Consider the following 63,676-nt stretch of genomic DNA (forward strand, 5'->3'; position numbering starts at 1 on the left):
TGAGAGAAGCTTTTCAGAGCCGGTAAGTAAGACATGACACCAGGAAAAAGAAATGGTTGCTTCTTTATATAATACAAATATTAAATTAAAAAACCGATACAGAAGATAAAATGTAGTTTTGAAATATAGGGGTTATTACATTTTTTTGTTTACACTCTAAATATTAAAAATTAATTATTTTATTTCTTGTTTTAATGATATAATTATTCAAGAACTTTTGCTAAATCAAAAAAAGAATACTATTTCTGAATATAATTTGATATACATGAAATGAATTCAAATATACATTGCCAGTACTGAAAAAATCTGTAATATATGTAATGAGCGAAGTATATACTGTAGTTCGGTATGTCAATGTATATCGGAACAGTATTAATCATGTATGGTAATATTATAGTTTGTGTATACGATATAAAGGCAATCTCTAGATTTTTAAAGAAATTTTTTATGCGAATACTTTTTCTTATAAACTAAGTAATTCTTATAAACTAAACTACAATGTACAATTGTATTTTACATATCTTGTAATTAAATATATTCTTTTTCTTTTTTTACAGGAGCATTATAGGAAAGGAATAGTAAAAGTTAGTATTATTTACAATATTATTATTTTAAATAATGTAATAAAAAAGATCTACGAGCCTACAACAAATCGTTTAATATAAATTTGACTTACATAAAATAAAGATGAAACAATCATATATATATATATATATAAAATCAACATTTCAACACAATATTAGATCATTATCAATATGACGGAAAATTAGTATTGTAATATAAAATTAAAAATTATAAAATTTGTTAACATGGTATTGCCAAGTAGTCATACAATAAAAGCAGTGAAAAGCTATATGAAGCAACCATGCAAAGAAAGTCAAATTATTAAAAAGCGTGAACTATGTGTTAACCTTATGCGTATGACCAGATAATAGACATTATTATTTTAAATATAATATTTAAATCTAATATACTTTTTTGTTTGATATATATTCAAAATACATTATCGCTCATTAATTTTAATACATCTCAGATTCGTTGATTTCTCTATAAAAGATGAATGTCCCAGTGAGAAATGACAATGGAATCGACGTCGATTCGACATCGATTCCATTGTCATTTCTCACTGGGGTATGTGTTTCGCACAGATATGAGCTGAGTCCACCTATTGTTATGAACACTTTGACAATTTGCATACATCGTATTTATACATTATGTAAACATCTTTAAAAACTAATTTTGAAAAAAACGAGATGATCCGGATAGTGTTTGATCTAGAGATAAACAAAATACTCGCGCAAGGTTACGAGATACTTATAGTGATATCAGAACATACCCAATGTTTTGAATTCTTGAAAATTAATTTGATATTACTATATATATTACTTTTTAATATTAATAATAATATTATGTAAATTATATTAGTAATGCTTTCTTTTTGCCACTGTGTATGCCTTACATGCAGTTTCGAAGTAACATTGGCGAACCTGATAATCATGATGAATATCTAAATACCTGGATACGTTGTATTCAATCAGAGAAAACTAATTTCAAGCAGGAAGACCAATGAGTACTGAAGACCTAGTGTACTGAACTTCCGTACTAAAGAGGATTCAAATCCAGAGTTGAAATGTTATAGTTAACTTTGTTTGATAAGAACATTCCAATTGTTTACATATTATATCTTACTTCCTTATGAATATATAATTTCACACTAACCGGAGTTCATATAGGCATTTTACTTGTATTAGATTTATTCTTATAGAGCCATAAAAACTATTAACCTAATTCATTTTAATAAAATTAAAAAATTTATGAAAATAAAATTAAATAAAATTTATAAGAATATAAGAAATGTTCTATTATAACAGAGCGCCCACTATGACGATTATGCAGTTCCATCTACGTCCAAACAAGAGCCGTTGGAAGATGTATCAAGTAAATTTTTTATATCTTTTTATCATACTCTTTCATCATTTACTTTTTCTTAATTATTAGTTTTATATAGATAGAATTTACATTTTTCAATTAGAAACTATATAGATTTAAAGGTAATTATGCAGTTTAGAGGAACCCCCTCCTCATGACCTTGTCAAGGTCATTGCCCTGAGTGACGTCGAGGTAGTTTTAGCCGTCGGATGTTACTCGTTAAAAAATAAACAAAAAAAGTTTAGATTATTAACAAATTTAAATCTTATAGGACCGACACGCGCGTGCAGAACTCGCTAATAATATATTTAAAGGCCTAATGCCGGTCGAAGCTAGATCTTTTAATTGCTTCTTTAAATAATTTAATTAGATTATTAAAAAATGTCTCATTTCTGCTATATAAAACCAAAATTTTCTGCTTTAAAATGAATTTCCTGCCTTAAAAACATTATTTTTGTTATATAATCTTTGTTCTAAAGCAGAAAATTTATGATTTTGCAACGACTCTTCATTCAAAATCAAATTTGTACTAAAGTCATCGCGTGAAAAGTCGTTACTTATAATAATCGAATTTATGCTTTTTTCGACATTATGATGAGTTCCATGTATCCATTTCATGCTAATTAAATTTCTTTGCAAATTAATATTGCTTACATTTTATTTTCTTTCCTTATTGAAGAAGGTGACACTGTTATAAAGTGTATACTCATTGTAGAGTGTATGCAGAGTAAAGTAGAAAAAACATTTTCTGCTTTAAGAACAAAAATTATATAAGAAAATAATGTTTTTAAAGCAGGAAATTCATTTTAAAGCAGAAAATTTTGATTTTGTATAGCAGAAATGAGACATTATTTCTTAAACTTTTTTTGTTTATAACTTTTTAACAAATAACGTTCGACGGCTAAAACTTCCTCAAGATCAAGATTATTGGGGCGGGGGGTTCCCCTAAACTGCATAATTACCGATTTAAATTTTTCTATTATTTAGAAAAATACAATAAATTTAAATTAGCCAAAGTTTTAAAAAAAAACGTTTATGTATAATGTAATAGTTAAAGGTGAGGTTCAAGTAAAAACCGAAGTTAAAATGGAAATTGAAGATGAAGTGAAAAGTGAAGGGTCTGAATCGACTCAGACGACATGTTCTCGACGTAAAATGGAACCTGTTTTTGTCAGTAGACCCAGTACCTTAGTCTCTAAAAAAGGTTTGTATAGAATCTTAATCTGCTATCCGCAATATATATGTATAATATGTAAACAGGGTATCCTGACATTTTCTGTACAAACTTTGACAGTATATTCTAGCTTTAATAAAATGAGCTTTAATAAAAAAAAATTTTTTTTATGCTTCAAAAAAGTTATAAAAATTTGCAATATATTGTAAAAACATAATTTTATCAAATTTCTGCTTCAAATTGCTATCTGCTCGTGTCAATACATGTTTAACATTGATGTAATTTTGAATTTATCATTTGTTTTTTAAACTCGCAAGAAAAGTAAAATTCAAAATTATATCAATGTCAGCATGTATTGAGATGGACAGACAACAATTTCAAATGCAAACTTACGTAAAATTATTTTTTTTACAAATTTCGTATTTTTATTATAATTTTTTTTTCGTGTAAGGATTTTCTCTACTCTCTATAAGAAACAGATATGATACCAGAGATTGGAAATACAGTATTTTATGAAAACTTGTGGAATATTAAATATTTGTATAATAAAATTGTGAATTAAATCTATCGTATATATTATAATTTTTATAGACATGCCAGAAAATAAGTAATATTATCATTTTTGTAATTAATTTCTATCAATTTATAGGTAAATCTGGTAGACCAATAATGCTCCGTTCAAATCACTTCAGACTACCTACAGTACCTAATTGGTGTCTATACAAATATAGGGTTGATTTTGAACCCGATGAAAGTCGTACATTTATTCGCAAAGGCATGCTTAAGTTGCATAAAGAAAAAATCGGTCCATATATCTTCGATGGTACTACCCTGTTCTCAAGTACACGTTTACCAGATGTAAATATATCAATATATCATACTGCTGCACTAGTGGATACGCGCAATTAAATATGTTCATAATTATGTATGAAAAATTTCAGAAAATCGAGCTGACGTCAGTAAGGCAATCCGATCAAACACCCTTTAAAATAATTATCTATTTAGTCGGGAGAATGGTGCCTGAGGATCCACATTATATAATTATTTTTAACATAATAATGAGAAAATGTTTGGAACATTTAAGATTACAATTGGTGGGCCGCGACTATTATGATGCCCATAATAAAGTTAGTAAAAAGTTTATATGGATACTTTTACTTCATTTTATTGAATAGAAAATTTAATAATTTTTGTAATAACTATGCGATCGTATAGTTTAGTGTACATCAATTTCGATTGGAATTGTGGCCCGGCTATATTACATCCATTAGACAACACGAACGTGACATTTTATTAAACGCTGAAATAACTCATAAAGTAATGCGTCAAGAAACATTATATCATGTATTAATGGATTGCTACAGACGTAGTGATAATTATAGGGTAAGTAAATGTTAATTTTTATTTGTATATCTTGCATTTTTTGTTTTTAATTCCATTTATTTAAAAACTTATACAAAATCTAATTTAAATTTGTGATATACTTTAAGATTGGGTTCAACGCTGAAAAGTAATAAAGATTTATATAAATATATGTAACGCATATATATTATTTATATTGTCTTTTATTCATAAGCAATTCAATTAAAAATTTTTTTCTCTACATTTTACTTTTACAATAAGATAAAGTAAAAAAGTAAATTTGGAGATATCAAAACTTTCTTCAATTTATTTCATGTGAGCAATTTTGAAAGATTTGTTGATCCAAAATTCTGCTTAAAAACTGTACTTATAGATTGTATGCTGTTGTATTTTTATTTTATGTACTCTAAAAATAACAAGAATTATATACATTTTAGACAGAATTCTGTAATAATGTAATTGGTGTTATGGTACTTACGGACTATAATAATCATACTTATCGGATTGAAGACGTAGACTTCGAAACGAGTCCTTCTTCGACATTTCCGATGAAAGATGGACACCGTATATCTTACCAGGAGTATTATAGAACTAAATATAAAATAGAAATTTCAAGTGCCTCGCAACCAATGCTAGTAACAAGAACCAAACCGAGACAACGAAACGCCGGGCAAGGAGATCTAGTTTATTTGGTTCCTGAATTGTGCCGTGCTACAGGTACGTTTTACACTTGACGAATATGTATATTTAAGCTTTTTATTTAATAAATAATTAAGTATAGATAAATTTGTACTAATGGACCTTTCTTATAGGTTTAACTGACAGCATGAGAGACAATTTTCACTTGATGAAAGCGTTAGCAGTACATACCTGCATTTCGCCTAACTCCCGTATAGATAAACTTAAGCGGTTTAATGATAGACTCCGCCAGGAACCAAAAGTCTTACAAGAATTCAAAGATTGGAATATGTCATTAGATAAGAATTTGCTAGAATTTCCTGGTCGTCTATTAAACTCAGAAAGACTTTTATTTGGTGATAACAAACATATAAGCAGTGCAACTGGAGATTGGACTAGAGACATGCAAAAAGCACGTTTGTTGATATCTAAGGAGTTGAGAAATTGGATAATATTTGTGGCTGACCGAGACGTTCACTCCGTAAATGTAAATAATTTTCACCAAATGGATATTGAATAAGACATAATAGTTGTTTTCCATTTACATCGATTCTCAGATAATTCTCACTTGTGATATCATAACAGTTAAATGCATGTTCCTTTTGTATTCTGACAAGTGAGATTCAACTGAGTTTTTATCTACAATCTGCACAAGATCGAGACACGGTGTGTTTTACTGAGTCTCGTAAAGTCACTTTAAAAATGAGGATATGAACTGTGTTGTCATATGATGACTTTTTTTTAACAAAGTAAGCAAGTAGTGAAGCCATTAATCTGAGTATGGAATACTTAGTTCACTTCAAACTCAGTTTCACTTGTGTGTAAATGGAAAGCAACTAATATTATAATCATACACATTGCACATAATTATACAATATAAATATTTGACATGTTTCAGTCTTACTTTATCAACATATTTAATTCTTTTCATGTTAAAAATAGTTTATTTATTGATATTATTATAAAAATGTTTATCATATGAAATGATTTACCCTAACGAACATGGTTATGAATTTATTTTGAAACGTGTAGTATCTCGCTTAAATTAATATTTTGTTATATCCTCCAACATTAATTATGTGTACGTAATATACAAATAGATTCCATATAGAAGCAACAATAATTTCATAATAAAAATGTCATTGCATATTTGTATGATAATCTTAAAGTTGCTGAGAGGGTCCTGAAGCACCTTCACCACTTGTCATATTGTCATGCCTGAGCGCGCGAAATATCAGCTCCGTGATTAGTAAACTTTAATCGCTATTAATTTAAAAACTATCATAACCTCGACATTTTCGTATTAGAATTTTTGTCTTAGAATCCATTCTTAAAAGGATGTTCGTGGGTTTTGGGAATGTGTGTGTATACGCGTGCGTGCGAGCGAGCGTACGCGCGCGCACGCGTGTGCAAAATATTTATTTTAATCTTGGATTTTACAGAATTTTCTAACAACGCTGCAGTCTGTGTCATATGGAATATCATTCAGAGTTGATAAACCACGAATACAGCCTATACATGATGATAAGGCAGGCACGTATGCTGAAAATCTTGAGTACGTTCTTAGTAAAAGTACTCCAGATTTAATATTCTGCGTAGTGAGCAATAATCGCAGTGATCGTTATGCAGCTATTAAGAAAAAATGTTGCCTAGATAGACCTGTGCCGTCACAAGTTTTTTTACAAAAAAATTTGTATGGTAAAAATACTCGAACTATTGCTACAAAGGTAGCAATACAAATGAACTGTAAATTAGGCGGAGCACCTTGGACTATCGAGAACCCATTGAAAGGATTAATGGTCATAGGGTTCGACATATGCCACGACGCTAATACTAAGGGCAAAGATTTTCGTAAGTACCTTTTAATATTAATTTGATTTTTATTTTAATCTAATAAAAAATTGTTGTATTTTTTTATTTTTATGCTTTTTCAAATTTGAAATTATCCAAATATTTTAATTAGGGATGCGCCGGATATCCGAGAAATATCAGGTATTTGGCATTATTCGACACTTTTACTGTCCGGCGGGATAGCCGGATGATTAGTATCCGGTAATATATCCGGTTGAAACTCTATATTAATAAATCAATAATTAAAAGAAAGGGCTACGAGCCAGTTATAACATAAAGAATATTTAATAAACTTTCTTACGTACATGCAAACGTTTCGACACTGATCGTGTCATTTTCAATGCAAAACAACAAACAATCCTACACAAAATATCGGAAAATTCAGTCAAATGATAAAGTCCAGTAATGAGTTCGGTTGTATTCGTAATAAGCGGTCCATATGTAAAAATGTCGAAAGAGATCTCATTTCACTTTTTTACAATTCTCCAATCTTAAATTGTCTTAATGGTGTAAGTTAGACACCGAGAGGAAAACGCAATTAACAAAGTTATATTGAATAACATTACATTGATGTCGCTTGGCATCTTCGAGTATAAATGTGATATCCAAAGTGTATCATGGCTTACTTTTTATTCAATATAACTTTGTTAATTGCGTTTTCCTCTCGGCGTCTAACTTACACCATTAAGACAATTTAAGATTGGAGAATTGTAAAAAAGTGAGATGAGATCTCTTTCGACATTTTTACATATGGACCGCTTATTACGAATACAACCGAACTCATTACTGGACTTTATCATTTGACTGAATTTTCCGATATTTTGTGTAGGATTGTTTGTTGTTTTGCATTGAAAATGACCCGATCGGTGTCGAAACGTTTGCATGTATGTAAGAAAGTTTATTAAATATTCTTTATGTTATAACTGGCTCGTAGCCCTTTCTTTTAACTATTGATTTATTCTGATTGAGCCATATTGATAATTATTCTATATTAATAGTTTGCATCATTAATGCAGAATTTTATTCTTTTCAGTTGACTTTCTAACACAGTTCTTTCTTCTTTTTATTTTTATGTTGTGAAAATTAAGAAAATTATTGCTGTTTTTCTCTTGCTGTCCTTTTTTTGGAAGCCATTTTCCAGATATCCGGCAGGGAAAATATCCAGTATTCAGTAGGATAATGCCTTACCGGATATCCGACTGGATCTGAAAACAAATGTGACGCCAGATATCTAATCGGTATCCGGTAATTTTACCATTCGATGCATCTCTAATTTTAGTTATAAACTGAAATAAATCATTCTAAATTTGTAATTATAGTGGCTATGGTGGCAACTGTGGATCAATCGCTGACACGATATTTTAGCTCTATTGCTTTATTTCATAGCAATGAAGATCTCGGTGACCAACTTTGCGCAAGTGTAAGGAAAGCTATCATGACTTATAAAGAAAGAAATAAGGCTTTTCCTGTACATCTTGTAATTTATCGAGATGGTGTTAGTGATGGTCAAATCAAACAAGTTTACGAAAATGAGGTGCAAAAACTAGAAAAGGCGCTTGAGAAGTTGTATTATGGTCCGAATTTTAAGCTGATCTTTATTATTGTAACTAAAAGAATTAACGTTCGACTATTTGATTCGAACAGTCGTTTTGGTAATCCACAGACCGGAACAATAGTAGATGATGTAATCACCAATCCGCTAAGGTACGATTTTTTTATTGTGTCGCAACAGGTTAGGCAAGGTACAGTTTCACCCACTTCGTATAATGTGATTTTTGATAATACCGGATTAGAAGCAGAAATAATTCAAGTTGTTACATATAAGCTGACCCACATGTACTATAATTGTTCAACTACTGTTAGAGTACCAGCGCCCTGCCATTATGCGCATAAATTATCGTTCTTAGTGGGACGATTTCTACATCAACCCCCAAATTCACAGTTGGAGAGACAGCTATTTTTCTTGTAACAAGAAAACTGTTTTTTCCCCTTATATTCAGTATAGATATATGTACATATATATTTATATGTTGTAATCACGTTTTGCAGTAAAAAAATGCGGACACAATTTGTTAACATTGCGTCACAATTAGCTATCAAATTATAACTTTCTGAAGTTACATATTTTTTATTTGAAAGCCAATTGTGTGACAATGTTTCTTGTTATAAAACTTCTGATATATTTAGTATACTTAAGCTTAGGTTAACTAAAAAAAAAAGTGATTGAAATGTGTTCATGATTTTATTTTGATATTTCCTAAGAAAACCACTTGATGTGCCAAAAATTATTCTGATAAGTTCCTAAGAAATAATTCAGATCAAATATTGAAAAATTATTAAAAATACTTGTTTATACGTACGTATAAGTTGAATATCTTTTTTTATATATTTTTAATCTTTTATTTAATGTTTTACGAATATGATAAGAACTTCTTAAAACTTTTAATATCAAATACGGGTTTTTTCCACGAATAATTAGATGTTACTTAATGTAACAGAATTATAATAGTTTCAGATATGCTGACCAATGATAAAGCCTAATGATATGTAAACAATAGCATGTATATCATAGATATAAAGTATTTTTTTGAATGTTTAAAAAATCTTCTTTTAAGAGATATTACGTACATATTGTGGTACATGTATGTAATAGGGTAATCGAATAATTTTATTTTGTTAACATTAATCGTTAATTTAAGGCTCCTTAATAATCACCACAGCCATATATTGAATTGTGATGTCGGAAACGAGAAATGACGTTGATTTTTGTTTTGTGCCATTTGTAAATAAAAACAATTTGGATAAAATGATGAATTGCTTTGAAAAATTTGTAAAAAATGGACGAAAACTATGCTTATCCCCCCTGACAATCAGTAAATAATCATATAAAAAAAATAGTAAAATGCACATGTAAGTGAAAATAGGTTACGCATGCGTATTGCGCATTTAATGAAAGCACTTTATGTGCCTTTGTCATTTTTTACGATTATTCACTGTCAGAGGGTATAAGCATACCTTTCGTTCATTTTTACAATTATTTTAAAGCGACCTCATAATTTTATTTTATCCAAATTATCTTTATTTACAAATAGTAATAAAAATTGGTTGTGATAACTACTTAGGAGCCTTAAAAATAAGAGTACAAATCGTTATGTGATTATTGAATCCAAAATCTCATTTAGTTCTATGCAATATCTTATCATTTCAACTATTCTGGGATTGACGATTGTTAATGTCTATTTCAGTTATTTTTTAAAAAATCAACGATGATACATTTATTTTCCATTCACGTAAATATAATTCAGTTTATTTCACATAAGATTTTCTATCATAAACTTCATAAATATGATTATTTAAGCGTAAAAGTGTATTTTATTTTTCCATGTAATGCAACGTAAACATTTACATAAATGTGTATTTGTTCAATATATGAAACTAAAAAATAAAACTATGTCGATTATACAAGTATACGAAAGTGCGTTGTTCGAACTATAAAAATAATGTAATTCTTATTAAATGTCTTCTTATTGTTGTCTAATAAAAGAATACACTTCTAAGATATAAATAACTTATCCCACTGACTTGAACAATTTGATACAAAACAACTCGGATTAAAAATCAGATAAGAATAAATTAAGAATTCAATTTTTAATTAATACTGAACAGGAAAAATTGATGCTATATCTAAATATACAATCATACATCATGACACAAATTGCTGCGTCAAATTATGCTTTGATTTCTGTAATTTTAATAAAATTTGAATTTAATACCTCCAAGACGCGTATTCGTTATTTTTCTTGTTTCGATTATATTTAACATGAATATATCTTTTGTTCTCAAGAAGGATGATGTGTTTAAAAGGTTATATAAAATTATACAAGTTATATAAAATTAGACAAAATTGCATGGGTATAGAATCATGGAATTAGAAGAGTACTTTGCGAGTCTTCAGTTGGATACACCATTACCCGATGTGAGGGTACGTAACGTTATTAATGGTTTCATTTCCTTCGCCCGTCTTCACTTGCACGCGTGTGTGTAATTTTACCCGACAGCCTTTATAATCGGTATTCAAGAACTTTTCTCTGATACTGATGTTGAACAAACATCCATGCGATTCAATTACACGCTTCACCGACCTCATTTAAATAATCCTTACTTAGACTGAAGAACAGTTGCGAAAGCACTCCTTGGATGCTAACTTGGAAAGGAAACCTATAGATAGAGCACTCCATATCCTCGTGTAAGTAAATTACGCGCTTTAAATTCCGATATTGAATAATTAACATTAATGATTTCAAATAAGTCTTTGTTAATTTAAAGATAAAATCTTGATACGCGCGTATTTGCGTGATACATTTATTAAACTTGAAAGAAAAAATTTATAGAGCACTTCATATCCTCGTGTAAATTACGCGCTTTAAATTTCGATATTGTCGAATAAAATTTAATGCTTATATCGTTTTCAAATGATCCTTTTCCACAATTCAAAATTCTTAATTGATATCTACGTGATATATTTTTTTTAATCGCTATTTCTGCTTATCAATATTTTTCTTACTGTTGCACAAGTGCCGATATATTAAGTATTAAATTTGTTATTGGCTGAAAGTTTCTATGTACCCGAGCTTACACACGCGAGAGCAGTTTTACTTGCATTGCCTCGACGAATCGACCTGTTAAGCTTTGATCGGAAATGCATAATTTGCGATTGCCGAAACAAGGTCAGCACGGCGTTAATTAAATCTCGCGAACATAAGCATGTTTTCAAGGTAGCGGATATTCTTCAATGTAGGTAATGATGTATTTATGCGACAATTTACAATCGATCTGACAAGCATAATTAAATCTCTGTAAATTTGTAAGCAATAATTGAAAGCTTCAGTTTACATCTATGAGCACTTAATATCTTATGATGTGCCACAATTTTACAAGATTTTTAAAGTCTGTCATGCAGGTAAAAAATACTATTCATAAAGTGAATGAAGACAAGAATTATAATGAATAAAGCGCGATTGCTTCAACAATTCTTGTGTTTTAAAATTAGAAATAAGAAAACATTCTAAGCTCTAAATTATAAAAAAAGGAGTCCGTTAATGCAAACAATTGTTATGATAAATAAAGAATTGATAAAAACAAACACTAAAAAAACAGATACATCTATATGCGCGTTTAATAATTATGCAAGTTTTCAAACTGAATGTTTGAACGTCCCTCCTGTAAACAATATAAAACGATTAAGATCGCAACAATCGCAAGACAACGATTGGCGATGATCCTTTCAATGTCACCGCGTTCGGGGAACACTCGGTGCACTCAGTCGATTTGTGCGTAGATTCTTTTTCCCGATGCGTCGGGGCCGGCGCATCGGATTGCCGGATGACGCGATCGTTAAATCATCTTTTGTGTCGCGCCAGCGGGTTACGCAACAGCGCCCTCGGCGTGTAGCGTGTACTAGCCGTGTGCATCCGCGACGGCGCGAGATGCGTCACGACGACGTGCGCGCGTCTTCTCGGCAAATCCAGTTGGTGTTGGTACGTGGGTAACGTGGGTCGTGGGCCGCGTTCGTCGCATATTCGTGCGCACCCAGCCGCAGCAGCGCCCAGCAGCACCAGCAGCGCCCAGTCGTGCTCAGAGCAGCTCGGAGTACCGAGTCTCGGGGACGTTGGGATACCTAATTACGAATGGCATGGTCGCGAATCGGATGTGATCGATAGACGCGGAGATCGGATACCCGTCTCGCTCGCTGTTCAGTTGTCATTCACGTTCTCGCACGCGTGGTCGCGTATTGTGTCATTTGTGTCATGGGAGCGCGTACGCGCGTGTCATTCGCGTGAGGTACATCAAGGTACATCCCCGACCGCGATTGATCGATCCTGCCGCTCTCGCTGGCTGCGACCAAGTCGATGAGTAAGATGCGCCTCGAAAATGCTGCAAGAGGGAGATGAAACCCCGTACGAGATCGCGTCCGATCCGTGAGTATCCGGACGCGTCTTCCCCGTTGCACGGCGTGTCACGTCACCTCGCGTACCGTTGCGTCGCATGAGGTCGATCAAGAGTTCATCCCCTTGCCGGGAATCAAGTTTGTTACCCTTCTCATCCCGCGCGCGCAACTCCTAAAAATAGCCACGCGGTCGTTCAAGGAGCAGCGCACTGTCCTGTCATAGTTAAGCGCGCTAATTATACTCCTTTAAAGACGACGCTCCACGCGCGAGGGATGTCAGGATCGCGAAAGGTTCGCGGAACCTCCAAGAGATTAGGTTAACCATACACATCGAATAGTAGACAATTTTTATTTATTACTTATTGAGTGCTTTCCATTTGGTGACACAAATGTGATACAAGTGTCTATTTTTGTTTTGTTATTCGTTGAATATCAAGAAAATTAGAATGATCCTTATGTCATTTTGAGGGTGTTTTCCAGCTACACAGATGACACAGTGTAACAGTGCATTATTACATCTTTGTTTACCAATTTAAAGATAAAATGTTCACTGTCTTATATGGCTGCGTTCGGAAACGTTGCTCGGATGCCTTCGATGCCTCGGATTCATTATCTGTCCTTGTTCAATATTAAATGTTAAAGTTATCAGAGCGACGTTTATGAAGGCAGCCGATGTATCCCTTGTGATGAAAAGTATCCAGTATAAGACAAGTGTGTTCATTTCATCCTTAACGTTGGCAAACAACAAGAACGTAATGAGTCATTGTATTGCACTGTGTTATCTATGTTTCTTGCTAAATCACTCTTAGTGACACAAGTATCGTTCTATGTTCGTTATTCACTGAATGTCAAGAAAGATAGACCGATGTCTATGTCAACTTATGTTACTAAATGGAAAACATCTGCTATGAGGAGGTACTTCCCGTTTGTAGTATTTCCTAGCAAGACACACAGTGTAAGATAAAGATTTAAATAGACATACTACAAGAATGTAATGATTCACTATATTACATTGTGTCATCTATTAATAAATTCGGTCACTTGCATTACGCTAGATTAGTATATACTAAAAGCAGATATACATGAAATTAACAAAGTTAAATGTAGAAACATATAAACATTTTAAACAATTAAGTACCCAATAATGACATCGTCACATTAGTTAACAGAATATACATGTATTATTTTATTGTCAATGTTGATTATATTATGCCAGTGCATTGAGTTACTATATGTAAAGTAGCCTTTAATGTGCACTAATTCGATGTAGTGCGAGTGACCAAACTCACCATATGTCTCCTACTGAGAAGCACTATAAATTAAAAATTATGGTATTTTTCATTTAGTGACACAAGTTGACACAAATATCAGTCTATCTTTCTTGACATTTAATAAACAACGAATGATACTTGTGTCATTCGTTCAAATCAAATGGAAAGCACCAAGTATCTTGGCGAGCGTATTATACGGTATAGCGAAAGTTAGGCCTAATGGACAGTTTATTACATAAAATTCATTAAATGTTTGAGTTACTTCCAAATATTACTGCATTATCTCCTTGATCGATCACTACCGATCCTCAATACTTTCAGTTTCTCTAAAACAAATAAATAATTCACCAAAATCTATAAACAATTAGAGGCCAAAATCTATAAACAATCAGAATGCTTGGAATTGAACTCAAACAATCTATTATCTTCTAATATGTGTACATATATTTTTGTTTTTAAATTTAAAAAGATATAGTTAAAAAAATAACAGATTTTTTAATTAATTATGTAAATTATCAGCAATATATATTCAAATAATTTTGCATATTCTCTTATAAGTCAGAAGTACAAAGACTACAAACGATAATTTTTTTTTATCATATATGTTATTTCTTAAGAAGATATTGATATTTTTTCAGGAAGGGAGATGAGATTCAGAAACTTAGTGTTATACAAAGTCTACCAAGTCTTTTAGCTACTGATACACAATCATGTATGTCTCGAGTGGTACCTAAGATGCAGCAGTCTCTGGCTACTGCATCAACTGAGTTTCACATAGCAGCATCATCCACATTCAAAACAATTTTAGAGCAGAAGCTTGTCAGCCATAATGTTTTTAGTCAGACATTCCTTCAAAGCATATTAAATTCTTTAGAGAGTCGTGATCCAGGTAAACATATTTATTAATTAATTAAAATAATTATTACTTTTTAGAGAATACAATATTTTATAGTTGAAATTTCAATATTATTTTTATACTGTTTGTCGCTATAATTGTCTCTAACTTCCATTGTATGTGTTAATGTTAAAGTTATCTGTCATGCATGGTTGGAGACCTTACTGGATGTGATAGAATTACTGCCGGTAGAAGTCATAAGAGCACAGGTTTGTACAGGCAAAAAATTGATTTAAAAAATTGATATTTTATATTTTATATTTGATATTTTATTCGAACAGATGAAAAAAGAAAATTTTTCTATTTAATTATTATATATCAACAGAAATTAAATCTAAAAAGAAACTAATATATAAATAAATTACAATCATGTGCATCTGCTAATAAATCTTTAAAAAAATATATTTGTATTATAAATCAATGTTTGAGATATTAAATTGCTGTAAATGTAACAACATAGCACTGCATAGCACTTTTGGATGGATGGTAACAAGAACACTCTCACATACAGATTCTTCCATTGACTATAAGTAAAGGACAATTGTCACAACCTATCTACTCCAGGATAACGTGCAGCAGGTTATTGGGAAAGATTTGTACAAGATTTGATTCTGCAATGTGAGTATATTTAAATACATTTTATTTCATGGTTCTTATATGTAGTAAAATCTTAATGTATAATAATTTATTGAAAGTTTATTCAACAACATTTAACAATACTAAATTATATCATATTAGCCAGACAATTACTTATTATATTTTTGTGATACAAAAAAAATATTAAAACTAAAATATTCTACATAAAATATTTAAATAATTTTTAATTCATTATTTAAAAATTCTAAATAAATAACTATTATTAAAATTTTAGGATACAGAAGGAAGTTCTACCAACAGTGCACTCCCTTTGTCAGGATGTAAGCAGTGAAGTGCGAGCTAATATCTGTTTGCAACTGCGTTTTGTTGCAGAAGGTCTCGGTGCTGAATCTGTAAAACCTGCTTTGCTACCATCTCTTGTAGAATTGGCAAGTGACGAAGAAAGCAGTGTAAGATATGCCTCTGTACAGACAATAGTCTATTTACTACCTCATCTTCAGGAAGGTGAATAATTGTACTTTTAGAACTATTTTTTAGGTTTTAATAAAAAGAACAAAAATTACATAGATACAGTAATATAAATTAAAGACACAAATTAAGCAGTAAAAATTAATTTAAACATAAATTGTCTACAGATACAATAAAAAATATAATAGCCCCACTTGTTAAGAAACTATGTGAAAATGCAGCTAAATCGAATGATAATGTGATATGTGTAATAGCACAAGAATTGGGAAAACTTGTACTTGGCCTAGAAAGTAAGAAACAATCCTTTACATTTATATTGACAGTACGAGCTTAAATAATATTTAAATGACAAAAATATATATGGTATATGTTATTTTAGAATGTTTATCAATGTCAGAGAAAGCATGGTTTATAAAATACTTCCAACAACTTGCACAATTGGGAATACCATCACTGAAGAAAGAGAAACCACATTTTACATTTGTAAGTACATATATATTACAAGCTTTTTATATAAATTAAGTATAGATACACATATGCACACACACACACACACATACACACATATTAAATAATTTTTTTATAGACTCAGTTAATATTAATACAATATTTTGTATTTTAGATTAGCAGCAATCCTACGCAGGATGAACGATATGTTGAATGTAGAAGACATTGTGCATTTAATTTGCCAGCAATGTTCATTTTTGTATCAAGTTCTCCAGAAGATGTAAATGCGATACTTACAACATTTAATGCATTGGCAAGTGATCATTATTATATGGTTCGGAAAACCGTTGCGTGTGGGATTCATGAAGTGAGATTTTTAAATATTACATTCATTGAATATTACACTTATTAAATTTTAGTAACATTTGTATATATAATAAAACAATTATTTGTAGGTGGTAAAGGTTCTAGGACCAAAAAGTACACGGATAAAGGGAAATTTAATAAAATTGCTAAAAGATGATTCCGAGGAAGTGCTTCAAGGTTTAATTCCTCATATAGGATTAACATTGGAATGTTTAGTCGAAAGTCAAACTATTGGAACAGATAAAATGGTAATTTAATTTTATCACGTATATTTTGTAGTTCGGGAGAACTATGTTTTTAAGATATTATATTATTCATTATAGGATTCTTCTTTGATGGAAATAGGTAAAGCTTTGTTAAAGTGTGAAGCTGAAGTTGCAGGCACACACAACTGGAGACTGGCATCATTAATGCATACGCAGCTAGAAATTTTACCTAAATGTTTTCCCAGTGATTTTATATACTCATACTTTATTCCAATGGCTTTCTCCAGAATTTTACATGCAGTAAGTCTAAAATATTTGACTCTCCTTCAAAGCACGCTTTACAGTTTTATTAAACGTGTGGGTTTTATTCTACAATTTTAGCGGCCAATACCAGTACGTTTTGCCGCAGGAACACTTTTTCTTCTTCTCCTACGATATAATATGAAACCTATACAAAGAGCAGAACTGCGTAGTAGAATGTTTACAGATTTAGCTAATAGTTCTGACTGTTATGTGAGAATGATGTTCGTTCGTATGATGGTCGAAGCATTGGAAATCTTTTCTTCTACATATTTCAAGGAACATTTTTTCAATGTTTTATTGACTCTGGCTGAAGATCCGGTAGCTAATATAAGAATGAAAGTAGTATCCTTACTGCCACAGCTGAAAAATCAGTTGTGGATGCCAACCGATAAGAAATTGTTAACATCGTTGGAAACGGTTATAAGACACTTGGTAAACAATGAAAAGGATAGAGACGTACTATTTATTTTAAAAAGTGTTACACAAAAGTTAGACGAAATGGATGTCAAATATGAAGGTCAAAGTGTAAGTAATTTAAGAATATCTAAGTTATATGAAAAATATATATATATTTCTCTGAATACTATTTTTTGTGTAGTTAACAACGAAGCTTACTAGACAAGATGTGGAAGATGCCAAAAAGTTGGAAGAAGAAAAGAAGTTGTCGGGTATAAGTGCAGGAAAATCAACTGGTGGAACTGTAGTAAAGAAAGGTATTATTATACCTATATGTCTATATATTGTTAGTGATGTATGTCTTTATTTGTTAAACATCACTACTGAGCGAAAACATTTATTTTATAGGTAATATATATACGACTGCAGGAAGAGCTAATAATGAAACTTAACTAATTATGAAATTTGGTCATGCTCAATATATATAATATATGTTTTAGTCATAGAATGTATTTTATTTAATTATATACAATTTGTTCGTTATTTAATAGCAATAAGTAGACAGAACTTTTTAACTCTTATATTTAAAAAAATTTTTAATTATTAAAAAATTATTATTAACTAAGAATTTAAATAATAATAATATTTGTTTATAGGTTGGACAAGAGCAGGAACTGATAGTTCTACAAGAGGATTGTAAGTTTAATTTAAATTATATACATCAATTTATTAAACAATAACATAAATTATTGTTAAATGATTATTGTTGTTATCTTCTATTAAATTTATGTTTTAGATCACAGTCAAAAGGTGAGCACTTAATGAAGAATATTGAAGAATTACATGAAATAAAATCGTTACTAATTAAATGTAAGCAATTCATATTATTTAATGGTAACAGAAGTTGAGAAGCGGAAATTCTTATCCAAGTAATCAATCCTGTCGTCTCTTGCAAGTCCAAGCCATTTTCCAAAGTACAAATTTTTAATTTGCGTTAGCGATTGAAGAGAATGATTAATCGAATTTTAATTAATGCTAATCAAAATTAGTTGCAAAAAAGTTTAATAAGACAATTATGTCAACAATAATAAAAATATTAATAAACTTTTAATTGTCTGAACTGAAATAATGTTTTGCAGATGGAACTGCATCCTCGCGTCAAGTAATCGAAAGCTTAAAAACGAGGTAAGGAGAATTTGGTAAAAAAGTATAATTTAAGAGAATATAAAACTAATGCATGTTTAAAAATAACATAATTAGTTTTATAAGCTTAAATTAAAAATTTTGGAATTAATGAATATTATGGATAATTATGTAAATATACTTGGTTACGTTATTTGTTATTTAAAGATTTTTTACTAATATGTGCTAAAATACGAATTAGTGTCTTGTTAACCAATATAATTATAAGTTATATTTGCTTTGTATCTAACAGAATTCAACTAACACATCCATGGGAAAAAATAGGGCATTTCAACTCACATACTAATTCATCGCATTTTAACTTTGTGAATGGATCGTCTAATGATTATGTTACGCCTAAACCGCAATGTAACTGCTCCAAGTTAACAGTATTCCAGGCTCTCTTGACATTGCCGGATGCTTGTGAACAAGAATACGAAAGTGATTCCCAAAGCCGTTCGTATTACGATGCCGATAACGATCACACAAACTTTAGAAAGCATTCAGTTCAAACGAACGAATATAGTCCTTCCACTTTTACAAAATCTTTTTTTCTGTCGCTTGTAAGAGATAATAAACAAGAGCCGCAGCAGCATTCTTTACTAACACGGGATTATTCGCATGAATTTTCTAACATTAGTGGCAATGATAGAGCGCCGAACTTTGCCGCTTTAAAAGCATTAACAAACGCAGCTCACTTTAATTCCTGTTGGGCTTTTAGTTCCATGCCAGAAATATCCATGATGCAGTCAGACGATGAATTCTTGGTAGACACAGGTATCAGAATACCCACTCAATTCTCCATTTCTCAAAGTACATCAAAAATTCCACATTTGCAAGATTTTATCGCTACAAGGAGGCAATTAAATACTACTATTCGGCCTAGACGAAGCAATATGAATTTTGATAAAGGAAAGTTTAAGAGACATTCCTCCGTTGAATACGAAGATTGCATGAAACGTAGGACAAGCGAGAGTGAATCATCGAGAAGCACATCGATTTCAATAGACTACGAAGAGGGCTTGCGACAACGTAACATGATGAAGGAAAATTTGAGCGATCAACACTTGTCTAAGACAGATGCGAGGACTAAAAGATATTCCGCCCCGCAGGGAAGAACTAGATTCGGGTGGGATGCTAATCAAGAGAGATCTTTAGACGAGAAATTTAAAAGAAATTCTTTGATACTGGATAAAGATAAATTAAAATTCACTAACTCTAAATGCACTCTGGATCGAACCAAACGGCATTCCACCAATTTCAGTTTGAAGCTTCCTGATACTAAAGAAACAAAGCAGCTAGTAAAACGTCATAGTCTGGAGGATCATACCACAGTACGTCGTGCTGTAAAAGGATACTTTTCAACTTTGGACGTGAATCATAATCAGGGTCTTAGTAAAATTCCCTTGAGAAATGTTGAATCTCGTAGCAGGACCGCGCCTGCCACCAGAGCATCTAGTCCTGTACATGTAGAAACGCGATTAAGATTTGATATTGAGAATTGTGATGATTCTCAAAGTTCTGCTAATGACAGACATTTGAATAGATTTAGCTCGAGTGACGAAGAGGTCGATAAATTATGTAGGATGCTATTACATTCTCAAACGGCACAGAGTAGTACAGGAATAATACCAAGAAGTAGTAGAGAGAGATATCCTGTTCACTTGTTGATGAAAAAGCTATGAAATGTATAATTCTGTTACGTATCACAATTTCTATGACTCTTCCGCAACTATTTTAGTGATCATATAATGAGCTTTCTATACAGCGTTACATTTAATTAAGAGGTTTAAATATGAGGTCTACTGTGGTCTAATTCAAGATTATAAGATAACAGTTTTTTTTTTTAGTTTCTTTGTTTAAGTCAAGCTTATGATTCAGTATAGATTAGTAAAATTTTATCTTGCGTAAATAAATTCTTTATTATAAAGCATTGCAATCAAACATATAATATTCTCACCATATTCAATATCGATAATATATAATAAAGTCTCAGTATCTATTTCATTTGTTTTTAAACTACATTGTACATACAATATGTACTGTTAATGTTTTGGTTAAATTTAAAATCATAAATATCTTAATATTATTATAATATTATTAATAATTTGTTGAGGTAGAACATTCTTAAGAATCAAATCTTTAAATAAAATTATCTAAAGAATTTGGCATAAGATGACCGTTTTGAGATAATGTGTACAATTTTCAATTGCATATTGGTACTAATGAAATTAAGTTTTACATGTATATATAACGGCCTTAATGTGAATTAGCGTATTTATTTTTAACTTCAATTTTTGCTTTTGATTGTATATATACATATAGGATATATTTATATATTTTTTTGAACAAAACAAGATACAATTTTTTTACATCGTGCCTTTTCTATATAATAGTTTGTATTTTTTACCTAATCTAATGCAAATATTCATAAATTTTTGTTTTATTAAATGGAAATAATCAAATTTTTTTAATGCAGATACTGATGATACTGTTAGAAATATTTTGAGAATTAATGAAATCTTTACATTTTATCTAATTTTTAACTCGAAATTAGATGTAATTACTTACACAAGCAGTATTGTGAAGTATTGATTGACGCAACAAGAGATGCATTTTATTTCATTAGAATATTCATGTCTCGTGTAATATTAATGCCTGTGAAATGGCCCTTTGTACTTAAATGCGAAAAGATAATTATGTTAATTTTAGTTAATTTTATTATCTGTTAAATCAAATTATACTTTGAAAAAATATCTTTATACCTCAAAGAAAGCCATACATTCTGATTTTATATTGAAGATAAAAACATGCACGCTTATTTCAAAAGACTGCTTTTTAGATTCTGCGATTAAAAATCACATAAAATGAAAAAAGAGAGAGCTTTTATTTTACTCAAAATACTGCGTATTCAGTAACGTTGACCTCCATCACGATAAGGCTATAAATTTTAATTGTTAATATTAAAAATGGTTGTTGTTGTGGAACTGGATTATTCTAGAGCTTAAGATAAAATATACTAAATGAAAACAGATTTTCAGTACTCTAAAAGCTAGCCTTAGAGTCTAGTCTGCATAAATATAGTCCATGAAAAGTCTGGAAAGATAGTCATGATTTGAGAAGAGCATATTCGTTTTGTTCTTTTTAATCTATAGTCAAAAAACAAGGAAAGAACAAGGGTAATAGGAGTCAAGCGCGGAAGACGTTGCGCAAATAACACGACTATCGTAGCGTAAAACTTCTTTATTTTACTAAAGCACTTACATGTTTCGGCTCATTTTTGAGCCTTCTTCAGAGACAACTAATAAACTCACATACATAGAATATAACAATTATTAACTAGTCATGGTGATCTTCCTCACCTCGAGAGTATAAATGCCAGAATTAAATCCAGATAAGAATGCAGTAAAAAAAGAAAAAAAAAGGAAAAGAAATTTTGAAATTCTCGAAATAAAGAAAATGTAAAGTCAGTGTCGCTCGTACACCGGAAGAAGTCTGTCGGGCGTTGACTTTAGATCATTTTCAAAATTTCTTTTCTTGATTTTGATTAATTTTTTAACGCTAGTTTTTTAATTACTGTCTCAATAAAGACCAATTAAATCAATAAGAGACTAACTGTGTTTGACACTGACTGGCCAACTTATCAGAAACCGGTTTTTGAATTATTAAGAGTAATGTTTGCGATGCGGTATCTTGTGATCAGGGTGAGCTTCCTAACCATCGGAATAAATAATTAGAATTTCAAAATTTTTTGATACATTAGTTTTACATTTTCTTTATTTCGAGAATTTCAAAATTTCTTTTCCTTTTTTTTTTCTTTTTTTACTGCATTCTTATCTGGATTTAATTCTGGCATTTATACTCTCGAGGTGAGGAAGATCACCATGACTAGTTAATAATTGTTATATTCTATGTATGTGAGTTTATTAGTTGTCTCTGAAGAAGGCTCAAAAATGAGCCGAAACATGTAAGCGCTTTAGTAAAATAAAGAAGTTTTACGCTACGATAGTCGTGTTATTTGCGCAACGTCTCCCGCGCTTGACTCCTATTGCCCTTGTTCTTTCCTTGTTTTTTGATTTATAAGGAGTCTTAGTCAGGTTGATTTATTATACGTTATTAATCTATAGTTTTTATATATATGTTCGCCTTAGTATAATTATTATTTTTAGCGATTATTTAATATTAATCCTTTACGTTAATTATTTACACGTAAGGTTGACCAAAGAGGATAAGCGGTATGACGTATTAATAAAAAAGAAATTATCTTTGTACAAATCATGATCATGTGTTAATATTTAAGAAAAAAAGTTTAATATTAATACATTAATTTATATTAGCTAGGAAAAATGGAAGTAAGAGTAAGATATTAATAATTTACACAGTTTGAAAGTAATGAATTGTTTAAATTCAGTTTGATTCTGTTTGTACAAACCTCAAGTCATGACTGTATTTTCCAAGAGTACATACATGCGTACGTACATACGTGCGTACTTAGAGTATTCCATTAAAAAGTAAATATTTTTTAAATAATGTAAAAACATACCGTTCTGTTTCTTTTAATTACGTGATTTGTAAGGATCTTTTTAAAAACAAAAAAAAAGATACGCATTAATGAAACAAGTATTATATTAATATTATCTCCGAGTTGTAATTTTTTTGCACATAAACGTTTTCTGTGCATAAATATCTCGGATACAAGTCATTAATTTTGATGAAGATAGGTAAATTTTATATTTTTATTCCTTGTTTTGCGTTTCTTAAGAAAGGTTCTTAGTCGAAAATTTAAGAGAATAGAAAATATATTTACGTTTTTAATAATTTACATTCACATTTGTACGAATTATGAAAATTTATGTTTTTATCATAACTTCTTGCAAAAAGGATGTATATATGTGTAAATTTAATGTAGCATTTAAAACATTTTTAATTTTTCTTAGCTATTACTATGTTGCCAGTTTTATTTCTTTAAATAGGTTTAATTTTCGTAAAAATATATAAAGTAGTTCCAACGTTAAATTAATAAGAAAAATTAAAAGTTTATTTTAAAATTAAAAGTTGATTGTTTACAGGAAACAATCTCTCGATATTGAATCTTAATATATTGTAATTGCGATTTCCAGATATATTTAATCACGAAAATACATGAAATATTTTTTGAGCCAGAAAGAGGAAGAAAGAGAGCAAATCATTAGTAATATGTAATGTGTGATGTACAAAGTTTTGAAGACGTGTGTATTTGTATATATAAAATATCTTAAAAAAGGTACATATAAAATTATTATTGCAGGATTTGACGTCAAAATTGGGATTTAATAATTAAGTTTGTAGTAATTGTAATAATAATTACTTCTCGTTTGATTTTACAAGTAAATTTGCAAATTATTTTTTTGGATATATAAATGATAATAGATAACTATTCCTCTTTTAAATGTTTCTTAAATAACAGTCAACACTTTAGTTAATGATTTGTTTAACATAAAATATTTCAATTTTGTAATTTTAAAGAATTTGATGTTCTCTCTTCAAGAAAATTTGTAATCACTTATACCTTTCTTATATATTTTGTATACATACATATATATATATGTTTATATATATATATATACACATTGTATTATGTGAGCTTTACAACGCAAGTGCCATTAATTTTATTAATTAATTTAGAGCAATCTCGGTTATACATATTATGGAAAAGCAAAACATGCGTATTTAAAAGTTCAATTTTGCTTATTTTGTTTCGTTAATATATTTAATAATGTAGTAATAAGAATTTACATTTTAGGATTATTCTAGTGACACATTTGTTTTATTATGTGCTATATAATTTCTGTTGTATGTATGTACATCATCATAAGACTTTTTCGTTTTCGATTATATTTTTTTTATTATTTTTTGTGAATTTTTATGTGCAAATATAAAGTAGTTGCAAAATTATCATCATATGCAAGATTTATTATATTCTAATTTTCATTTAATTCGCATTCGTACAAATATTACAAGATATATAAATAAATTATATAATAATAAAGTGCCGAAAATATTTGAAATAAACATTACTTTTTTGAAGCGAATTATTTTGATATTATACACATATATTATATCTTATGGCCATAAAAAAGTTGAATAATTTTGATAAATCATCAACAATATACTACGTCTTTTCTGCACAACTAAGTAGCGACAGCTTATAACGTGATTCAGTTTCAATAATAGAAGACACAACATGTAATATCGACGATTATATAGAACATCAATGTAATAATCGATGTTATAACCGATAATAGCGCGTATATGTATTCTCTCATATACTTAACATATTTTTCCAGTCCAGTTTGCGCTCTGGTTCCTTATCCGGTCTATTTATACGCGAAGACAACGCATTTGCTATTAAGAAAAAAATGTTAATCGATCTAAGAGAAACTTACAATTTAGACAGATTCGCATGATATAAGATCATCAAAATGTGTATAAGTACATATTTTGTCTTCAACTTGCTGAAATGCTATTATTTATTTTTGTACAAAGATGTGAAGTTACAGATTATAACGTTTATGCCAGAAAACAAAGAGAAGCATAAGTAGCAAAAGTTTACGCACTGTTAAATTGTTTCTGTACAAATAAGAGTAATTTATTTAAAAATGTAATACGCGTTCATTACACACACATACATATTATTTTAATATGCTTATACACATATATTTAGATAAATAAGCGCGACATTTTCTCTAATTAACCATGTAAATTGTTTTATTTCAAGCGTTGTGCATTAGAAAAGATAAAACTGTGATGACAAAAAGTTATTTAATAAAAGGAGAATTATTCATGTTATATTAACGAACATACGGAATCGAATATTTGTGAAACGATATTTTTATTACTCATACTACTCTTATAAAAATAAGAATAATTAAAATTGTATTTTTGTGAAGTATATCTGTAATAAAAATATAGTTAATGTTGGAGAAATAAAGGTTGGAGCTATATAGATTAATATTTGTCAATGTTACCGTGATGAATACTATATCATTAATAAAGTAAAACGTATTGTTGAATATCAAATTTACAAAATGTTTATTCATTTACACTTTTATGAAAGATTTATTTTCTTACAAACGGTTTCTTCAACTGTAGCTTTTTTATCTTTAATTTTTATCATTTTATCATCGATAAAGTATAGAAATTCTCGGTTAAAGACACATTATCAATTGTCACAAAACATCCAATAATAAATATTTTAACAATTGACTTATCAAACAGTTTTATAATCGTGATTTATTACGCTACATATTTCATAAATTTAAGCATGTTTTTTTATAATCTAACAAAATGTATTCCTGTGAAATTTTTTTCATAATTATCGCCTTTTGCCATAATTATCACTTCTTGATTATAAATAACAAAATTTATTAATGAAATTTTACAAATTAATAAAATTTAAGAGTTCGTTTGCGTCCAATAAAGATAGAATGATACATCATTTTAACATCGTATCCGTTGCACTAATAGATTAATAATCTTATCAATATAAAGATATTCCGCGGAATTGTTCAGTATCGCACGTTGATGTGCAAAGCTTCGTTTTCTAAATTAATCGGTATATAATAAAAAAAATTTCTAAAATTGTTTATTGTTGAATCCTCTGTAGAAATACAAAAGAAAAATTAAAGCGTAGTAAACGTTACTTTTAAAAAATTTCATAAAATCATTCATCTTTTCAAATTGATATTTAATAATTACTTTAATAACGTCAATCGTTAAATTTTGTTGCAAAAGGTGTAAAAAAACATAATATATTTTGGATATTGTTTTGAAAGAAAGAAGTCACTTGCGAACCTTTCAGTTTTTTTCATCACTGGTTTACATTATTTAATATATTCTAATGTCTGTCTAGATAGGTTGCGGAAATAACAAGAGCATTAAGTCATTTTTAAGTTCTTTATTTCTTCTACTTTCTTAGTAAATCAATGATTTCAGCTACTACAAACTGTACGAGTTTTAATAATTTATTTACGGTGTACTATAATAATTTAATTAATTCATTTGACCTCTCCTCCGCTTATCTTCTTATCATGATTACAAAAGTTCGAAGTAAATAACCTTCTTCGTGAAATGCATTCGACGATTTAATACGTAAGCTCCGTTACTTATTATACTTTATTACTCTTCTTACGATCTGACGAGATGGCCTAGTGATACATACACACAATTTCATTTATAATGATTTCAGAAAATAAGATGGCTTTTATATACTTTTCAATCTCTCGATAACAGAGTTAAAGTCTCACCAGTCATCTGAAAGTGTTTTAGAATACAATACCTGTTCTACATATTATACCATGAATCTTTTTCTATATAAGATATAAGTAAAAAGTGTATACAAATAGCAATTAATAAAATTTATTTTAACGTTTTAGAACATCCACATTTATATGGATCTGTTTTCCTTCCCAATAACAAGCACTTTTTGAACATTGTCTTTATTTCGTTGTAAATAATTTAAAAAATAATATCTAAATTACCTATGTGTTTCGCAAAGAAAAACAAGTCACGTAAAATTTTGCTATTAGTATACACCTTTTTAAGACTTTGTATCATATAAAAGGAGAAAAATTAGTTTTTGATGGACGATTCTTCTTTCTCTTATATAAAATTTCTTTAAATATTATCTCATTTCTTTTTCATAAAACGGACATGCAATGCGACAACACCAACAGGTGTTGACACTTCCTTCGTATTATTAAAACACGAAGCAAATTTTATTGTAGAACAGATTGCCAGAAGAAATAGATTTTGTTCGCTTTTCGATTGTGATTCTATTATCTAATCTCTCTTTATCTAATTATAAATATACATTCCTGCAGGCCAAACAAGATTGTTTAAAATAACTAATTTTTCAGATATAAAAAGTTGGCGATTAAACATGGAACAATTTGAATTAGCTCTTAAACAATAATTAAAAACAGCTCTTTTCATCACCAAGAACATACGAAATAAAAAGCAGCCAGTCTTAATTTCTGACATTTATGTACTGTTATAAGTGATAAAGCGCGATATGAGACATGAACGAAAATAACAAAATTAAAAATATACGAAGTGTCTTCTATATCATAGATATACAATTTCAAAACTGTATATTCTTAAATCGAATTGAGTGCTTATTCCAATACATTATAAAATGTACTCACAGAGTAACTAAATCGCTATTATTTTAATTATTTATAAAATTGTTTGAAGATATTTTGAGCGCATTTCGTCGTGATACATGGTATGTACAATTGAAATTCGCTTTACGATGTCTACATTCTCGAATCACAAAATAAAAGATTTAATATGCTAAGGCTACACAAAAATTATGTACAACGATTATGAATAGAGCATTGATAATAACCCTTTGAAACTTATTTCTAGTTTTTGTATATATATATATATATGTATTGTATATGTATATACATATTGACTAATTATATATATATATATAATTATATATAATTAATTAATATGCATTATTCGTAAATTCTTAGATATGGTTTTTTGAGCTTAAAAGCTAGCACATGTAATTTATTTTATAAATATTCATGTAAAATATTTTATAAGTATACTTGACGTGTTTATTTTAAATAAAACTACGAAACGCACATAAGACAAAAACATCAATAAAAATGTTGCAATTTTTTAGTATCGTATAATCAAGATAGATTTGTGATAAGAGAGAGAGAAAGAGAGAATAGAATAATAAAATTCATTCAATATATAGGAAATAGGATTACTGAGAGTTGGCGCGAAATTTAGTTAATAATATCGCTTATTTAAAAAAGAATAATAGTTCGACTCAACTTAAGCATCTGCTCTTATTATACTATTACTCTTGAAAGTTATTATATATATCAATATAAAATATGACAATATTCTCTCCATTTTCGTTAAGATTAACGAATATTTGGTCCATAATTCTTTCAAACTAAAAAATAATCCTACGAATGAAATAAATCAGTAGACATGTGCTTACTTTTTAAGCTATGTATAATATACAATTTCTTTGCAGTAAAAATATATAATGACTACAATACAGTACTTGATTCCTGACTAGCATGTATTTATATGAGTGACTTTCTACTTCACATGTATGATACTTAAGACAGAAAAATATTTAAGTTAATTGATCATTAATTTAAAATTTTTAAATAATATAAATTTGACTTTAACTTATATGTATATACATATATATTAATACACGAATGATATTTAAAAAATCTATAGGAAACTAACAAGGAAGAGAAAAGAAATAAAATCAGTCATGTAATAAAATTACACATATAAAAAAATTTCACACTCTCAATACATTTTCCTGCTCAAATGCATGCAATTTCACTTTTGTTTTATGTACTTATATGTGTGCACGCGAACGCATACATACAGATTATGGTATATAATGATTTTCTACCTTATAAATTTTTTTGAAGATATTACAATTTATGAATTTCCTGGGGACATAAAATCCAGATAAAGAGGAATATAAATTCAATTGTTTTATGTATCATTATATTTGCGTGAAATATCTATCCGATATACGCAAACTTCGTTTTAATTTAATGTGTCTTAATATCACTTTCTATAAATCGCTTTTGTATACAGTATTTCATTAAGGCTTCTACTCTATTTGATGCAGTTATTGTATAATTTCAGCTATTGTATAATTTCTATACACTTTAAGCAAAAAAAAAGAGCAAAAGAAAATATTTTTATTTGCATGTTTAAGAGATAATAATACTAATTTTTTTGCGAAATGCTCAATAGACAGAAGAACTAAAAATTTTACAAATGATCATTTCCAATTGTGCATAGGCCTGTACATATAAATTATACATTCTAGCACTGTAGATATTTCCTACCACTCATTATCCCACTATTTCTCAGTCTTGTAATAATACTACTCTTTAATACTTTTATAATTTATATAAAATCAGTTGCACGTATATCTTTACACATTGTGAAAGAACATTATATGTCAATCTAAATTAATGCATATTGCAATAGACTTTACGGATTTAATGCTAACAGTGTATTGTATATAGAACACAAGCGGATAAAGTTTTAAGAGTAAAAAATATTCTCTCGTGTACAAAATAATGATGTATTAAAGTTTGGCCTAATTTGAATAGAAAAACAATTCCATATGTTAGTTAAGGAATGATATAACAAGATATGATAAGAATGCAACAGCAAGACAACTTTGCATCACATAAAAAATTCTTGAAAACATCTAATATCTAAGAAAATAAAAGTTAAATTCTCTTCTATTTTCTTAAACATCAAAAGGCATCGTTTTATGATATAAAGCTATTAATGCTGTTACAATCTATAACATATCTTACAATATGTATTGTCCCGCAAGTTCAATGCTTACAAATCTGCATTGATTATTATTGATGGCAACATCTATGATTTTTATCATAAACATTAGTTTGATTTACTTGCCAGGTAATATAATAATGTATAGTAGATATAAAACAGAATCCTGTGCAATGATTATATCGGCCTTATAAATGTATAACTCTAAGATTTTATTATTGCGTTTTAATATCACTATTATGCTAACTTCTTCAGCATGATATATTTACTGTATGTGCAATATCATATGAATTATATTCCTTCTCATAAATTTGTAATCTCCTCTCGTGAAAGTAGAATAAAAAGAAATGAAAATAAAAACAAGCACAAAATAAATGTGCTCATGTATGCATATTTATATTTCTAAAGAAAGATATTAGAAATAGAATATCATATATAATTTTAGACTTAAAATAATCGTTGTAAATATATTACTTAATTTAATATGTATCTATTTGTTCCTAATATATTAAATAGAATATGCACCGTGTTAGAATAAATAATTTTTGGTAAACGCTTTGTGGAAACGTGTGTATAGCACACACTAATCACAATTAAATATTTAAGTATGAATTATATTAAGTACAATGCAACAATAAATCATATCAAAAAGATTTAAAATGTATTATATAATGATAGTAAAAGTATTTAAAATGTAAAAGATAAATGATTTTAAAAGATATGTTGCACTAAAAATCGGAAATGTTCTTTGAAGGTTATCGAAGTTTTGAAACTCGAGCTTTACACATTTTGTAAATCTTATTCAGAAATACTTGTTTATAATCTATATATAGTACCGTCTTTGATTGCCCAGAAACTATGGTATTTACGCACACCGTGTTTGTCCCGTTAGAAAGAAGACCATTAAAGGCTGTAATATTTTATCTTAATCTTTAAAAAGTAACTTTAAGTATGAAAACCCTGTAAATCTTATGCAACTGACTACATTCAGTGCATGTTGTTGGTTGTATAGAATGTGGATAGATAGGTATCTTTTCAATCAGTACAAACAAACGGTCTCTAATGGTATTCTCCAAATATGAATTCTTAAAACTTCATAGAGAACAAATAATCAACTGCAATTGATGTTTTCAATGCTTTACACAGTTGTCATATTGGAACCATCCCTATTTTATACGCCTTCAATTTGAGTTCCTGAAGTTTAGAAAGAGATATAAACTAGCGTTCAATGTTTTTTCAAATTGTAGAATCTAAAAGGGATACGATCTAATGTGTATTACACATTAGACACCTTAATTCATTGGTCCATAAAATTTTAAGAACTCTGATTTGCAATTCTAAGAGTTATTAATCTCAATTTTTTTAAAGATGACTGTACAATAGTCTATATAGAAGTATACTCATACAAAATAAGAAAGTATTTAAAAAACGATATACCCATATAAAGTATAAGATGCATATCTTTTTACCCTAGGGCAGGATTCTTACTATACAAACTATTAGTTTCTTATTGAGCATATTTTAGAAATTGTTTGAGTCGTTGTAGGAAGTGTTTGATTACTGACGTTATTTCGACTATACGCTAGTACCTAGATTGATGTTTCTTTTTTTTACATTTTTTAAGATTATGATTGTGCTCTTTAGAGGAAGACTTTACAAAAACATCAATGAAACGAACGTCCGAATCTGGTTAAAGAGCGCTTTCGTGTTCTTAAGAATTATAAATTTTTGATTATTTGGCATACTATACTACGTATATATTGGTATGTAACGATTTCGAAAGTGTGCTTGTAAGTAACCCCAGATATCCGCGTATAGTGTAAATAGTCACAATGCCCCAATTATAATTTCTACCGTGAATATTCTTACTCATTTTGTTTGGAATTCCTAGGAACTTGAAGTTTTTAACTCTTTTTCCAAAACAACATTATTCAAGCTTCCTGCAAAAAGGAAAATGTGACATTAATTATTATACATCAAAAACTACTGAATAACACAATAACTAATTCTAATCATTAATTGTTTCTTCCATGTCAAGATATTTAAACTATTGTCAGAATTTGATGTTATATAGATTAGTTTAGATACAATCTATTTTCTTATATACTTACTTCGGGGAATAGAAAATGCTCACGAGTGGGTTGTGGTTGCTCAAAGGGTGAACTACTCATATAACCAGGTGATGGCGACTCGCTCTTTTCTAACACTGGAGTGATATTTGCATAATTAGCAGATGCCGTTGTGAGAATCCGTCCTTGTTCCACCAAGATACTCCGATCAATCTTATAATATTCCTTTCCGCTACGAGGTCGAAGAGTCGTTGCTACCGTTCTGCCTCCTAATCTATATATACATGATTGTTTTGTGTTAATTGCACAAATAATTAATTTATTAGAAATAACCAATAATTTCATTGTAATTATCCGAACTATTAAAGTCCGAATGAAATCTTTTGTGAAATCAAATTTATTTTGATGTTATAATCATGAATAGAAAAAAAATAAAATAAAGTTTTAAAATAAATAGGTTTTTCATTCTGAAAAATAAATCAACAGAATTTGTATACAAAAAAGAATTTATAGAAATAAAAAATTCAAAAATATTATATATTTCAGAATATTATACAAAGTGTAATTATTGATAAAGTTTCTCGTATGCAGATAAGAGCGACCAAAACTAAATAGAAGTCTGCGATTTTCGCAATAATTAAAATTAATTAATGAGAAATTAATTTATGAAGAGCCGCTAATCAGTGATTATAGCATCCAATTTCTCGGGAAGCAGTAAGAGAAGCGCTCTATTAAAAGCAGTAGGGCGAGCGGCACATTATTATTGACAAATTGCTCTTCCCAAGTTTCGCCGCGCGCCTAGCAATCGTAAACGTTGCTCTATCTCTTGTTGCCGAATTGCGCGAATGCAAGCAAATCTTTATAAATTAATTTCTCATCAATTATTGCGAAAATCACAAAATAGTACACAGCTTTTTTCTTCAGTTTGGTCTGCTCTATTTGCATGCGCTTCGTCAATAATTACTGGGCACTCTGTATATTTCAGAAATTATAAAACATTCTATATAACTTTATGTATTTTAATGAAATTGTACATAAATTAAGAAGTTACAAGATAATAGAACTTCTGCAAGAGTTGCAGCTATATATATATATATATATATAAGAGCCTACCTAAGGCTGTCAGGCGTATCGGACGAAGAGTGTGAGGACAACGACAAAGTTTCGATGTAATCTGACATGTCGGAGGTACCGCTGCTAGTACTTCGTGAATCGATATAAGGTGCATTGGAAACTTCACCGGGGCTGTTGAAGCCCTTTGTGGTCTTCGGTAAACACGTGGGTATGTCGGCCTCCGCAGATGAAGATTTCGTTGGTATCTTGATCTTTTGGAACTGGAAGGAAATTTCACGGAGAGGATCGCTGGACTTAGACTTCCTCGGCAGGCTGCTATGATAGCATGTGGGCGGTGGACTTTTGCTGCAGATAGATAACATATTTTGTTTTACTACCGAGGCGGCGGGTGCCGCCAATGATAACTCAAACTCCACAAACTCTGCTGTTCGGTGACTCAAGGAACCGGTGGAGACGCCAGAATCGTTGCTGCTCGAGGAATCTCTATTATGCCCGGTCTTGGATGGTACGGACGATGAGCGTCGGATCTTAATGAACGACGGCTGAGACGCGACTGTCAATATCTGCCTACTGTCGTGATTACTACTGATCTTGCTTTCGGAGTTGCACGAGTTGTGTGACTCGCCGGTTATCAAAGAATTCTTATCCGCTTCGCTCGAGCACTTGTGGATGGTAAGCGTGGACGGAAAAGTGTGACTCTCGTCGTCCAGGTAATGTGCGGATTCCGCAGAATAAGATCGTTTCCTGAGAAGTATACCTATGCTACCACCAGACTCCGCAACATTACCCACGTCCAGATAACGACGTCTGAGGTACGGGCTGGATAACATTGCTGATCCTGGCACACGATACTCCGAGTCAGAACGCTTCTTATTCACCTCGAGCAACGTGGATCCCGATAACGTCGGATTGCTGGAGCTCTTGATACCACTGCAAAGTCTTGATAAAATCTCCTTTGAACAAGCGTTGTGAGCCGGTTGCATCGGTAAATAAGCGGGGAACGATTTCTTCGGAGTTTGTTTGTCCGGATCCATGACCAAGTAATCGTTTTCTTTTTCCTTCGCGTGACCGCATTTCTCGCAAATCTTCGAAGCATTGTCACTCGACGCTTCGGGCGCTGGTTCTTTCAATTGATCCGCAAATTTCTTAATCTCTTCCTGCGAGATACTACTCTTCGTTAAAACATCCTTGCTGTTCTCGTAATGTTCTAGTGATTGAGTAAAATCAATATTCACATAATTCGCTTGCTTTGCTTCCGGTTGCGTGTCTATTACTGGTTCGACGTTCTCGTAATTGTTCAATTTATTTTCCGCGGCGCAGCCGCAGTTCTCCGTAGCTTTCTCGTCAGTTGAGTCATTTTTATTTACTCTTTTGGCTGTTGCGTAAATGGCAACTTCTCCACTAGCATTTACCACCGGCATTTTGCCTTCACCCGAGAGCTTTACGGGATGAACCGTGACACCGGTAGGTTCAATTCCCGCACCGCGTCGGCAGTAAGGTAGGACAAAGCCGGCCCAGCTCATAACATTGTGACAAGGACATCCCGAAGATCTAGGTGACTGTACTGTGAGTTTCGCGGGACATCCACATCCTTGCAGGACCACAGCCTGCGGCACCTGAGGTGTATCGTAATTAGGATAAGTTTTCGGCAGTGTGAGACATTCCTTTATTTTCCTTGGTGTATCGTAATACTGTTCCGGTTGCGGACCCTGCTCCAATAGCATATGATGTCCCAGAATCGTTTTCGGAATGTCGTAGTTCTCGTAAGGTCCCGCAGCACCGCGTGCTACGGGTTGCTGGGATTGTTGCTGAGATTGTTGCTGACCCTGCTGAGTTGGTTGTTGAGATTGTTGAGGTTTTCGAGCATGCACACAGATTTGCTGTTCGGCAGGCAATGGCATTGGTGGTTTTTTAGATTTCTTGGCAATGACGGACTGGCTGGTTGTTGGCAGTGAAGGTGGTTGGGACGGTTTCGGGGGTCTCGGCGGTAACGTGCTCGGGCTCGGCGACATTTGACGAGCCGTCGACGTCGTCTGCGCCGTCTGAGACTGGGCGGATTTCGACTGCGCACACTGGCATTCGATTTGTTGCGAGCTGGAATAATCACTCTCATGACTGCTGCTGCTGTAGGAGGACAAAGAAAGCCGGTCAAAAGTACGGGGCTGCAAGTGACATAAATTGTTCAACGTGCTCGCAGCAGGGCTGCTTATGCCACTCATAGTAGCCGTGATTAAGGTTGACGATTTCGAAACAGTACCGAGTTTACTGATGCAACTTGCACATCTTTCAAGGCCTGTTGCACCCTGACGAGTGAGCGAACAACTACGCCACTCGCCACCAGGCTGCTGATCAGGTAGCTCCGAAATAGACATCGTGTCTCTGCAGCTGTAATCGCCGTCAAGCTCCGTCTGTTGCCTACTCTCCGCGGATGACCAATACGGCGAGCTCTCATTCTTGCAGCTGTCGCAGTGTTCCTCATATGTCGACATTGAGTATACGGCCGAAGAGAAGAAATCGCTGGCTCTAGTCTCGGCGCGAGAACACTGGCGTCGCCCTGGACTGTCCTGCGTTGACAGTTCTCTACCAAGCGGCGATCGTTTCTTCGTAGTAAGCTTTCCCTCGGCCGCCAAATGCAACGTCTTGACTATGTCATCCCCTTGATCGGTTATTAGAACGTGCAATCCCTCCCCCCGACCACATCTCGAACCGCCCTCAAAACAAAATCTGCCTTCGACTACGCCGTATCGTCGCAGATGCGCAATTTCCCAGATACCGACTAGTCGAGGAGGCACACCGATGGTGATGCAGAAACGACGATCCTGAATATGCAAATGCGCTGGCCCATTAGTGAATTTCGCTTTTGATGGTACCGAGGAGATGAGTATCAAGAATTGTTGATCTGTTGAAAAAAATTGACTAATTAAATATATAAGATAATAATTTTTATCTCAGAATTTTGCATAGCATTCTGCGTATTTTATAATACATATAATGCTTTTCGCTATCTTTCTGTCGTGATAGCTTACCTTCGCCTAAATTATTCGAGATCTTAACTTGCCACTGTATCAATCGCTCTCGCGTATCAAATGCGAGAACGACTGTCACGTCTTGGCAAATTATAGCAATCGTATTGGATTCTTTGTCGAGTGTGAAACCACTCTCCACTCCCAAAAAATGTTGCAAGCTTAGGGACGCTTTTGTTTGGCCTTGCTTGTAACGATCCTTACTGTCCCCATAAAGTTGCAAATGCAAGCAATCTGTTAACGGAAAAAAAATATTCATTTACTTTGCATCTATTTTAACGTTACATAGAATTTCTTTTGCTCATTCCTTTTCTTTAATAAATTAGGAAAAAAAATTTGCTTTCTTATCTGGAATGTGTTTATACGGAACGTATATATTAAATAACTGTTTGATATTTTTATTAATATATATAAATTCAACGTTTTACTAAAAATAAATATTATTTCCCGGTAAATATTAAAGTCATAAAAAACGCATTCCCATTTACAGAAACATTTAACAATACATATCTCGAAATAAATTTCGTCATATGTTTACGTTTTCCTCGTTAAGTCCACCTAAGGAAAATTTATGAAGTGCTTGGATTCTTAGTTCAAAAATATCCTCAAGTTACAGGGATCATGTATTAATGGTTATTGCCAGGAGTAAAGCCGTTCTTGGAAACTTTTTTGTTGCTTTAGGCAGCAACAGATGTGCCAGCTGTCACCCTAGGAAGGTCCAAAGGTGGGGTCCTTTGTACTGATAACAAGCAGGAAGGGTCCTTTATAGGGAGTGAGAAGTGGAACTAATTAATTTTTCGATGACAAATTCCACCAATTTGTAACGAAATGCAAAAATCGGTCTTTCAGATGCTACAGTTAATTTTAAACAAATAGATATCGAACCATTATGCCAACAATATTTCAAATTGAAGCTTTTAATTAACCAATTTAATTATACGGAATCAACTTTGTTATAAAATATACATTTTGTTACAAATATATGTATATTCCCAATGTTGTGTTACTATATCATATAAAATGGAATCAATATAATTTTATTACATGAATTTTAAATCAATTTTGTTTATTTGAAAAAATGGATGACAGCATTCTGTTATAATTCATTTTTATAAACATGTTAACTTGTAACGAGCCAAAACGGTATTTATTCTGCAGTAAATTCAAAAATTTCCTCGACCATAAAACCAAAACAAAGAACATCGTGTAAAAATAGGTATAATCCATTCTGCACAGTTTGCCGAGCAGACAACATAGCAAAGATAAGAGGGGGTCTATTATGCAAATTGCGATACTGCTCGTATCAACATGATAGTAGAAGCAAAACGTAAAAACGCTTTAGGAGAGTATAATATTTCCTGTTTATTATCTTATTGCTCTCTTCATTTCCCTTCTTTCACTCACAACGTAATGCAACCATAATACAACATAAATCTGCATATGCATACCATTAACGCAATCTTATCAAAGTCTCATTAATTAAACAGATTATTATTAACTCGTTTAAGGCAAATGAACGACAAAACAATAAGACTATTGTTAGCAACTGCGTTGTTTAAAAACAAGCGTGAGACTTTACCTGCTACTGGCGATAATTTCCGCATAACGCACCATCTTGACTTCCACTGTAAAATAAATTATATTGTTCACATACATAATTGTATAATACAAAATATTTCAAAATAATTATATATATTTTTTAATATAACTTTGATTTCTTTTTTATCGCATGTATTAAGTTAATATATAAGTGTAGAATACACAAAGCTGTAATAAATATGTTCAAAAACACTATAAAGATATAAGTTTAGGATTTTATTTTAATAAAATTAAATGTTTGTTTTATTGTATGTGCAGTATATTTAGTCATTTCTGCATTTAAATGCAATAACGAGTAATTTGATAATAAAAGTTTCAAATATCATAAAAAAAGATAAATCTGTTTTTAAATAATAATGATACAATTTATTTTTTATTTATATAAAATAAAAAATAAGATAAAAATAATATAATTTAACTATATTACATTTTCAAATAATAATTTCAACTTTAATTATATTTAATTTGATTTTATTATATTTACAATATTAAACTTTATCACAGAAAATACTTTCTTTTCAATCTATAAACATAATTTTTTTAAATTCTGTAATTTTTATCAAGCACGGATGTGATAAAAATTACATGAAATTGCATGAAATTCACGAGGTGAACTTTTTTACGTAGTGCATTCATGATCAAAGTAGAAGAGGCTTCTATATTCTCAAGTATCTTGCTGTATCACCCTCTTATTAGCAAACGAGGATAAGCTTTTTATAGACTTGGATTAGCTACTCCTTACAGCCGTATTCTTAAACAATTTCTCGTTTCAAAAGTCTCTTCAGATATACTTTAAACCGAATATCTTTAAAAAATATTGCAGGATATATCAATGAATAACAACAATAACTGATATTTTAATAAGTAATTTAATAAGTAAAAATTCAAAATTAAAAACAAAAAATATTTACATAATATATGTATAATATTACATAAAATATCTAACTGAAGTTTTTCTTTTTTTCTTATAGAAAAGATAGAAATATAATTCTTAAAAAATTTTATCAAATATGTGTTAAACAGTAAAATCTTACTGCCAGTATAAAAGTCTCTGATAACAGGCATGATAGGCATATTTACACTGATAATGTTTAGACTAACGATCTCAGGAATTACACATTATTCTTACAGAACATCCTTATTAAATCAATAAATTTAACAAACTTAATATTTTTGAAGCTTTACAGTGACAGTAAAATTATTAAAAAATTATGAAAAAAGGTATTACAAAAATTTATTATTTTCGTCATTAATAATTTTTTAAATTTTCGTTAGTTTTAATAGATCTAACATCTAATAGATCTATTAAACATCTAACATTTAACAGTTACATTAATAACAACCTAATTAATAACAATTATCTATTTAATCATATCTCTCTCATTCCAACAAAACATCTTTATTAGATCAACAAGTTTAACAAATTTGATATTTTTAAAGATTTTTCAATGAAGACAGAAAAATTATGAAAAAAAGATGATAAAATATTCTTTATTAAAACTTTTTTAATTTTTGTATAAGTAGATCCAACATTTAACTAATAGATTTAACACCTACATCTAATTAATAACAATTATCTATTCAATATCTAGCATTTATATGTCAAAAATGAATAAATGTGAATAGAATAAATCGGTAAAACGTTCATCCTTTTATCTTCACAAATAAATAACCATGCATGGTAAGAAATACATTAAACAATTAGTAATTACTATGTTCAAAATGTTAATCGTTAGTGTCAAAAATTAAACACGGCATGCCCAGTCCGCTGCACATTTTTTCTGGGGCAGCCTATATAACGCGGAAACTTAACGTACCGTTGGCGCGTCGCGCAAAATACACATACGCACGCTACGCAAACCGCCCCCGTAATCGTTACATAATTTTTATCATGCGCCAGGCGAGTTGTGCACACAGGTGACTCGTCGATAAGCATCGCGCGTCCGGCGCACGTTTCCCGAATTCGCATGCGAGGGGGTGAAAAGTCCTCCTACCCCTCCGCAATGCGTCTCACCCTGCGCGGGGCGTCCAGAGGCATCCCAGAGGCGTCGGGGACGTCGCGGATCACAGGCGAATTCACGCGGGGGACGCATTCGCGCGATTGTCGCGAGTCGGGGGAGGAAAAAAAAATGGAGCACGATCACCGCGCGGAATAAGGGAAGGAGGACTGAAGGGAAGAAGGAAAACGCGATCGACACGCGGAACGCGGAAGACTCACCTTTTTGCCATCGCGAAATTTGACGTTCCCCTCGATAATGCAACTGTTATCCACCATTGTGGAGGATTCGGTCCACAATTGCCGCGCCGTTGCACCGTGACAGCTCTCTCATTACCGCGTTCGATCGCACCGTACGATCGCGCTCCCGTGACGCGACACCATTTGCCCCCGGACCCCACGGTCGACCGGCCAGCCGTGGCCAGCCGTGTACCGCCCCTCTTCTTTCGCTCTGCCGCGCGGCCGGGACGGACGGCAAGTCGTTGCGGCTGCGGCACGGTACACCGAATCACGCGGCGAAATCCATACTGCTGACTGCTGAGAGGGTCAGCCCCGTGCGCGGTGCGCCTTCCATCTTGACAGTGTATCGGCCCGCCGCGTCGTGCGCGCCGAGAAATCCCGAGGCCGCCGAGGCCGCCGAGGAACGCCTAATCATTGCGCAAAACAGGGGAGGCAAACTCCCATGTATTACTTTTGCACCACCGTTACTGACGCCATCTAGAAATTGATTATTGCATCGATGGGATACTATTAAGAGGATCCTAAAACCGTCTGTATTACCGATTCAGTAGAACTTATATATAACGACTACGTTTACACGCCCTGGTGTAAAACCGTTTTAGTTAAAACTGGTGTTAGATATTCTGTTAAACAACCTTGATACATATGTTATTAAAACCGTTTTAGTAATACCAAACCTCTTCTGAAACAGGTTTGGCACATTACTAAATTGTTTTAAGAAAGCCGTGTAAACGGTCTTCATCGATTTAACGTATCAAAATTCGATGTTACCAATTTTAGACGTTAAGGTTAAGAAATGATAAAGGATATTTCGTCTCAGGTTCCGTATCAGGTTATATAAATTTTTGGTGGAGGTAAAATACGCCTAATCGTGTAAACAGGCACCAACACCGGTTTTAACTAAAACGGTTTTTATTTTTGCTAAAACCACTGGTTTTTACCAGTACGTATAAACGTAGTCAATGATTTATATGTCATTGACATATCACCTATATACACTACTGCATTAATATCGCACGCATACATGCGTACAAATTTTCTAGTAAAGCCTGATCTATAATGGCCGTAATCGTTAACTTATGCCGGTGCCGGTAAAGTTCAACCATAGGATTTCAATGCTTTCGTTCATACTAACTTGCCGTATTAGTATGAACGAAAGCATTGAAATCCTATAGTTGAACTTTACCGGCACCGGCATAAGTTAACGGTTACGGCCATTATAAATCTTTTATACTTAAGTATCTAAACGTAATTTTGTTTATGTAATCCTTAGTCTAATCTAACTCAAGATTGTATTATAAAAAAAAAAACAAAGTAATAAAACTTGCATATGAAGCAAATGTTGTTGCGAGTCGACGTCAGAAGCCAATAAAAACAAAACTTTAATTTTCCAACTTTTTTTCATTTTTGACGTAAAGTCGACCGGTCTGAACTACATTATTCCTTATACTCTAATTGTGGAGAAGGATTTTTAAATTTGTATATAAAGGTAGTTAAAAAAATACTTATTTGAAAAATAATTGATAAAACAGACGACTTTAGAATATCCCCTTAAAATATTTAGACACGGAAATATTTTTTAAATAGAATATTTTTATCCTATTTTTATTTTAAACCAATAAAAGATAAAAAATTTTATTATTGTATTAATAAGAACAGATAACAAATTTTGGTTATGATTATTATATTTGCAATTTGATTATTAAATTATAATTCGTATATTTTGGCTCAAGCTCGAGGCAACATGGCTGCCGCGAGTCTCAGCGCCCTCGGCGGGCGTCGCGCAAAGCGACAGGATTAGTAACTGTATAGTGACAAAGAGGTCGCGTCCGTTGGTAACATTGCGCGTGGTCAAATCCATCTGTGTGATGACAGTTTCGAGTGTAGTGACAGCCGCGTATCACCGCGTATGCGCCCGTCAACCGTTATAGCCCGTTGCTCCGCGTTCGCTTAGCTTGAGTTTCTCGGTCAGCCTGGTAGCATTTACGGCGCGCGGACGAGCATCGTCGGGGCAAGCGGCGACACGAGGTAAGCGATTTGCGGAAATACTTGGCGGGACCAGATGGCTGCGAAAAGCGGCCGTCCACCTGTGCGACCACCAGTTTGTTTGCTAACACGGCTACGAGGTCGCATATCCCTTTCCGGTTACATGTGCTAGTTGAACCGCGCGACTCGGTTTATTATTATTATTATCATCGTCGTCGTCGTCTCTCTTTCTCTCTCTTTCTCTCTCATCATCGTTTTTCGCCACTTGTTCGCCTTTGAGGGAACGGCGGCACTTTCACACAAGTATACCGCGTCCGTCAGCGTTCGAGGTTGCTGTCTATATTAATTGAAGAGCCGCGAAGGTGGGCGGCAGAAGTGGGTGGAAATTTCAAGAGGGGAGAATTTCTCCTGTATTAATTTTTCTCAAAGTCAGCGGGGGTAATTGAGAAAAATTGATCTTGTCGGGGAGATGAAAGAAAAGTGCCTGTCCCTCTGGAGGAATGAAGTCACCTTTGGCGATCGGTTACTACCTGTCAGGTATTGGAAAAGATAAATATTTGTGGTTTTGTAATGTGCACCTGCGAGAAAAAAAAGCGAATCTCGTCGAAGATAATAACAGAATGAAAACCAAAGACAAGATTGTCTTTTATTTATGTAATAGAGATATTTGTATAAGATATTTATGTAATAGAGAGCTTATCATTTAGTATTATTTTGTAATAATAAAATTAGTAATCAATGATTAATCGTCATTAATAAAAAAATCAATATATATATATAAATTAGTAATTAATAATTTTAATTCACTCCAGAAATTAGAGAAGAAATCAAGATTTGTCAAAATCATTTGATAACAGAGTTTTCTCTGAAGTACGTTTCCCTTAAAAGTGTGTAGGAAAAAACAATTAATTTAACGAACCTTACATCAGTTTTGTTTCTATACAAAATTTTAGAGAATGACATAAAATATTTTTCAATAAAAATATACTATAATTATTACCAGATTATTATAAATATTATTAGAATTTAAACAATTACAATTTGTATTAGACCGACGAGAATAAATCAATTAAAAGAAATAAACCCATTTTCTCGGTCGAATCTTACAAATATTTCAGAATTTATAATATTAAATATTTTATTAAAGTTAAAACATATATAATTTTTTAAAGAGACTTTTTGTCTCACAAATTAATTTTAACAGACTTATCATATATTGATTAATGTAAATATAATAATACAGCGTATAAGATAAACAGGGGCGCAATTTTTCAATAATCCTTATATAATTTTCTTCGTTTTATTTCCATAGTTATAATGATTTTATTCGATTATATGTAGAACACGAAAGTATAACGTTTTCCAGCTATTACAGGTATGATGACCTCAAAATATTCTCGTTCTCTACGACGATAAAATTAACGTGCCACCGCGTGAGAAAAGGAACGAATATAATGTAGCAGGACTCTAATTTCTTTCATTTCGCGTGCTATTACGAAACTGGAAGGTGAAACGATATCAAACTACGCGAAAGTCGCACGGTAGACTGCCTTAAAATCATGCAGGATCATAAGGACCAAGCTCGAGCATTCCTTAAGTTCGAAACACTCGATGCTTTACCGTTCGCTCGTCTTTCTTCCACACTTCGTTAAATCTCTAATTAGTTAGAATCACCTTTCGAGGCGTGAAAGGACTTGTGTTGTATACGTTAAATGATCCTAATGGAACGCGTAGAAGTACTCGCGAAAGTACACTTTTTAATCACGACTTTACAAGCTCGGAAACTATTGGTTCATAAAAAATTTGATTAATCACCATCGTTTGTAGAAATTTTATAATTAAATTTTTTTTCGACATTTTTTAAGTCCCTCTAAAATGAAACCTTTATTAAAATAAAATTACACGAAGTTAACTCTCTCTCTCCTCTCTCTCTCTCTCTCTCTCTCTCTCTCTCTCTCTCTCTCCTGCTAATAAAATTATTTTTTATTATTTAATTCCAAGGTATAATATTTCTAATTGTAAGTGAAAAGGAACATTATAAATCTATTTCTGATCGAATTAAAATAAAATGTAATTAAACTGCGTTTTTAAATGTTTTGTATCACGCATTTTTAAGTGTCTTGTATCACTCCAGCAGTGGGCGGTGCATCTGGACAATTTTAGGATGCCTGTCGCTTTATTTGGGCAACGATACTGAACACTCATCAGTGAGACTCGGAAGTAGGCGACCTTTAACGCTAAATGTCGGTGTGAATTACGGGTCAATAACTCGGTACCGGATGCCTCTTCGTTTTCATCGTATTGTATTTTCGCGCGGAAACTGAAAATGAGTCGATTACGCCACACATGAGCCTTATAAATAATTTGAATGCGACCTAGAAATCTTCCATTACTGTAATTTAATCTTTTATCGTTACAGTCATAGTCCCGCATGTTAGTCTTTTTCCCTTTTTTACACTCAATCAATAATAATCAAGCAAAGATTGCTTTGTATTTCTGTATTTTATTATACTGAGAAAGAAAAATTGTTCGTTTGACTAAATTAATTTAGTTTGTCTTTATTTCTTTCGATAAAGAATATATATATGTATATATATTTAAATCAAACATATTATATTTGACTTAAATACAATTTATAAAATATTTGAGAAAAATAATATATACAAATATTATTTAGAAAACAGAAAATACTTTTAAAGAGAAATTACATCTAAAAGTAATATGAATATATGTATGTTATTATTCTGTCTATACAAAATGATATGTATTATCCTTGAATAAAATGCATGTAGAAAAGTAAATGGAAAAGTGACACGCTTTTGTATACACACATTGAAAGATTAATTTGAAAATTGATCAGATATATTATCGAAGAACAACTCAATGCATATGAAAATTTATTTAAAAAAACTTGATATCGAAGACAGTAATACATATACTTCCAGTTATATTCAATTGAACTCACATAGTAAGTCGCGTGGGATGTACTTCGAGCCATAACTAGAGCAGATAAAATTTGTCTGCAATTACCTATATGTTTACGTGTATTAGTACGATAGCGTTGCTGATAGTATAAAAAATATGAAAACAATTTTGTCTCTTTGTCTCGCATAAATCTTACCTTCTAAGTATTTTATTTGGCCAAGTATTTATTTGTATTAGAACAATTCCATTTATTGTATGTTATGTTCATGAATATTGTTATTAACATAAATTTTTATAAAAATCAATATCCTAGCTTTCTGAATTTATCGAACTTCTTTTTGATGGTAAAACGGTATGTCTAGTGGGAATGCACCGACCTTCCAAAGTCGGTTTAGTGCGAAAATAACATCAATTTTGCAGAAATGTCATACCTAGGTGTGTCTACACACGTACACACACAAATGAATCATCAGGCTTCATGGAATACTTTGAGATATAATCTTTTTATTAAAGTGTATGCATTTATAAAAAAGATTAATTCCAATGGTCGAGCGGAAATAAAAATATCAATAATTGTATACGACACGTTTTTATGCATCTATTGTAAAACTGATTTGAGACACAGACGTTTCTGTTATGCCTCAACTTAATTATGTGATATTATTTTTATCGGAGATAAAATGAAATGTCATTATTTTCTGGTACGTGTTGACTATACATTTAAAGAATGTAGAAATATAAGAGCATACATTAATAAATTTCAAAAGAATTGAAAAGAAAAATTTAGATAATCGGGAAATGTTTTTTGTTCAACCTTTTAGATAAATAATATTAATTGGTAACATGCTGAATAATATTTGTTTTTATAAATTAATGTAATCATTCTACTTTTCGTTTTCATATTCAATTAAAACGCAAAACTCTGAATTAAAATATATGTACTAAAACCAGAGTAAACGTATATTTATCATTTATACATATATCATTTATACATATAAAAAAAAGGTAAATAGAGATGTATCGTCTGTGGGTTACGGACTCTCCATACGTTAATTTTTTTATCTCGAGTTCTATGTGGCGTACAGCTATTTCAGCTGTACATATTACTCCATGGAGATTCTTATAGATTATTAAAGCCGCGTATTTCAAGTGTACTCAATTTTTCCTAAAACTTTTCTGTAAAAGGACTGAGTCTTCGTATCCCTTTATCATACAAGCGACGATATTATCATACACATAAGTGTTTCTGGCCACGTAAGCGGTATAAAATTCCAGGGATAGCATTATATAATTGGCAATTTCCTGTAGATGAATGAATATACTTATGAATGAAAAAAGATATTTTACTTTATAATTTAGCAGAATCGCAATTTAACTTTACTTTCGAAGAAAAAAGTATTTCTGAATAATTTTTCTTGCAATCTTTTTTTTTTCTAATTATTAACTTATGATTTCATTGACATAGCCAATACGTGCAATAATGATAATATCTTATTTTAATAAATATCCAATAAAATAAGACTATAGAAGAGCTATTAAATGTTGTAAGGATAAAATGTGATAACAATAAGTATAGGAAGCAATATAAACGCGTTAATAAAATTAAATTATTAATTGAAATTGTACGAATTGAATTATTGAACTCCGCTTCGAGAATGTAATATTTTATTAATATTGTTGCCGGTGAAAAAATATATATTTATTACAATGTATATGTAAAAATAAATTATTCGTTACTCATCCAATATGAAGTGACTATGAGTAACAATACAAAAATGATAAGTTTGTTTTATACGTTCACATTTCTATTTTCTCGCAGCCAACATTGTTTCGATTAAAAAAAAATACACAAAAGGGCTGCAGATAGGCTTCGTTTAGGTCTAAAGATAAGTTTAGATAAAGAAAGGTCTCAAGATTACGAAAAAAATATTTTCTGATGATGAATCATTTTGCACAGGATAGACCGAAATTACACCGTGATATAATCTAGGAAGACTATTGCGGCGATGAATGATGATATTGATGACGAATACACGTTACTAGGAAAATATGTTACATGGTTATCGTTATATTATTATTGTAAAGTGATAAGGTAAATGTACCAGTTAGTGGACATGACCCAATTATTGAAAATGAGAAAAATTTTTAATATTAAGTTTTTAATGATACAACACATTTAACTCTAAATTTGTTATTTATAAAAATTTAATAACGAATTTATTTAGAGTCGTACATATTATTAAAAGCTTAATTTAAAAATTGTTTTTATTTTGTCCAATAATTGTGTTATATCCACTAACTGTCATATTTACCTGTGCATTATTTTACGAAGAGTTCTTTAACTGAAAAAATATTGTCTATAAAAATATCTTTCTATAAAAAGTTATTTTATTTTTAATTGATAAATCTTTAAACTCTGATTTCGCAAATTACATAGGTAGTGTTACAAAAAATAATTTCCAATTTGTCTGTTTAAGCTAAAAATAGAATTCTAATTGTAAAAACTCTACTTTCTGTATCTTCGTACATTTCTTTACATAGGACTTAGATAGATGATATAATTTTTCCAATGTATGTATGATAAGAGAATAAATGATTTTTATATTTTCATTTGCGAAGTTTTTGTCAAATCTAAATTGTTTTTCTGAGACTTCGACGATTAATTTTAATCATACTTAAAAAATTAAAAAAGGACGTTAATTGAAGTACTTCGAAGTACAATTAAATATCATCTTATTTTTTAAATAATATCAAGTAAATTTAGTAATATAAATTAATATTTAAAATGAAAGAGCTTCATGGTCCTTCGATAAACATTTTTTGCCAAAGATATTAATTAAAATTCCGTACTAAAAAATTAATTGTTTTTCATTTATAAAAGAATTTCCAAAATGAAAAAATACGATGTTTATGAAATTATGTAGTCGTAAAAAGATTGCGATAAAAACATCCTGGAAAATTTCTCAAAATTTTTTCGGTGGAGTGATTATATTTTTGAAAAGACTAATGATTAAACCTCTCTCTTTCTCTTTCCTTTTACATTTATTTTTATTTTTACTTGTACAATCATAAGTAAACTATTATACAAAGAAACAGTTTGTGCTCTGTAGTAATTGAAACAATTTTATAAGTTTCTTAACATTATTTTGAACAATACTAAAATAAATATCAAAATGTCTGACGAACGCAAGATCAAGTCACAATTTTATAAAAGAAGCGAAGAGGACCTCTTTATTATTTATAAATTAAAATATACTTGAATACGAAGGGCAGGAAATCGAAAGAATTTTTGAAAATTTGTATTTAAAATTTTTATACACATTTTTGACATTTTATTTGTCGAGAACGCCCAGTGCTCTCGATCACCGACTGCACGTACTCGGTATCCTTTTATTTATTTGTCAGGAGACGGACGTCGCTGCGCATGTGGAGCATCCTGGCCTGCGCGGGCTGCATCGACCCTCAAACCCATTTCGTACTCTCCAGCAGTACATGCCTAGCCGGATCCCATCGTGCCGGGATAATCGGGAAATAAGTGAAACGATATCGTATCGAATTAGCACGTTAAGTTCACCGTTTAACATTTCGTCTTCGAAGAAATCAGATATAGAGAGAAAGAAAGAGAGACCTGCATGTCTTGATAAGCCGGAAAAGGAGTCGCGGACATCCGAGCATTTCTGATTACGTTATCTACCTTACCAAAGTATAAGCACTGATACAACTTTCGTTGATTTATTTTTTCAGGACATCTCTTGTCAAAAATTAAAAGTTAAACAGCACATTGCGACCATAGATTTGGTCTCGCGAGAGTGACAAAAAAGAGTTCTTTGACATTTTGTGTGTGCATTAAAAAGAAATATTAAAAAATATGTGGATGTTGCTTAATTCTTTATCATTAAAGAAAGACAAAATAATAATTAGAAACGTTTTGTCTTCCTTTTTATATTTTTCTCTTCATCTAGCTTTATTGTTTCGAATGTTAAAAATTAGTGCTATATAAAATGTAACACTAAAGTTAGTTTATTTGATTTGAGTTATGATTTACTTTAGATATATTATGTACAAAAGTAATTTGAGTTTTATCAAGTTGTTTCAGTATAACGTAATATAATTTAATATTTATTATTCAAGTAATGGGTGATTTATGGATATAATTCAGTCATTTATAATTGCAGAGACAAGCTTTAAATCCTGTCACTATATCGTAAACTGTCCGAGAAACGGTATCCCACAAGAAAATACTAAATAATGAATTTTAATTTAACCAAGATTAAATGAACAATGTTTTTTATTCCGCAATTTGAATTATTTTAATTAACAAAATGTATTTGATATAATTTCTATCATTCATTAAATCAGCAATTATCATCAAAAATTATTAAAATATATATTGTATTTATTATTTCATTTGTTTTAAAAATTAAATCGTTTAATAATGAAAAAATTAATACAATTAATGAATTTAATGAAATGCTTCGCGAATTATTTTAAGTGAATTTATTATTAACAAATGAATTTATTTTAAGCTCTTTCGCTGAAGTCGTTGTGCTCTTGTTTTTTTTCAACACGTAAATGGTTTAGCAACAACTTTCGTTAACGTTCTCATTATATTCGAACTGTGCTGTATATAGGTCAGTAATTTGCCCGATAATAACTTGAAATTTTTACAACGCAGCAATTCTGACGCAAGTGTTCATCGGTCTCAGTTTGCAGACAACGTTTACATTAAGATATATAACGAAGCCAACTCTTAAAGGCACATATATTATAGATAATAGAAAACGTTCTAGTTATATAATTTTCCAAAATATGTATGTACAGCAAAAAAACATATGTAACATTTTGAATAATTATATACTCTAAATATGTCACAATTAAAATTTTCGTACAATTTTAATGTAATTATTTGAAAATGCTTTCGACTCTTAATAAGCAAAATACTCATTTAAATACATTTTAGAATATAAGTGCAGAATACGATACAAATAATTCTAAAGACACGTTAAATAAATGACAAAAACAAAAGAGTTTATTTTTAATTATTTTAAAATGATTAAATCTTATTTCATTAAGAGACGTGGCTCGTAAAACGGAATCCCGACATATTCCGTTCGTTCCGTTTTGCTATAGCTACGTACAGTACATAATATATAGTCGTAATAGCTTGCTCGAAATCACCTGCTCTTTCGCCCGCTAATTCGTTCACACGCACTAATTGCTTCCTTCTTGATCTCCTTCGTGTCGAGTTGCTTCGCGTTGCCTCACCGAGCACGGCGTTCATACGAGTCGTTTCACGAGAGTGCCGTCGTCTACAGAAAGATATTCTTCGTTATAAAATATTAAAATTCCTACAAGGATAATCTTTCTGTTTGGATCTTTTTACTTATTGAAAAATATCGATTCAAACGTTTCACAAAGCAAACTAGGAAATGAAGTCTTTTTCACAATATTTTTTTGTAATTGATGGTAACAAATTGATGGTATTAAAGAATTCTAGTATTGATAAATATTCTGGTATTGATAAAAATAAATTATGATGAAACATGGCTTGAAGAAATAATATAATTAATATATTAAAACTTATAACTTTTTTCTTATTTGTTATTTATTGTGGACGAACAAGTCCCTGAACCGAAAATCTAAGAAGCTTATTTGATAATTCTCTTCAAACCTTACAACCTTTGTCTGAAACATTTTTTTTCAAGAATGCGTTGTTCTCGAGATAGTTTGTGTTTAAATTAAAATGACCAAAACATGTTCCGGCTCAAGTCGGGTACAAAACCCATAGAATCCTAAAGTTTTGACTATCTAGAATAACTATTTGAAACGTGATTTTTCGACGGGTAATATTAGTTTTTTAATATTATTTTTGCAATGTAGCACTTTTTGTCAGAGTTATATTGTTTATTTCATCCTACTTCTGATTCGTTTGAGAATTTTTTTCTAAAAAGATATCATTACTTGTGTTTTATCTTTCGCTTATGGCAGATGATAATTTATCTTCTATTTGAACACTCTCTGTTAAAATTAATAGAGTAACTGATAAATTACTCTGTTAATTATAATCTTAATTTGTATAGATTGGTAATAGATCTCTTATTGATTTGCAAAAGACACTCTGAAAACGTAAAATCGATTGTTTAATGAATGATATTGCAGATAAGTGTATCGACAATTGTTGCGTTTAAAATCGCGTGATGACGTGAAGATAGAAACGGTAGAAACGAGAAAGCAAGAACGTTTTCAGCGAACACTAAAATCGCGAAAGTGAGATAAAAAAAACTGTCTCGATGGTTCTTCGTGGCTTATTGGCTCCTGCGGCAGCTCGTTGGAGGAGAAGTAAGGTCGCGAAAAGGTAAAATGAGCGACGCGACTGATAGATTATTGAATTATTCAATAAATATATTTTATTCTTCTTTTACTTTATTTATATTAGATTCATGATTCTACACTATCAAAAGCTGAAATTAAATAAGGAAAGACTCCACTTAAATAATTCCATTTTGACGGAGAACATTCAGAAGCGTTAACAGCAATTAATTGGTTTCATTATAATTATTATCGGTTAAATCAAATCGTCAAACAGTCAAAATGGAATGTTTTCGTTTTAGTTAATAGATTTCGATCGAACATAAGCAACTCGCGTTTATGACACACAATTACATGCGAAGGCGCACGTCAATCAAGTGTATATCGCTTAAATAGATCACTGGGGTACGCCGCTGAAAGACCCGGATCGTATTGCGTTAATTGATATCCGCATTAATTCAACCCGTTTTGTTCCAGAAGCCAGAACGCCGCCTGGGATAGCGTAAATGCGCCTGTCGGCCAATTGGGATTGTCACGTTATGGACCGCAGGTGATGAGCGTGCTGTGTTTATGCACCTCTAGCGTCCACCAATCTACCCGTAACGTCACGCAGGCCGGCAAGATACTCCCGAGTCCGCCGTCAAACACCCTTTGCGAGCAGCGAATAACGCCCTCGCAGGAAATACCCACTGACGAGCTGGCTCTATTAGCTAAGCTGGAGGAAGCCAATAGGTGAATAATCAAGTGACCTGTCGCTTGATGCTACTGCCAAATCGTACATCTTTCATAAGGATCGAACAATTCTTGCATGGACTGATAACTCAAATCTTATCTAACAAATGCCATTTTCCACTTTGACTGACATCTTCCACTTTCCAAAATTTATAGTAAATTGGATATCCTTTGCATGTACACATATTTGGATAGATTGCCTGGATTTCCTTTTGTTTCAAATTTAGAGTAGAAATGCTAAATGTTAATTTTGCTACGCATTTTGGCTTGGAAATGATGCATAGTAGGATGCAGAATAAGGCTGCACTTTTAACTCAGTATCGAAAAATATGGGAAAAGACGTAAGTTTGGTTTTTTTTTATTTCCTTTATAATGTATATAATTAATTAAAACACGTAACTTACACAATAATTACTTACTGATTTGTACAAATATCTATATTGCTATGTAAATCTACGCATTATTCTCCATGGAACGATAAAATAAATACAAATAAAAATCATAATCTATGATTTTATTAATTTTAGGCTGATCGAATCAGATGCAAAGTCACTGAATTCTCTCCAGAGCAATCATAGCAGAAAGGGCTCCGATACATCTCAAGTGTCTGTGGCGTCGGGGGGCAGCGGAGGCAACGGCGATGCTGCGCCCCGACGCCATCCAGCCGACGGTGAAGAGAATACGTGGACTCTCTGGGGTCATATAGTGGCTGACTGGGATTATAATTGGAAGAAACGGAAAGAATTTGTTAAGGAATTGGTTCGTCAAGGCATACCTCACCATTTTAGGTAACACATATATTATGTATATTCTGTTGAAAGATAATATAAATATATTAAGGCTGTGTAAAAGCTTTTTGGATCTGTAGTGCAAAAATAAGGATGGGGCTCTTTATCTGTTCATGAATTTAATTTAAATATAGAAGTCGTTTAATTAGGCAAAATATTGCATATTATATATACGATATTTATAAAAACAAGATTTCATTAAATTTACATTATTATTTTATGAATCATAGCTTGAATACGAAATTAAATTGAATAAAAATTAATTTGGATGGAAATAACAAAAAATAATTATATCTTAATTGAAATTTTTTTCGAGGCTCCTTAATGCTGAGAATTTTAGTACGATACCACAGCACCCCCTTTTGCACTGCCTTGATAAATATTATCAAAGTCATAACCGTTTATCAGTATTATCTAGGTCAGGAAGTTACATATATGCATTTTTTAAATTAAAATTTAATATAGATTGTATATTATTTTAGGGGCATTGTCTGGCAATTATTAAGCGGTGCCCATGATTCTCCAGTTAAGAAGCAATTTGCCGAATACATTAAGGCAACATCAGCTTGTGAAAGGATAATTAGAAGGGATATCGCTAGGACGTACCCAGAGCATGACTTTTTTAAAGAAAAGGATGGTTTTGGGCAGGAGAGTTTGTTTAACGTTATGAAAGCATATAGCCTACACGATCGCGAAGTAGGATACTGCCAAGGTTCAGGATTCATAGTAGGATTACTTTTAATGCAGGTAAAAAGTATTAACAATATTTTCACAACAAATTATAAAATAGAAAAGTATATAAAAGCAAGAAATTTATCTATAAATTCATTTTTTGTGAACATGTATTTTTATCAATTTTTTATTCTACGTGAAAAAAGAGAAAACATACGTTATTTGAATACTCTTTTATTGTAGCAAATGCCAGAAGAAGAAGCTTTTGCTGTACTCGTAGCACTAATGCAAGAGTATCGCTTGCGGGATATGTTCAAACCAAGTATGGCTGAATTAGGAGTGTGCATGTATCAACTGGAACATTTAGTTGCTGATGCACATCCTGAACTTCATGCTCACTTCACGGCCCAAGGTTTCCATACGTCGATGTATGCATCTTCTTGGTTTCTTACACTATTTACTACAGCGCTAAGCCTTCCCCTAGCATGTCGTATTTTTGACGTCTTTCTATCGGAGGGGATGGAGATTATCTTTAAAGTTGCATTGGCAATGCTGCAGTTAGGCAAAGAAGATTTGCTCAGTTTGGATATGGAAGGCATGTTGAAGGTAAAATTTTATTTGAAAAATTGTTACTTATATAAGTAGTTTCAAGAAATCACTGTTGATAAAATTTAATTTTTAGTACATTTTATATTCTTAAATAAGAATATAAAATTATATGCATATACGGTCGTTTCATTTAACAGATGATTAAAACAATTTTTTTTGCAGTTTTTCCAAAAGCAATTGCCTGGGAAGGCCGAAAAAGATCCTGATGGCCTCATGACGCTCGCATATGGAATGAAAATCAATCCGAAAAGAATGAAGAAACTAGAAAAAGATTACACCATTTTAAAGATGAAGGAGCAAGAAGAGATGGTCGAGTTACGCAGGCTCAGAGCAGAAAACAGATTGCTTAGGCAAAGAACTGAACTTCTGGAAGCGGAATCCGCCGAACTAGCTGATAGATTAGTTAGAGGTCAAGTGTCACGCGCCGAAGAGGAAGAGACTGCTTTCATAGCTCAAAGAGAATTGGCAGCGCTTCGTCATTCACATCTCGAGACCAGCCATCAACTCGAACAAGCTCATGAAGAATTGAGATCATTATCGGTTCTTCTTGAGGAGAACGTAACATCTAGACAGTCATCACTAGACGAGATAGTAGTGAAACAAGAAGCCTTATCACAGAAAGAGGAGATGATACAATGTTTGCAAGAGGAATTGGTTAGAGTTAGATTACATGAGGCAGAAAACGATGCATTGATTAGAGAACTCAGAGGAAGGATACAAGAATTAGAACAAGATAAGAAGACTCTGCGCGAATCGACGCCAGACAATTCCGTAGCTCATTTACAGGAAGAACTTATTGCAGTTAAGCTTAGAGAAGCAGAAGCCAATTTATCTTTAAAGGTAAAGTCTGCCATGTCCCTACATAATCTTGTTATTTTTTATGAGTTTTACATTAATATTAGATAGATTAATATTAAACACATAATAATATATTACACAGGATCTGCGGCAGAGGGTTATGGAGTTAAGTGCAGCTTGGCAGAGGCATCTACAAGAACATCGGTCTGCTCAATCAGTGCCTGCCGCTGATTCTACGCCAAAGAAATTGCTTTTTTGGGAAAATCGGGGTCATGAAGTACAGAAGTTTGAGGAAGATTTAATGACGACCAGAATTCGGGAGATGGAAGCGTTGACTGAAGTTAAAGAGTTACGACTTAAAGTTATGGAGCTTGAAACTCAAGTGCAAGTAGCAACTAATCAGCTCCGTAGACAAGACGAGGGCGGAAAAGTACTTAAGGACGAATTGGAAGCTGCATTAGCACGAGAGAAGGATCTAGCTGCCAAATTTAGAGAACAACAGCATAAGTATTCCGATCTGGAATCGAAAATGAAGGACGAAGCTATGATGGCCAGGATACGTGATGCCGAACACGCGCAGTATGTGGCAGAACTTACGCAGAAAATATCTCTTCTCGAATTGAAGGTTACTTCATATGTGTATTATTAATAAACGTTTCTGCTAAAAGACTTAAATATGTAACGTCTAATATTTTTATAGAATGAAGAGATGCATGCGGAAGGTGAACTTAGGAATAATTTAGATGACAGTGAGAAAGTAAGGGAGCTTCAAGATAAAGTTGCTGAATTAAAAGCCGAGGTAGGTAAAATTAAAAAATTCACCTTGTTCATTGTATTAACAAAAGCAGTATCTTGGAATATTGCAGTAAGGGGTGAACTATGTCTTATGGTATAAAATATATGTATATTCTTGTAATGTAATGTATATTAAGGGTAACTCGATAAGTTCATTCTATGTAGGCATAATTATATAAGCAGATCATACATAAGAAATATTTTATCATTGCGCAACAGTCACTTTTCATACAGCACACAATATCTGTGATATTTTATTATATACATATATCTTTTGAATATTTTCACCGTGTTTAATAAAATATGACATTTGTTTATAAATATGAAAATACAATAATGATAAAATGCAATAATTTTTATTATATATAGATACTTCCCGTTATATTTTTAGATAAATATAGCAAATACTGTAATAAGAATTTTTATTACAGCTAAACAATAAGCAAAAATATTTTGAAATAATGATTCGTAAATATTTAAACTTTAATAACTTTATTAATAAATTAATTTTATAATTATACTTAATCGCAATTGCAGTTTTTAGCAATAGTTACAATTCTCTAGATATTTTATGAAATCCTGTTTGGGGATACAATGAAAATACTTTTCACTGTTTTTTCTTTTTAAAGCACTGCATTATTATGTGTTCTTATTTCTGATTCTACAAAATATATGTGATATTGCATTTTATAACATAATTTAATTATGATAAATAGATTACAATTACTTACTGATATTTCTTTATATACTATTAACCTCGATAAGCCAAATATTTATGTCGTTTAAGTGTGATATATATATATATTATCTAAAATTGTATAAAAAAATCACATCATACATTCCTAACAAGTGTATTATATGTAAATTGAACGTTTTGGTTTTTAATGTGCTACCACATACTGCACTCAAACTATAAATTGCGCCTACTGTATGCAAAAGACATTCCACTTTGCTAAGTTCATAAACATAAAGATATCGTAACTCATTATTGATGTCATACACGTACAAAATGCACAGATCGCACCTCTTACTGCAATTTAACGCTAATCAACACGCTTCATAACGTCGTCGCTTCTGGTGGACTGTAGAGAGAAAAATGTTTGCAATTACTGTAAACAGACTAATGTCTGTTTTGTCAATAAGTATTTAAAATGTATTTCATTTCTTAACTTATTTATTTTGTTGCCGCTGCTTTAATAAAAAAAGACATATAACTAACAAATTAACTAATGTATCTATTAACAATAAGAAACTGGTACTTTATTGTCCAATGAATATATAGGCGTGATTTTTTTAAGCAGGATACGCACGATCTTGTTGCGTGTGAAGAGATAATGTTTACGACAGTGATTGTCATTATGTAAAGATATCAAGCGGTAACTAATACTAACCAGAAGAGACTTATCGTTGTTGCAAAACTAACCCTCTATTGCTGTGTTATCTCTGTCTCTCAGTTCCCCACGCCAATCACCAGCCCGGAGACTGAGCCTTGGCGCTGGCTCGAGTAAGTCTTTACCCATGCGTAAGCATCATTTTCGTCTCCATATTTGTGCGTGACATGATGTTTCTTTTACTGTAGATGAATCTGACATTATAGTTTTGTAATTATTGCCTATGTTTTCCATCTAGGATTCCGTTTGGAATTCTTGTTATATTTATAATTGTAGTGCTCATTTACATAGTGAATAAACAGACTTAGATCTGCAATTCATAGTTATATAAATAATAGAGTCATTATACATGTGCATTGTAAGTGTATATTGATATAATCAGTTTCATTTTAAAAACCTAATTAAAAATTCGATTCGAAGAAGAAAAATTGTTTTATGAAAAGCAATGGATTGAACACATTTTATTATTTACTTGTATCGTTTTAGATTTCAATGCTATTATTGTGTAAATCGGTATCGGATACGATTAAATGAATTAAATTAAAATTGAATTAAAATGTGGCTCACTTTCTGTATTATATGTGTGGTGATATGGTATGGCGTGTTCTTCCCGTTTAACTGCATGCTTCTTTAAGATTAAGTTCACTGTTTCGTTCTGATAAACATTCACGGCCGCTGCATTTAGCTCGAAGAAGAAAAGACGCAGAGATGTGAAAGAGACGTGAAAGTTTCGTTAAAGTTCGCAAATGAATGCAATCAAGTTTTGAGTTTTTTTTCTTCAATATATCATTCATTTGCATAATTTCATCAATCAATATGTTAACAAACTTGTATCTATATTAATAAAATAAATTTTATTAATAGAAAGATCTATATATTTTAGAAAATCAGAAAACTTTTAAACTAATTTTTTTTATATCTTTTAAAACTCCTTTCAGAAAAAAGAAGGAATATTTCTATTATTTGATTATTGAACTTAATTGTGAAAAATACATAATGACAATATATTATAATTAATTGTAATTACAATTGTATAAGACATTATAATTGTATAAGGAATAACAATGTATTTTTAGAATCAAAATAATTGCAATAACTGAAATGTTCGAAAATTTCAGACTTATTAGATAGAATTAACTTTTCTTTTAATGATCTGATCTATATCTTGTAATAAGAGTCGAATAAATATTTTCTTTTGCGAAACAAGACATCGCAGACTCTTTCTTTTTTCTTCTTACTTAGAAATGCATTATGCATCACGCCTATCTGTCACAGGTCATGAGACTAGAGAGTTGGAAACAACGATGGACGGGACTCGGCGGACAAACCATGCGAAGTTTTAGCGTCGATACTGAAAGCGAATTGGACGAGCGGGATCTCAGAATTTGCTTGCAGGATCATATCAATACGACCACGCCAAACTCACCTGAGGTATAGAATTCTATGTATACCAAGACCATTAGGCAGCTAAACAATACTCCGTTATCGATACGCGCGAACTTTTTGTTCATCATCGGCTTTTGCTGTAGGAAACGCGTATGCGCTTAGACCGTAACACAAGAGTAGACCGTAATAATCCTGTTTACATGTATTAGTTATTATTAGGCCAAATATAACAAAAATACACGTAGCCGTTGATTAATTATACTAAAATAATAACGAAATAAAACAATGAAACAGTATATAACGATAGATGCTTTCGGTAATCGAAGTAATCTCGATCGTAATCAGGACCCGAAACTATTGTTTATAAAAAATTTGATTACAGTTTACATAATTCGACATGTTAAAATTTCTTCAGAGGGGTTTAACAAAATAATTGTTTTTGTCGTGTGTAATGGCAAGTATTGTTTATTATACTAGCAATATTATTTTTATTATTGTAACATTTTATAGATTACATTACATAGACTATTATAAAGCGTATATTAGTCGTAGTTAATAGCAGAATATTATACAACAAACTATAACTAACACACTTATTTATATTAACCAATAAATGATCGTAATCGTAATTTATGTTTGAAAGAGATTTATAACCGCTTTATGATATTCTTGAAGAACCAACAAAATCTAAACGGTGTAAATTTACATTTGATTGGTCCGTTAAACTAATTCCATTTCGCATTATTGCAAAAAAATATTTTATGTAAAATGTTTCTTAGTTATATATTATACATACGTATTTGTATATATTTTTTCATCTTGTGAATTTTAATTTTAAAAATTAATTTCTTCATGTTAACACAGGACTAATTTGCATCAAATTTTGAATTGGATTAAATCATGTTATTACGTACAGTACTAGACAAAATAAAGTACGCACTCCAAACATTTTCACATTTATGTAAATAACTTGCCAGTCCTGGCAGATAGCATAATGATGAATGAGGTAAAAGAAAGGTCATAACGGTCAGAACGTTAAGATGTTGAACTATTTTAAATGAATTAATTTCAGAAATGATAATTGCGTGCCGATATGGTTGTCGGACTTTCAACGCAATCAAATCTGAAAATATTAATAATCCCCCCAAATTTCCCAACTTAAAAACTGTAATAAACTTATTGCGAAAAATAATGCCTCGGCCGGGAGTCGAACCCGGATCTCTTGCATTCCGTGCGAGCGTCCTAAGCCTTTAGACTATCGAGACCTTAGCATTATTCTTCGCAATAATTGATATATATAGAGAGTTACGCATTTCTCGGCGCGCGTGTATAAACAATAATAAGATTGAAAGACCGCTAATGTTAAACATAATACTTTAAATTAAGAAGCGCAATTATCATTTCTGAAATTAATTCATTTAAAATGAATTTACAATAGTTCAATATCTTAACGTTCTGACCGTTATGGCGCTTCTTAATTTAAAGTATTATGCTGCCTCCTCCATGTTTGAGTGTTTTTTGGATATTTTTACATTGTTATATTTATGTATCTTTCATCATCAACGCCAGTTGTTATTATTTTCATAAACAATGTTGTGCGTACTTTATTTTGTCCATGATAAATTTGATAATAAATGTAACGGACTTGACTATTAAAGGATTTCGAATTGTTTTTGAAATTTTTGTAATCATTATTGCAAAGTAGACTAAAATACCTTCCTTTTACCTCATTCATCATTATGCTATCTGCCAGGACTGGCGAATTATTTACATAAATGTGAAAATGTTTGGAGTGCGTACTTTATTTTGTCTAGTACTGTATATTACTACTTGTCGAAACATAAATTCTTTTAATAATTTTAATGATTCATTAAGATTTTTAAAAAATGCATTCCAATTTCCTTCTATAACCTCTTATCTCGGTATTCTAGAAGAGAAGAATCATCACAGAATTAAGATTAATTTTAATAATTAATCTCTATTTCTTTTATTACCTGTATTTTTGCGATATAAATATAGATTTTTGTAGAAAATTTATATTTATATCGCAGTAAATACAGGACCTAACATATGATATGTGAATATTTCATAATATGTGGAATGTGAATTTGTGCTCTTTTTTTAGCTTTTCGAAAGCTTGATTACGATCTATAGATTATACGAAGGTTATCATAGAGTTTCCGTGACACTCGCAACCGTTTTTATACGCATGATATACTCTGTGTATTTTTTGTAATTCATACCAAATGTAATCGCATTTAAGGAGTTATATATTTAATGCCGAAAACGTGGGGACAGTAATGTATCACCGTTTTTTATAAAAATATGTATTTATATATTATATACATATATGTGTATGCGTGTGTATGTATGTATGTATGTATGTATGTATGTATGTATGTATGTATGTATGTATGTATGTATGTATGTATGTGTGTATGATGAGGAATCATGGCATATGAATCAACGATATTGATACCACACACATATATTGCGTACGTTACTCGAATCGAAATTTAACTATTTAAAAAGATACATTATATTCTTAAACCGGAGAGTATACCAAATTCTTATTATTGTTGTCGTATATATGTATATTATTTGTAACATACTTGACGAATTTCTTAAAAAAAAAAGGAGTAAGAATAATTTTTATGGGTAATATGCAATTTGCGCACACAGTACGAGATGTGTATAGTTAATTAGATGACGATCAATTTTACTAGGAATTGTAAAATCAACCGTAAATTGCCCCAAAAAGAAAAGCGCAAAAGACGTTTCTTTCAATCGATTTAACGATTCTAGATTGTTGAAACCGGACGAGATAATCGGAAGTACTTGTAAAAATTAGCATCCGAGCATAGTTCATTCTTTTATTGTAACTCGGATAATTACTTTCAGCATAAGTATCCGCGTCTTGCTACTTTCTTTTACAGCAAGTCATCTTAGCCTACTTGCAACGCGTCTTCTCTCGCTTGGCCTAAATCGTTACATCCCATTCCTTTGTTGCGTTAAATAACCAGCATTGTTTTAACCATGTCACAGTACGCCGTTAAAACTGTATATTAACGTGCGAATCACGAGTCACTTTTCTCTCGATAGGAGCCCTCTTCGCTTTTCACGCATGCATGTGTGCAAATTAGCATGAGCGTATCGTTAACGAAGTTACGACGGCGGCAAAAACTGTAATAGTATTATTTTTTGATTGTGTGCTTTACGTGCAATTTTTTGCATCGCGCGAATTTAAAACAAAAGGACGAGACGCCAAAATTGATATTAATTAAGGAGCGAACGAAGAACTGTAGGAAACGTGAATATTATTGACCGTTTACGACGTGTCGAGCAATGTATTTATTTGTAAGTAGCACGACGAAGAATAAATGTGCAAGATCGAAGAGAAAGTGACATTTGTATTATATTTCTGAATTTAGCACAGATATCTACGGCGATTCTTTTCCGATTCTGTTGCACGTCACAGTTGCGCTATTAAAAATTATTATGCTGTCATTACACTGTTACTAGAGAGTCGATTTAATCACTATGAATTCTTGGCGACGTAGAATAACGCGGTAAGTTACGACGTGCGAACCGCGTCCTAGTTCATAATATATCTATCTGTAGTTTCTGCGTCATTGGATCTGTGTATATAGACTGTCCTAGACCTGCCGAGCTGTCTTTCAGACTCGAATACCGAGAAACCGAGCTATTAATTAAATCAACGGTAGTTTCAATTATGGCCTCGATATAATTACAAAATTATCTGGAGAGAGAAATTGTGCAAATTGAGGAACGCACTTAATAAGCGAATTAAGCTCTAAAAGTGATAATGAAATTGTTATTGTTCAGTAAACTCAAAATGAATACGTTAATTTAGTTCTGTTATTTTGAAATTTTTAATGACTGTGATACAATCTGTTTTTAGAAATTAGAACGCTGCGTCAAAGCAGGCCGTTTTAGCCAAATTTACGAAAAAAAAAAACGATCGTTATGGAATTTAGAGAATTATTGCAATTTAACAAGCGCTGCTCGCTAGGTCGAGAACACCGTGTACACGATACGAATTCATTCCATTTAATTGAATTATTGATCGTGCGCGATAAAAGCGAAGTAACAAATAAATCAACAACTACGATTGCATTCAACGGTATCAATAAATTAAATTACATGCACCATGTTGTTTCTAAAAGTAAATCATTATCATTAGCCGTCATGCATTCCCAAGAGCAAATCCCTTGAAATGTCTCCGAAGTTTAGGTTTTTTATTAAATCCGAAAGTGTTGCCAGATTTTAATGAAAGTTAAATTTATTTTTATTTCAATTATTATTTTTTTTAAATTTTAATAATTATTCATTTATTTTAATAGAATAAATCTTGGCTTATGATACACATTGAAAAAAATATACTGAATTTTAATAAATAATTTGAATAGTACCAACTAAACATTTACTAAACTGTAAAGACATATTTATTTGATAGGACTATTAATTTAATTTAACCATCATTGTTATTGAATAAATATTTATTTACTATAAATAAATGTTTAGTTAATACTATTTAAATAAATATTTATTAAATTTTAGTACATTTTTTTTCAGTGCACCTAGTCATGATCCGTGCATCGAAACTAGATTTTATACATCAACACCGTTATTTTATCGCTTATGAAGCGCACGAGTGATAGCGTCGAGCGTTTTGTAGTGCGTCGCGTCGCTAGTATTAATAATTTAACGCGCGGTTCTTTTTTTTCTGCAGAAACCAGCGCGTTCGATCGCGGCGTGCGCCACCGCGTCGTAGCAGGTCGAGATGTAGCGTGCGTTCGTTCCTATTCGCGACAGCGGAAGGTCATCGAGGAGACGGTTTGG

General features: G+C 31.4%; 4 protein-coding genes across 9 annotated transcripts in view; 3 read left to right on the plus strand and 1 right to left on the minus strand.

The window, feature by feature from the left end:
* Positions 1-9,052, plus strand: part of LOC108722369 (protein piwi-like) — a 10,104-nt gene extending 1,052 nt beyond the window's left edge. The window contains exons 2-12 of the mRNA XM_018447439.1: positions 1-22; positions 558-584; positions 1,872-1,938; positions 2,981-3,133; positions 3,753-3,961; positions 4,045-4,230; positions 4,319-4,486; positions 4,903-5,182; positions 5,278-5,630; positions 6,586-6,994; positions 8,314-9,052. The exon at positions 1-22 is cut by the window's left edge and continues 92 nt beyond it. Coding sequence (XP_018302941.1) covers positions 1-22; positions 558-584; positions 1,872-1,938; positions 2,981-3,133; positions 3,753-3,961; positions 4,045-4,230; positions 4,319-4,486; positions 4,903-5,182; positions 5,278-5,630; positions 6,586-6,994; positions 8,314-8,963 — 2,524 coding nt within the window. The 3' untranslated portion in view covers positions 8,964-9,052. The remainder of the gene's footprint in view (positions 23-557; positions 585-1,871; positions 1,939-2,980; positions 3,134-3,752; positions 3,962-4,044; positions 4,231-4,318; positions 4,487-4,902; positions 5,183-5,277; positions 5,631-6,585; positions 6,995-8,313) is intronic.
* Positions 9,053-12,571: 3,519 nt separating this feature from the next.
* LOC108722418 (serine/threonine-protein phosphatase 4 regulatory subunit 4) lies at positions 12,572-20,872 on the plus strand. 4 transcript variants are annotated; one of them, XM_018447517.1, is made up of 16 exons: positions 12,572-12,972; positions 14,851-15,101; positions 15,243-15,316; positions 15,619-15,725; positions 15,979-16,208; positions 16,340-16,462; positions 16,552-16,655; positions 16,795-16,986; positions 17,075-17,233; positions 17,309-17,491; positions 17,573-18,019; positions 18,093-18,207; positions 18,547-18,586; positions 18,687-18,760; positions 19,030-19,075; positions 19,326-20,872. In XM_018447517.1, exons 1-16 carry the CDS (start codon positions 12,926-12,928, stop codon positions 20,755-20,757), a joined length of 3,624 nt encoding a protein of 1,207 aa, XP_018303019.1. In that variant the 5' UTR covers positions 12,572-12,925; the 3' UTR covers positions 20,758-20,872. The 4 variants fall into 4 exon arrangements, with proteins under 4 accessions (XP_018303019.1, XP_018303022.1, XP_018303020.1 ...); XM_018447520.1 differs by having other exon boundaries at positions 19,794-20,872; XM_018447518.1 differs by having other exon boundaries at positions 18,687-18,700.
* Positions 20,873-31,957: 11,085 nt separating this feature from the next.
* Positions 31,958-40,845, minus strand: LOC108722419 (uncharacterized). The gene is made up of 6 exons (XM_018447522.1): positions 40,405-40,845; positions 38,167-38,212; positions 36,591-36,821; positions 33,604-36,463; positions 32,533-32,764; positions 31,958-32,361 (listed from the first exon to the last, which is right to left on the minus strand). The coding sequence occupies exons 1-6, from the start codon at positions 40,459-40,461 to the stop codon at positions 32,353-32,355; spliced, it is 3,435 nt and encodes a 1,144-aa protein (XP_018303024.1). The 5' UTR covers positions 40,462-40,845; the 3' UTR covers positions 31,958-32,352.
* Positions 40,846-51,573: 10,728 nt separating this feature from the next.
* On the plus strand, positions 51,574-59,043 carry Evi5 (ecotropic viral integration site 5). 3 transcript variants are annotated; one of them, XM_018447525.1, is made up of 10 exons: positions 51,574-51,688; positions 52,120-52,374; positions 52,902-53,162; positions 53,645-53,909; positions 54,078-54,440; positions 54,606-55,283; positions 55,384-55,866; positions 55,942-56,040; positions 57,491-57,540; positions 58,703-58,779. In XM_018447525.1, exons 1-10 carry the CDS (start codon positions 51,624-51,626, stop codon positions 58,707-58,709), a joined length of 2,526 nt encoding a protein of 841 aa, XP_018303027.1. In that variant the 5' UTR covers positions 51,574-51,623; the 3' UTR covers positions 58,710-58,779. The 3 variants fall into 3 exon arrangements, with proteins under 3 accessions (XP_018303027.1, XP_018303028.1, XP_018303025.1); XM_018447526.1 differs by having other exon boundaries at positions 57,491-57,558; positions 58,703-58,757; XM_018447523.1 differs by lacking the exon at positions 57,491-57,540 and having other exon boundaries at positions 51,595-51,688; positions 58,703-59,043.
* The last annotated feature ends 4,633 nt before the right edge of the window (positions 59,044-63,676 follow it).

Source organism: Mycetomoellerius zeteki, unplaced genomic scaffold (assembly GCF_001594055.1).
Source record: "Mycetomoellerius zeteki isolate Tzet28-1 unplaced genomic scaffold, Tzet1.0 scaffold202, whole genome shotgun sequence".
In the NCBI taxonomy this organism is placed as follows: domain Eukaryota; kingdom Metazoa; phylum Arthropoda; class Insecta; order Hymenoptera; family Formicidae; genus Mycetomoellerius; species Mycetomoellerius zeteki.

What these genes read in the sequence shown, in the direction of transcription:
- LOC108722418 (XM_018447517.1), top strand. Translation starts at nt 12,926, where the DNA reads ATGCTGCAAGAGGGAGATGAAACCCCGTACGAGATCGCGTCCGATCC. An exon ending in ACTTGTACTTGGCCTAGAAA is followed by an intron (nt 16,463 to 16,551) that starts GTAAGAAACAAT and finishes ATGTTATTTTAG; the next exon opens with AATGTTTATCAATGTCAGAG. An exon ending in AGAAACCACATTTTACATTT is followed by an intron (nt 16,656 to 16,794) that starts GTAAGTACATAT and finishes TTTGTATTTTAG; the next exon opens with ATTAGCAGCAATCCTACGCA.
- LOC108722419 (XM_018447522.1), bottom strand. Translation starts at nt 40,461, where the DNA reads ATGGTGGATAACAGTTGCATTATCGAGGGGAACGTCAAATTTCGCGAT. An exon ending in AATTTCGCGATGGCAAAAAG is followed by an intron (nt 38,213 to 40,404) that starts GTGAGTCTTCCG and finishes TTTATTTTACAG; the next exon opens with TGGAAGTCAAGATGGTGCGT. An exon ending in GATACGCCTGACAGCCTTAG is followed by an intron (nt 32,765 to 33,603) that starts GTAGGCTCTTAT and finishes ATGTATATATAG; the next exon opens with ATTAGGAGGCAGAACGGTAG.
- Evi5 (XM_018447523.1), top strand. Translation starts at nt 51,624, where the DNA reads ATGGTTCTTCGTGGCTTATTGGCTCCTGCGGCAGCTCGTTGGAGGAGA. An exon ending in AGAAGTAAGGTCGCGAAAAG is followed by an intron (nt 51,689 to 52,119) that starts GTAAAATGAGCG and finishes GTTTTGTTCCAG; the next exon opens with AAGCCAGAACGCCGCCTGGG. An exon ending in AAGCCAATTTATCTTTAAAG is followed by an intron (nt 55,284 to 55,383) that starts GTAAAGTCTGCC and finishes TATATTACACAG; the next exon opens with GATCTGCGGCAGAGGGTTAT.